Source organism: Odocoileus virginianus, chromosome 30 (assembly GCF_023699985.2).
Source record: "Odocoileus virginianus isolate 20LAN1187 ecotype Illinois chromosome 30, Ovbor_1.2, whole genome shotgun sequence".
Taxonomy (NCBI): domain Eukaryota; kingdom Metazoa; phylum Chordata; class Mammalia; order Artiodactyla; family Cervidae; genus Odocoileus; species Odocoileus virginianus.
In genome coordinates this window covers 34,658,817-34,719,764 of record NC_069703.1, presented here as the reverse complement: position 1 = coordinate 34,719,764, position 60,948 = coordinate 34,658,817, and the positions used below count along the sequence as shown (strand labels likewise).

The window sequence follows — 60,948 nt, the reverse complement described above, 5'->3', positions numbered from 1 at the left end:
TGGTGCAGAAATGTGTCTGATACCAGATCCTCAGTGGCCACCCAACTCCATATTTGCATGCCTGAACTGTGATCACGCTATTTTGATTTCAATTTGTCATCAGAAGCCAGATGAGTCCACTCTGTCGTCCATTCCCTAAGGTTCTCTTAGAAAAGTCTCAAGAGAACACCCCCAGCTACAACTCCCCACACCCCACACACTGTGAACCATTTTTCCTGACTCCCCTCCAGGCCCATAAACACCCTCACACACACACTGCACACACCCATAGATCATTTTCTATCAATTAAACTCACTCGTTTAGGGAGGGATGTGGGTCTGCTGGGGGCACTGGAAGGGTCCTTCCACAGGAACACCGAAGTGTGCACAGCTGTGGGGGCATAATTTTGTTTCCAGACCCAATCTCCTTGGGGAGGCAGTGTGCAGACCCTGAATAAATAAAGGGCACTCATGTATCTGGACCCAAAGTTCTCAAAGTCCGGCGCACTTAGGGGTGTCCCAAGCCCTCACCCTCACTAGAGTGCAGTTGTGGGACCAGAAATGCAAAACCTCGCTTCAACATACAAAACTGAAGGCCACGATGGGCCTGGATACACACACATATGCACAGGCCGTGTGCACCAATGAGTGAGAACGGGGATGGGACAGAACTGGATTTCACGATCATGCAAAAATAAGGGGATTCGAGTATACCAAATTGCCTCCACCTGGATATCGGCGCGAACTAGGTGCGCCGGGTTTGAGCTGCGAAGGTTGCAGAGAGGAGCCCTCCTCGCCTCGATGGCCTCTCTCAGGGGCCAGGGGCCGACGGCTGCCCCCATTCGCCGGGCGCCCTTCTTCCCAAATCTTCCTTCCGCTCCAGGGCCCCCACCCCGCCCCTCCAGAACCGGCCAGGCTCTCGCAGCCTTGTCCCTCTCCCGGGGAGGCCGGGCTGGCGGGCGCGGGCAATCTTTGCCCGGGCGAGTCCTTGAAGTCTATATTTAGTGCACGCCGCCCCTCCCCCACGTCGGGAGGCCCGCGGCGAGGGGTGGGGGGTGTGGGGGGAGCCCCGCCCCCGCCGGGCGTGTGTGTCGGGTGTGTTTGGGGCCCGCGCGGCTGGCGCGCCCTCTCCGTCTTTACGCCTCCGGCCCCCCCGCAGCCCGGCTGCGGCCCCTGCGCCCCTAGCCCCGCCGGGCGTCGCGGGCCAACATGGGCCAGGAAGAGGAGCTGCTAAGGATCGCCAAGAAGCTGGAGAAGATGGTGGCCAGGAAGAAGACGGTGAGGCTGCGGAGTTCGGGCTGCAACCCCCGCCCCCCACCCCGAGGGAGGCGCGGCGCGTGCGAGCCCCGAGGAGTCCCGGGGGCGCGTGCTGGCCGGGCGCCCAGGAGGCGTGCGCGCGCGGGACTCCGGGACCGAGGGAGGCGCGGCTGGCCGGGCTCCGCGCCCCGGGGGGGCGGGGGAGGCTGACATCTCCGGGGGGGCGTGTGCGTGGCCCCGGGGCGGCGGGGGTGAGGTGGGGGAGGGCGTCGAGTGGGGGTTGGGGAGCACCGAGCCAGCCCCCGAAGACCCGAAGGCTTCTTGTGCGCGTCCGTCTGGACCTGCACGGTTGGGGGCCCCCGGGTAGGTCGTGCGGGGCCCGGGAAAGAATGGGAGACAGGAGCTGGAGAAGGACTTTCAGAGCCCCTGGATTCGGCGTGTGCAAAAGCCTGGGGGGAGCGGTGGTGACCGCGGGACAGGGGGACCCGGAGATAGGTGTGGAAAGAACTCCTGGGTGACTCGAGAAGCGGGAAGAAACTTGAACTGAGGAGGGTTGCTGAACCGTGTCTACCCCGCACCCCGGGAGTGGAGCTGACGCAGGAAGAGCCAAGGGCCTGGGTTCCCGCAACCGCACGGCTAGAGGCTTCAGGAGCTGTTGGCCACTCTCGCTTTCCTTGGCCGCGGGGTGGGGCCCGGGCCCCGGGCGGGGGCCTAACAGGTGTCGGGCAGCCGCTGCGCCCACGGGGCCCGCCGGGCGGGGGAAGCGGGGACCGGCTGGCGGCCAGGGCGCGGGGGTGGCGGCGGCGGGGACAGCGGAGCCCGGAGGTTGAGGGGAATCAGGGCTGGCGGCCCTCCCTGTGGACCCTAAGCGCTCAGTGCCCGGAGCCCTTAGCGCGGGCCGGCTTGAAGTTAATATTTGATCCTTCCCGTGATCTTTGCCTCAAGTTGGCTGCCGCCCGAATCCTAGCCGAGCAAACTTGGCCTTGGGACAGGGAGAGCTGGGAGTCACCCAGAGTGGGGTGAGAGGGGAAGGTAGCCTGGCAGGCCGTACCCCCCTCCCTTTCGACCCTGTCCCAGAACCCGCCTCCTTCTGCCATCCAGGGGCACGTTTGGAAGCAGGACTTGCATTTCCAACACATTCTGTAATCCTAGAAGCTCAGGAAAAGGCTGGACCCCTAAGGGTGTCTTTAGAGCAGGGACAAGAGAGGGGTTGCTGGACCCGTGGGGTGACAGGGAGCCCTCAAGTAAGACATGGGCAGTATTGAGTTGGTGTCCATATGAAGACCAGAGCCTCAGTTTCTTCATCTGTGAGATGAGATGACCTATCTCCTGGAAGGATTGTCACTGGATTTTTTTTTGTCTCTGCTGGTTCATGGTGAGGGTGGAAGAGATGTGAAACCCTTAGGATGATCTGGACTGGTGCTTGGGAAGGCTCAGAGAGTGACAGCTGCTTTTGCTCAGCCAGAGGAAATGCAGAAACCCGCAGATTTTAAGGAGTCTCCATTCCAGGATGCTCCAAAGTCAGTTGAAACTGAGCCTCAAGTCATCAGACTCAGCTGGAGGTGGCAGAGCCCAGCCCGGGTCTCCTGAACCAGATTCCACCTCAATCAGACAAGTTGTCCCAGCCCTGCCCCTTGCTGGCCCCCGACTTGGGCCAGGAGATTCTAGGCCTCTTGGTGAGAGGGCAGGAGTGGGAAGCCTATTAGGAGACCTGAGAAAGGCAGAGTGGCTGAGGGGGAAGGGACCTGCCCTGGCCTCCCCTCACTCCTTTTACGGCTCTAGACCCACCACTCTGCTTTCTCTCTCTAGCCCTGGATGTCTTCTTCTGTGAAATGGGGAGAAGAAATAGTGTCCTTTGGCGAGGGGTCCTGTGGAAGTACCCAGAGCTCTCTCCAGGAAAAGATGCAAGTCTGGCCACAGGGTCCCTGGAGCACAGAGCCGGTCTGCAGCCACGTCTGCGCCTGGGTTCTTGGCAGCATCTGGGTGGGCACAGAGCTCTGGGCATGTAACCTAGAAAGGTGGGGCCTGCTCTGGGAGCCAAAGTGGGCCCGCCCAGTGGTGGTTAGGGAGAGGACACACTTCCTGGAAGAAGACGGATCTTCCACGTTGCAGCTCAGACCCGGGGTTTACTGCCAATTACTGAAGTCCCAGCAACTTAGGGCTTTTGTCAGATGCTGTGAGCACACACCTACTGTACCGGCCTCAAACATACAGCAAAACACCACACAGTCACACACACAGACATAACTACATGCAGCCACACACCGTGTAAACAAGCAACTGTGAACATAAATAACTGCATGACAGATGTGGTTACTGACCCTGACGTGACTGACACCCTGACCATTGTATTTTCAGAAAAAGCCACAAAGACAACTGTACGCATGTTTAAACGTGTGCACGTGCACCATAAGCTGTACCCCGATGTGCAAAGCTATAAACGTGGCAAACAGCTGCACTTACGTGTCCAGACGGGTTGTGACATAGAGTCGTCCCACAAAGACAAATAGACACATTATATTGGGTTGGCCAAAAAGTTCGTTCGGGTTTCCACGACAGCTTTTTTTGGGAAAAACCTGAACGAACTTTTCCGTCAGCCCAGTCCTTGAGCAGCATACACACCGCAGCTCCCCACCTGAACTGCAGATACCGCTGGCTGCATGTCCCATACATGCATGCCGAAAGACGTGCCTGGCAACATTTGCCCATGGCGTTGTGAGTCCAGCTACAACTGGCGCTCACGGCTGTTCTCCAACATGACCCAGTTATATATACAGTGTGACATACACAGGCACACACCCAGTGGTGAGCTGGAACTGGCTTAATGCTGATTGTTGAACTTTCAGGGATTTTGCAAGCCAGTTGTTAAATACAGCAATTGTTTTTAACATTAAACTGTATGCTTACAATTAAATTTTGTTAAAAATGCCATAAATACCCCAGAGTCATCACTTCCTTATTATTTTATTACTTTTTTCGGTCATCTATGGTCTGGAGGCTATTTATTATACTGTATTGTATCAGTATGGGGCTTCCCTGGTAGCTCAGCTGGTAAAGAATCAACCTGCAATGCAGGAGACCCCGGTTCAATTCCTGGGTCAGGAAGATCCCCTGGAGAAGGGAAAGGCTACTCACTCCAGTATTCTTGGGCTTCCCTGGAGGCTCAGATGGTAAAGAATCTGCCTGCAATGCAGGAGACCTGAGTTCGATCCCTGGGTTGGGAAGACCCCTTAAAGGAGGGCGTGGCAACCCACTCCAGTATTCTTGCCTGGAGAATCCCCATGGACAGAGGAGCCTGGTGAGCTACAGTCCGTGGGGTCACAAAGAGTCGGACAGGACTGAGCGACTAAGTACAGCACAGCATAAATATGGCCTGTGTCACTCATTTCTTCCCAATGTCTCCTTCAGTTCAGTGACAGCATGCTCTAGCTTGACATTGCTGTAGGGAGAATATTGATGCCACGGGAATTGACAAACACTGCAAATCAATTTTTCCCTTTGAGAACCTGCTGTTAAACATTGACCAACATACCACTGCACTTACCCATGCTGATATTTCATGACTGCACACATCTCGCCAGACCTATGTCCATACCTACTTGCATGGTTGGATAGTGGGTCAAACCCAAAAGGCCCGAATTTGACTCCCAGATCAGTTCCTTATAATGTTGAGCAAATTTACTTCTGTTTCTTGGATTTCTCTTCTGCGAAAATGGGATCTTGATTCTTTAAAAAGGAGAATAGTAATAGGACCTATCTCAGGGAATCATTTCGAGAGTCAGAGGAGATCATGCATGTAAAATATTTAGAACTGTGCCCAGCAGATAATAAGCCTTTAATTAGTGGTACATGCAGAGTTATATGCCTGCAAGTTCACATGCACACACATCCACACGTCAGTCCTCTGAAGCATACTATGAACCCAAGTTCTAAGGGAGACTGAGGACTGACAGAGGGCAGTTGGGGGATGTGACCCAGGAAGCCTGGTAGGATAGGGGTTGGCAGCTGGCACTGCACAGTGGGGCCAGGGCATACAGGACACAGTCAGCTGGTGCTTCCCAGGGACCTGATCTCAGGACAGGAAGCTGGGGCTGGCTTCTAGGAAGTGTGTGGAAAGAAAGAGAAGACCAAAAGGGGGCAGGGGTGGTTCAGGGCCTGGCAACCAACAGGTTTTCACATCTGTATGTCTTGTCTTCTCCTCCCTCTTCCCCTTCCCACCTCTGCTTTCTGCTTTATTCATTCACTCAGGGAGCACTGGGCTGTGTGCTGAACCCAGAGGTCTCAGAGATTACACAGTCCTCTCTACCCAAGAGAAAAGAAAGTGCATGTCTTCACAAAAACTCCCTAACAGTCCCATTCACAGGTGAATGGATCAACAAACTGTGGTCTCTGCCTACAATGGCAAACAACCCAGGAATGAAAAGAACTGTGGCTCCGTGCAGCAGTGTGCATGGAACCTCAGAATGATAACGCCGAGTGAAGAAGCCAGACAAAAAAGTCCATTACAGTCACATTCTGTAAAATCCTTCAAAACGCAAGAAAGCAGAATAGTGGTGCCTGGGGTTGGGGGTGCAGAGAGGGATAGATTACCAAGGGGCACAAGGAAAATGTCGGGGCTGCTATGTTTGTTTGGGGCTTTGCTGTACAGCTTGCAGGGTCTTATTTCCCCAACCAGGAACTGAACCCATGTCCCCTGCAGAAGTGCAGAACCTAACCCCTGGACCACCAGGGATCTCCCTATGTTCTTATCTTGATTGTGGCGATAGCTTCATGGATGTACACATTATGTCGAAACTCACCAAATAGTAGTTTACAATATGTGTGGTCTATTGTATGTCAGTTATATCCCAATAAAGCTATTTTTTAAAAAAATAAAAGCTGTAGTCCTCAACCTACAGAAGGTCACAGTTGGGAAGTGAAGGGAGGCAGATACAGACATAAAAGAAGCAGTAAACCATGAGGTAATTAACTTTAGAGGAAGAGATGGGGAAGGGGAGAGCATTCCCAGTGGAAGGAATAGCAGAACCAGGGGGTCAGGGGTCAGGGAGAGTGGGTAGGGCTGGACCCTGCTCGGATGGGCTGGAACCCAGCTGGGTGGCGGGAGGTGAAGTCAGAGGGCTGGTCTGGGGCAGAAGCTGCGCCTCTCCTCCTCCTCTTCCTCACCTCTGCACTGACTGCTTGTCTGACTGGATCTGCCGCTGGAACAGCCTCCTTCCTTCCCTGCTGCCGCCGTCCTTCCCACCAAGACCGCGCGATGGTCAGAGAGGGGCCTGGGCCGACCCCATAGGCCTCGGCCCTCACCTTGTGGCCTCCCACAGGAAGGGGCCCTGGACCTCCTGAAGAAGCTCAACAGCTGGCAGATGTCCATCCAGCTGCTCCAGGTGGGTGGCGATGGGCAGCCCCCGGGGCAGGAGGGCAACCTTGTACGGGAAGGAAAGACCCTCGTGGGGGAGCCCTCCCAGGAGGGGGTCTGGGAGGGATTTCTAAAGGGAAGGCAGCAGGGGGGATCTTGAGGTACTCCAGGCGTGGGAACCGAAGCCTGCAGATGGCAATGGAAGCTTTCTAAGCTCTCGGGGCCCTCTGGGTCGGGGGACAAGACTGACCTGCTTTCCTTGAACCCCCAAGTTCCCAAGACCCGAGGTCTATGGGATCCAGAAGGCCAGCATCTCGGGGAGAGGTGAAAGCCCCCCATTTTTGCATCTTCCGTGTGTTACCCGTGTGGCCTCCAGAACTCTACCCGAAGCTCTTGGCCCTGAAAAGGTAGCACGTACCCAGGCCGCAGCAGCCAGAGTTGTGTCTTAGGCTGAAATTTGAACTCCAGGACACCAGAGGGCAGAGAATGGGGAGGAGTCGTGGGCACCAGCCAGGCCCAGCTTTACTTCAAAGCTGGAGTTGCCCCTGCAGCTGGGGGGCCAGGCCTTGGGCACTGACCTCACTCAGGGCAGTAGGTCCATTATAAAGTCAGGATGATAACCTCAGGCACAGTTCCAGGCCAACGCCCTGGGGAGCCTAGACCAGGGGAAGGGGGTGGGTGCCCTGGGGCAGGTCTTGCCAACTCGGACAGCCAGTCCAGCGTGTCCCGATTCGCAGGCTGGCTCCTGACCTTCTCCCTTTTGCAGACCACCAGGATTGGAGTCGCCGTGAACGGGGTCCGCAAGCACTGCTCCAACAAGGAGGTGGTGACCTTGGCCAAAGTCCTCATCAGGAACTGGAAGCAGCTGCTGGGTGAGGGGGCAGGGTCCCCGGGGCCAAGTGTTTCTCCCCGCACCTGGGTGCTGGCTTATAGCAGGCACCCAGTGTGTGGCTGTTGAGTGACTCAGTTACGACCCCCAGTGGGAGTGCCAGGGTTTGTCTATGCCACAAATGTGGGATTTGTAGATGGGCGAGTTTTCATGTCCATGTCCCTATGTGTGAATTTCTATGTGCTTCATGTGTGTGTACACATCTGTATATACACTTTGGTGTGCAGAGACGTCTTTCTGCCCCATGCATCAGCTTGAGTTTGCACCCACATGTGCACAATTTGTGTATAAACGTGCATTTGTTGGGAGAGGGGTGAGGTTGCCCCAGTCCCTGCCCTTCAGTCCTTTCTGCCCCAGAGTCTTGGGTTTGGCTGAGACAGAGCGAGTTGAGGAACAATGTCATGATTCTGTTTTTAGACTCCCCAGCAACCCCCAAAAGAGAAAAAGGAGAGGAAAGAGTAAAAGCCAAGAAGAAGGAAAAAGGCCTTGACTGTTCAGATTGGAAGCCAGAGACAAGTCTTTCTCCACCAAGGAAAAGACGGGTGGAAGAGCCCAAAGACAGGTACTTGTTCTGGGATGGCGAGAAGGGGGCTGACGCTCATCATTTCCTCTGACAGCACTTCTGTTTATATACCATCTTTTCGTCTTCACACACCAGGAGGTGGGTATTGTTTCCCTTTACAGTGTCCCTTCTGGGGGCCTGCTTGGCCCCACCAAACTGACTCACCAACTCAAATAGGCTGTCCCTGGCGGGGCTTCACCTTGGATGCAGGGACGGGAGATGCAGTGTGCCAGCGGGGCAGCTTCTCATCACCAAGGTGATAAGAACACATCACCAAGGTGTTTCTCATCACCAAGACTTCTCATAGGCCAGTGGTCCCCAGCCTTTATTGGCACCAGGGGCCAGTGTCATGGAAGACAATTTTTCCATGGGTGGTGGGGTGGCAGGAGGGGAAAGGAGGATGGTTTCAGGATGATGCAGGCACATTACATTTATTGTGCACTTTTATTTCCATTATTATTACATCAGCTCTACTTTAGGTCATCAGGCCTTAGATCCTGGAGGTTGGGGACCCGTGTCCTAGGGACCAGGCTGTGTCCAGAGCTATTCTCCTGCCCACCCAGACGACATTCCCAGGTGCAAAGAATGAGACCACCAAGGGCAGGAACTTGCGCCACATCCTCCAATGGATAAGTCCCATAAACCAGGTCTCCAGGATTCCAGCAAGGGCAATGACCAGTTACAAGATTCACAATACTCGGGCTGGCCCCAAACTGCGGTTTTTCCATAAATCATTGATAGTTCTTTCATAGTCCTCTCCCATCTAGACACAGTTTACCAATCAGGGCTCATTTGCTCTAGATGCAGTGTTACCTAGGATTACAGCTGACGGTCCACCTTCGTCAGGGTTCCAGGTAAACGGGGCTGGGAACTTACTTGTCCACAGAGAAGGAGTGTTTGTTGACTTTTTAGTCAAAATCGCCTTCATTGATAAGGAAGCTGAAGACTGGGGAGCAGGGCCTTTCCCAGGGTCACACAGCTATTATGTGACAGAGTGGGAACCCCATCTTTGTCAGACCCCCAGACCTCTGCTGAGGTCCCAGCTCTGTGTCTATTCCCCCTTGCCTGCCCCAGCCAGGGTCTCAGAAAATGCATGACTTATTAGAAATATTTATTTGTTTAGTTGCACCAGGTCTTCCTTGCAGTGTGTGGGATTTAATTCCCTGGCCAGGATTTGAACCCAAGGCCCCTGCATTGGGAGCACAGAGTCTTAGCCACTAGATCACCAGAGAAGTCCCAATGCAAGACTTGCTATAGACCCAAATGGACTTATCCATGCTGCTGCTAAGTTGAGTCAGTCGTGTCCGACTCTGTGTGACCCCATAGATGGCAGCCCACCGGGCTCCCCCGTCCCTGGGATTCTGCAGGCAAGAACACTGGAGTGGGTTGCCATTTCCTTCTCCAGTGAAGGAAAGTGAAAAGTGAAAGTGAAGTCATTCAGTCCTGTCCAACTCTTAGCGACCCCGTGGACCGCAGCCCACCAGGCTCCTCCATCCATGGGATTTTCCAGGCAAGAGTACTGGAGTGGGGTGCCATTGCCTTCCATAAAAGTAGATAAAAGCCTTCATGGATGTATTAGTTGGTCCTACCTATTCCCTACATGACTAGTCAGATCACTTAATTCCTTCGGGAGGAGGTCATCTAATAGATAAGGGAGTGAGACTAGATGACACTGAATAGTAACCGATGGCCCTAGGTAGTTACAATATGACTTGTGATATAACAACATTTTAAACTTTTAAAAATTGTATTTATTTAATTATTTCCAGCTACACTGGGTCTATTGCGGTTCATGGGCTTTCTCTACTTGTTCATGGGCTTTCTCTACTTGCAGCGTGTGGGGGCAACTCTCTAGTTATGGTGCTTGGGCTTCTCATTGCGGTGACTTCTCTGGTTTCGGAGCCCAGGCTGTAGGCACACAGGCTTCAGTAGTTGCAGCTCTCAGACTCTAGAGTGCAGGCTCAGTAGCTGTGGCACTCAGGCTTAGTTGCCCTGTCCCAATCTTCCGGGACCAGGGATCAAGCCCATGTCCCCTGCGTTGCCAGGTGGATTCTTAACCAGTGGACTACCAGGGAAACCCTGTAACATATTTTTATCACCCTTGTTTATTTTTTGAAAGTACTGTTATTCTGGGACTTCCCTGGTGGTCCATGGTTGAGAGTCTGCCTTGCAATGCAGAGGATTTGGGTTCGATCCCTGGTCTGAGTACTAAGATTCTACATGCCTCGGGGCAACTAAGCCTGTGAACCACAAGTACTGAGTCTGAGTTCTCGAACCCACAACCCTCAACTACTCACCACATGCTGTGCTACACCTACTGAGCACAGGTGTTGCAACTACTGAAGCCCTTGTGCCGTAGAGCTTATGCTCCGCAACGAGAGAAGACACTGCAATGAGAAGCCTGCACACTACAACTAGAGAAAGCCCACGCCCAGCAACAAAGACCCCGCGTAGCCAAAAATAAATAATCTGTTGTAGAAATAATGGAAAATATTTAAAAAGTATGAAAAAAATCACATTCCCACCACCCAAAAATAATCATTACTAATGTTTTGGTATATATTTTTCTCAGTTTGCTATAGTTATCATCAATTCTATAGTCTGCTTTTTAAGATGCAATACTTGTCACCCGGTTCTGGAATCTTCTGTCCATTCCTTTCATTCTGCTAATTTTGCAATTGTATCCCACTTGGAGAATCCTCATTGGCATTTAATGTTTCACATGGTATGTTTGGTTTTCCCAAAGGGATTAAAAGGTAGGCCTCCAGGGATCCTGTGATCCCCCGTGCCTAGCATGGAGTGAGCATTTGCTGAGCATTGCCAGGCTCAGCTGTACCAGGGCAATCCCCTGTGGAAATTTCATGCTCTGGCTGGTCTGGCCATGTCTGGAGCACCTGTTTGGTTCTGAAAGTGAAAGTGTTAGTTGCTCAGTTGTGTCTGACTCTTTGTGACCCTATGGACCATAGCCCGCTAGGTTCCTCTGTCCATGGAATTCTCCAGACAAGAATCCTGGAGTAGGTTAGCATTTCCTTCTCCAGGGGAATCTTCCTGACCCAGGGATTGAATTTGGGTCTCCTTCATTGCAGGCAGATTCTTCACCATCTGAGCTACCAGGGAAGTCTGTTTCTGAATACCTTGGCAAATAAATGAAGGAACAGGATCTTGTGACATACAGTTGAAAGACTAGAGGCTGAACTCTTGGATGAGGAGACCAAATGGAACATGGAACTAGCCTGTGGAATAGGGAGTGTAGACATCTGCGTACAGATGGCAGCTTAAGCACAAGTGTTTCCTTTTGCTCCATCCCCAAGTCCCCCTGAATGATCAGCAAAGGGGTTTCCTTAAAGGCCTACCGAGATGACAGGTATGGCCAAGGGGACAGTTGGAAAGCAGAAAGCAAATTTCTAGGCCAAACTTAATCACTTACATCCTTATACTGTGAGATTCACTATTGTAACTTGAAAACTGAACATCATTATCTCATTATATAAAGTTTATTTGCAGAGTTCAGTCCCTCAGTCATGTCAGACTCTTCATGACCCCCATGGACCGTAGCCCACCAGGCTTCTCAGTCCATAGAATTCTCCAGGCAGGAATCCTGGATGGGTTGTCATTTCCTTCAGGGGATCTTCCCAACCCAGGGGTCAAACCCACATCTCCTGCGTTGGCAGGCAGATTCTTTATCACTGTGCCACCTGGGAAGCCTAAAATTTATATAACTATAAGTAAGTGATAAGTGAAGTCGCTCAGTCGTGTCCAACTTTTTGCGACCCCGTGGACTGTAGCCTTCCAGACTCCTCCATTCATGGGGTTTTCCAGGCAAAGGTACTGGAGTGGGTTGCCATTCCCAATATGTGTATATATGGATATATCCTTCTAGGCTTTTTCCTGTGCGTCTACCCATGAAATACTTATTGTATTAATAAAATGGAATTAAATCCCATATACTATTTTGTAGCCTTTTCACATCATATATTTATTCCAACAGTGAGTCACATTTAGAGTAAAAATTTAGAAAGTCAAACACAAGAAGCAAATAACAGAAATGATCACTGTTAACATCTTGATGTATATCTTTCTCATCTTTTTAAGAGCATATGTATATAAATAGAGTTATATTTTCTTAGAAACTTGAATCACACTATAATACTGTTTTATAACCAGCATTTTACATTTAACAGCATCCTGGGGTGTTAAATTGTTGATGCCAGCTCACTTTTCACAGCTGGAGCTATGAGATGAAGTTGTCTCCATGGCTGAGCAGAGTGTGGGTTGGTTGTTCCCCTACCTTACTGGGAGAATCCAGTGGACAGGGGTCCTTTTTCAGTTCTGTTGGCAAACTTCCCTTTTTAATTTTCTAAATTGACAATTTATTATCGTATATAAACACAATAACCACATTATTATATAAATACTGTAACCACATTACTAAAATTTAAAAATGAGAATTAAAAATATTTCTCTACAGTGTGCTGCTTCTGAAAAAGGAAACAGCTTGTATTTTTTCCCTCTTCCCTTCCAGTCCTGATCTACTTACATAATTTTACCATTCCTGCAGACACAGGGGACAGTTACATCCCTGTTTATTTATCTTTCTAATGTATTCTAGGCATTTTTTGTGTGTTCCTGAATAGTTTTCATAATGATCCTTTGCAAAAATGGCAGAATTTTTCTGGTTCTAAAAGGAAAACAATGAGGAAAGGCCAGAAAATGGGGAGTCCCAGGGAGAGGAGAGATCATGTCTCCCCTCCTTTCTCCCACTGCAAGAATTTCAGCTCCCAGCTCTGTACCTGTCCATCCCCGTGGGGCAGTCAGGGGGGAACCCCACAGAGGAGCTCCCAGGGCCCAGTGTGGGACTGGAGGGGGCATGCATACAAAGGAAGGTCTCTGCCCCCCTCCCTCTCTGCTGCCTCCCCCTGTGTTTAAGCTGGGGGCAAAGGTCCACGGGATCATTAAGAGCTGGCACCTGAAACTTTCTTACCCGCTGTCCCCCGGTGGGGAGGAGGATGTGGAGGATGAGATGGGAGCTGGAAAACCATGCAAGAGCCTTATTATTATCTGGAAAAGAAGAAATCAGATACCTAGGATTAGGGAGCATTGAGGAGCTCTTCCTGGTGAGAACTGCAGTAGGAATGTTAATGATCTAGAGTCTTCTTTCTAGCCAGCCCACAAACACAGGTCCTTTTCCCAGCACTTGACAGATGAGGGAGCTGATGCTCCAAGAAGATGACCTGCCCAGGTCGGGGCTGGGATTACAGCTCCTGTCACTGTCCCGTGCTCTCTGCTGAGCTCAACTGCTCAGCCGTGTCCGACTCTTTGCAGTCCCATGGCCTGCAGCCCGCTAGACTCTCCTGTCCATGGGATTTCCCAGGCAAGAATACCGGAGTGGGTTGTCATCCCTTTCCAGGGGATCTTCCTGACCCAGGGATCAAACCCACGTCTCCTGCATTGGCAGGCAGATTCTTTACCACTGCGCCACCCAAGAAGCATGTCACTGCCTCCCTTTTTAGAGTGGTAAATGTCATGTATGTTTGTATGCATGGAGAAAAAGGTCTTAGAGGTAAACAGTTCTTACCTCTGGGGAGGTTTCTTTTTCCAATTTTTAAAAAATCATTTCTTTACTGTTTGACTTCACAGCCTTCAGCAACAAATATTTATAGAGCACCTACTCTGTAGCAGGCACTGTTCTGTTCACTTAGGAGAAGTCAGTTGAGTTGAGTATATTAGATTGGGCTTCCCAGAAGCAACCCCTGAGACATGGATTTAAGTGCAAGAGGTTTATTTAGGAAGTGATTTCAGGAAATGCAAACAGAGGAGAGAGGAAGTGAGACAGGGAAGGGAGGAGAACGGGCACAGGGTGTGTTCCTGAGCAGGTTACTGCCCTGAGTGGTGGTGGTTTAGTCACTAAGTCGTGTCCGACTCTTGCGACCCCATGGACTGTAGTCTGCCAGGTACTTCTGTCCATGGGATTCTACAGGCAAGCATACCGGAGTGGGTGGCCATTTCCTTCTCCAGGGGATCTCCTCAATCCAAGAATCGATCCCAGGTCTCCTGCATTGTAGGCAGATTCTTTACCAACTGAGCTACAGGGGAAGCCAGGGCTTAAATCCAGCTGGAGACGGTGGAGGACACACCTCAGTCGATCCACTAGAGGGCCGAGGAAGCTGGAGTATTTGCCCATCTGTTCGCGCCTGTTTGGTTGAGGGCTGCTCCTAGGGTTGCTAACTCCCCTGTGATTTCTGCCCACCAGCCTGCTGGCACTGGCTGACACAGGCAGAGTCCCAGGTGATCTTGGAGAAGGAAGTCCTTGGGTCCCAGTGCATTTGGGAGGAGTGCCCAAGGGATGATGGGGACTCAGCATAGACAGCGTCCACCCCGGGAACAAAACCCACCGAATTCTGCTCTTGTGAAATTTACATGGCAGGTTGCTTGGACAATGCGTAAAGTAAGTAAGCAAATTATGTGGTCTGTTAGATGGTGACCCCTATGCTGAAATTAAAAAGCAGAGCTGGGGACTTCCCTGGCAGCCCACTGGTTGAGAGTCTTCCTGCCGATGCAGGGGGCATGGGTTTGATCCCTGGCCCAGGAAGATCCCACATGCCCATGTGCCACAACTACTGAGTCCGCAGCCCTAGAGCCAGTGCTCAGTGGTGAGAACCCACTGCAGTGAGAAGCCCGCGCGCTGCAACTAGAGAGTCGCCGCTGCTTGCTGCAACTAGAGAAAGCCCGAGTGCAGCAGCGACGACCCAGTGCAGCCGAAGAGAAATGAATAAATGATTTAAAGGGAAAAGAATAGAGAGAGAGAGAGCTGGGTAAGTGACAAGGGGAATAGGGGTTAGAATTTACAAGCAGATTAATGTGACAAAACCAATGAAAGGGGGAAATACCTTCTATACAATAAAATGGATGTGTCTATGTGCGCTCAGTCGTGTCCACCTCTTTGTGAGCCCATGAACTGTAGCCCACCAGGCTCCTCTGCCCATGGAATTTTCCAGGCAAGAATACGGAAGTGGGTTGCTGTTTCCTACTCCAGGGGATCTTCCCAACCCAGGGTTCTTACCCGAGTCTCTTGCATCTCCTGCATTGGTGGGTGGATTCTTTACCACTGTGCCACCATGGGAAGCCCTAAAAAGAATGTAGCTACATGTATTTCGTAGAATGGGGGTGGGGAGGAATTTTTCACTTCTAATCCCATCACCCTGATATCACTACGGCTAGCATTTGGTTATGGGCTTCCCTCATAGCTCAGTTGATAAAGAGTCCGCCTGCAATGTAGGAGACCCCGGTTCGATTCCTGGGTCAGGAAGATCCCCTGGAAAAGGGATAGGCTACCTACTCCAGTATTCTTGGGCTCCCCTTCTGGCTCAGCTGGTAAAGAATCCACCCGTAATGCGGGAGACCTGGGTTTGATCCCTGGGTTGGGAAGATCCCCTGGAGAAGGGAAAGGCTACCCACTCTAGTATTCTGGCCTGGAGAATTCCATGGACTATATAGTCCATGGGGTCACAGAATCAGACACGACTGAGCGGCTTTCAAAAATGGAGGCAGGCATGGTAACCCACTGCAGTCCTCTTGCTGGAGAATCCCATGGACAGAGCAGCCTGGTAGCTGCAGTCCGCGGGGTCACAGAGTCAGACGCGACTGAGTGACTTCACTCACTCAGCATTTGAATGTATTTTCTTTTCACCTTTTCCTCTCCTAGGCATGAGTTCTCTTGCCTGGCTTCAGACACAGTATGTGTCTAAGTTTGTACCCTCCTTTCTCACTTGCCATTTTAAACCCAGTTCTTGGCAGCTCTGAGGCCCACCTGCTTCTCCCTTCCTCTTAAGGTGCCCACAGGGGAGGCTGAGGCTGATCTACTCCAGCTCCTCATGAGAATTGATCATCCAAGGAGTTCCAATCCATCGGTTCCAGCTAGCCAAGGCCTGCCTGACAGCAAGGAGGAAGGGCCTGCTGAGAATTAGCTATTAGTAACACATGACAACACATGGACCACATCTGACACATATTTGGTGCTTGGCAGATCTTGGTGTCCTTCCCTCCTATTACCTCATTGGATGGTGGATAGGTGAGGGGACCAGCCAGCACCTCCTGGGGCTCCCCTCCCAGGCAGCTGGGGTCCAGGTGGATTTAGTCATTCCCAGCCCAGCAGGCCTGGCTCCGGGATACTACCTCCCCAGACTCTGATCTCTCTAGGCCAGCACTGATGCTCGTCGACCAAAGTATCTCACCTCCGGTTTCTCTTCCTTTCAGGAGAGACTCTGTGGACTCCAAGTCTTCAGCCACCTCCTCTCCAAAAAGACCATCGATGGACAGGTAAGGGAAGCCATGGGCCTCTTCATCCCAGAAGTCCTGCTCGGCATGTGCATATGTCTCTGTTTTACTGGCAGAATCCCGAGGCAGGGGAAAGGAGGAAGCTTCGTATGTTGCATTGATTCCAATTTCTAGGACTCACGCAGCAAGGCTGGCGGGGGTGGTGAATCAGAGGCCTCTGAATCAGGCCTCAGAATCAGGCCTCTGAATCAGAGGTATGGTTCCTTCGCTGGGGTGCCTGACCAATTGCTGTTATCCTATTGCTGTCTGGGGAACATTTTCAAAGTCAAGTTGAATCCAATGAAACAGGTCTTGAGAGCCTGTGCCTGGATTGGAATCTCTGGGTTTGGGGCAGAACTGGTATTGACCCTAAATTATCAAGTCACTCATTCATCAAATATTTATTGAGGGCCTACTGTGTGCCAAGAAGTATTCTAGGTGTCAAGGATATAACAGTGAACAAAAGAGACAAAATCCTCACAGGCATGAGGCCTTTATTCTAATGGGTGAAAGTGAAAGTCACTCAGTCGTGTCCAACTCTTTGTGACTCCATGGACTATACAGTCCGTGGAATTCTCCAGGCCAGAATACTGGAGTAGGTAGCCTATCCCTTCTCCAGCGGATCGTCCTGACCCAGTAATCGAACCAGGGTCTCCTGCATTGCAGGTGGACTCTTTACCGACTGAGCTATCAGGGAAGCCACGTATTCTAATGGGGGAAACTGGTAATACATATGATAAGTAAATATTGTAGTTGTTTAATCACTTAGGAGTGTCCGACTCTTTGCGACCCCATGGACTGTAGCCCACCAGGCTCCTCTGTCCATGGAATTCTCCAGGCAAGAATACTGGAGTAGGTTGCCATGCCCTTCTTCAGGGGATCTTCCCAACCCAGGGATCAAACCCACATCTCTTACATCTGCCTGCATTGGCAGGCAGGTTCTTTACCACTGAGCCACCAGGAAAGCCCAAGTAAATTATATGATGGTTCAAAAGGTGATAAATACTGTGGGAAGCAATAGGGCAGAGTCGGGGGGGATGGCAGTTGGAATGGGTGGTCACTGCAGTGGTCACGAGAGCGCTCATTGAAGAGTTGACCTGTGAGCAAAAACATGAAAGAAACAAGGAGTAAGCTGGGCAGACACTGGGGTCATTCCAAACAGAAGGCCTGCAAGTGGGAGTGTGTTTGGCAGGGCTGGGGAGCAGTGAGGTGGCCAGTGGGTCTGGAGTGAAGAAGTGAAGGTGGGAGTTGGGAGACAGAGTGAAACAGGAACCCCTGGAGGGTACTGAGCCTGGGCTTTCTAGGAGTGAATTTATTCACAATCCATCTTGCTGCTGTGCTAGGTTGTTGGGGCCACAGACAGAAGCAGAGAGACCAGCCAGGAGGCTCTTTCGATAATTCAGGGAAACTGTGATTGTGGCTTGGATCTGAGTGACAGCACAGAGGTGGGGAGAAGTGGGAGACCCCGGGTATATATTTTAGGGGGGCCACACCCTTCGTCATGTGGGATCTTAGTTCCCCAACCAGGGATCAAACCCACACCCCCTGCAGTGGAAGCTGGAGTCTTAACCACTGGACCACCAGGGAAGTCCTGGCCCTGGATATATTTTCAAAGGAGAGCTGTCAGGATTTCCTAACAGATTGGATGTGGAGTACAAGAGAAGAATAAGTGTCAGGATGCCTCCAAGACTTTTCACGTGAGTGTCTGTGAGGATGGAGATGCTATGAACTGGTATGGGGAAGACTCTGTGTCAGTCAGGCTAGAGGTGGGAGATCAAGGGTTCAGGTTTGGATATGTTGGATTTAGGGGTGTACAAACCATCAGGTGAAGAAATTGAATATGTAGTAGGTTATACCAGGCTGGAATTCAGGAAGAAAGCCTGGGCTGGAAATACAAATGTCAATCATTACTGTGTAGCTCACACTTGAAGCCGCTAACCTGGATGAAATCACCAAGGAGAGACTGCGGATAGAGGAGTGTGAGCTGTGGCCCGGGAGGGAGGTCAGAGGTCAGAGCAGAAGAATCAGCGCAAAGAGGGAGCAGGCCAGGCCAGGAAGTGGGTTAGAGGTGGATCAAGGCAGGTGATTAGGACCCATGAGCCGTACTGGGCGCTCGGGTGACTGGAAGGAGTGGTAAACGTGTTGACTTCTAGGGGAGCATCTTTGGAAGCTGCCCAGTTATTTTGGGCATTTTTGTTGTTGTTCAGTTGCTCAGTTGTGTCCAGCTCTTTGCGACCCCATGGACGGCAGCACGCCAGGCCTCCCTGTCCATCACCATCTCCCAGAGTTTGCTCAAACTCATGTCCATTGAGTCAGTGATACCATCCAACCATCTCATCTTCTGTCATCCCCTTTTCCTCCTGCCCTCAATCTTTTAGGCCTAATGTACCAGTAAGACTAGGTCAGATTTGGAGAAGGAAATGGCAACCCACTCCAGTGTTCTTGCCTGGAGAATCCCATGAACCGAGGAGCCTGGCAGGCCATGGGCCATGGGGTCACAGAGAGTCAGACACAACTGAAGCAACTAAGCACGCATGCACCAGTAAAACTGACATTGAAAAGAAAAAAAGGGGCTCAAAAGTTAGGTCATTTAAGGTTTTATGAAGATTAAACAGGCCTGGGATGTTGATGGGGCAGCTGTGTTGAACATCCCCACCGTGGCAGCTGAGTGCCAGCTCTAGTCAATGAGTGGAGGCTCTCTGCTTGGAGCATGAATCTGAGGCTGCATCCTACCAGGGGAGAAGAGAGTTCGGTGGTCAGTTGGCATTGTCTGCCACAGGTGACGCCTCGGAATTGAGGATCCAGCATAGTTCTTGGTTCTAAACTAATCAGTCCTGAATATTCATTGGAAGGACTGATGTTGAAGCTGAAGCTCCAATACTTCGGCCATCTGATGCGAAGAACTGACTCATTGGGAAAGACCCTGATGCTGGGAAAGATTGAAGGCGGGAGGAGAAGGGGATGACAGGAGGAGATGATTGGATGGCATCACCAACACGATGGACATGAGTTTGAGCAAACTCTGGGAGTTGATGGGAATTCCCTGTGGCCTCTCTTATTCTTCTAAGGACATTAATCCCATCATGGAACTTCACCCTCTTGACCTCATCTAAACCTAATAATCTCTCAAAGGCCCCACCTCCAAATACTGTCACACTGGGAGTTAGGGCTTTAGCATATGGATTTTTGCCCGAGGGACACAGTCTGTACTGCAATGTAATAATGGGAGGGCGGGGAGGGGCACTGCTGGCATTTATCTAGTAGGCAGCAGCCAGAGATGCTAGATGTCCCAGAATGTGAAGGACAGCCCTGTGTCAAGAAAGATTGTCTTATCCAAAAATGAAACGCTGGCCTGTAACCCATTTCTGGGTTTGATGCTATAATAAGCACATTCGACATTTGTTTCAGGGTTTATACCTTCAGGCTCCTCTGCTTACTGTGCCCTGTGGCCTGGAAGTCTGTTGGCTCCCTTCCATAATGCCTTCTTTCTCTGAGAGTTGGTCAGGCAGAGTACGTTTGTCCTTCCAACAGCTGTGCCAATTCCTGCTGGTTCAGTATTGGGGGTGGGCACCCCCAGAGGGAGAGAAGCAGGTCTTGTAAACTCACTTTATCCACCACTCAGACTGTTTCCTGCACTCTTTACCTCTATTTCATCTTTGTCTTCCATTCATTCAGTTATTCGTTCATTCATGCATTCATTCATTAAGCAAGCACATGTGGTTTTGCTTGTTAAATATTTTATTTTTAGCTGCACTGGCTCTTAGTTGTGGCTTTCAGGGTCTTTGATCTTTGTTGCAGCATGCAGGAGCTTTAGTTTCAGCATGTGGGATCTAGCTCCCTGACCTGGGATCGAACCTGGGACCCCCTGCATGGGAGGTGAGCCGTCTCAGCCACTGGAACACCAGGGAAGTTTCCCAGCTAGCACATTTGTCAAGCACCTCCTTACAAACTCAACATCTTCCAGGGGTCGAGAGCATGTGGAAACACTGGGTGACTAGTGGAGAATACCTGCCCATCTGAAGGGGGCACCCACTACCCAGCCCCAGCTGGTGGTTGCTTTATGGATATGAGACCCAGCATACCATCCCTTCCAATTTTTTTTTCATTTATTTTTATTAGTTGGAGGCTAATTACTTTACAATATTGTAGTGGTTTTTGTCATACATTGACATGAATTAGCCATGGATTTACATGTATTCCCCATCCCAATCCCTCCTCCCACCTCCCTCTCTACCCGATCCCTCTGGGTCTTCCCAGGGCACCAGGCCCGAGCACTTGTCTCATGCATCCAGCCTGGGCTGGTGATCTGTTTCACCCTAGATAATATACATGTTTCGATGCTGCCTTCCAATTTTTTAAGGAAAGCTGGCCAACTAGATTTTCCTAAGAAATGCCCAGTTTTATGTACTAGCAACATATTCCTATTTTCCTAAGACACAGCAGCTCAAACAAAACTCATGTGTAGCCCATCAGTTTGTGACTGCCAAAGCTAGGCAAAGAGACAACAAAATGCTTGTTTCTTTGAAGTTCTTATTGCATAATGGGAACACAGTGTCTCAACATGATGGAGAAGTTCAAGGAGACTTCAGGGAAGAGAGAATATTTGTGCTGCGAACTGAAAGATGGGTTGCCTGGTGGACCAGCCAGTGGAGGGCATCCCAGGCAGAGGGAATGGCACGTGCAGAGGGGTGGCGGTATGAGTGAGCATGGTGCTTGAGGAACTGTAGCAGGAGTATCAGGAGACAGACCGCGAAGGGCACCCCTGTGACAGGCAGAAGGTTGGGCTTTGCCCGCTGCCCTTCGGTCCGAGCAGTTTCGGCTCGCTTGGTGGTGCAAGTAACCGAAATGCCCTCGAGGTGGCGCACAGGAGCAGCAAGACCGGCCTCCAGGTGACTCTGCTCAGACCTGGTTAGTGAGGATTTTTTCAGAGCTTGGTGATGTCAGACCACAGGCTGGTGCTGGCCCTGGTACATCCGGGGAGCAGAAGGAAGCTGTTGACAACTCCAACACCCCCACCCCCGCCGTGATGCCCTCTCTGCAGCTTGGCACAGTTCCCACTCACGTGCACTGAAAACAAAATGAGCCCGGCTGCCTGATTTGCCACCCAGACACGAATCCCAGCCAGCCAGCCAGCTCCTCTCCAAGAGGAGGAACCAAGGCTGGGAGTGCCCTGCCAGGGAGGTGAGGGGGGAAATGCAGCAGGCAGCCTAGCCTGGCCCAGGAAAGGGGATTCTGGGAAGCTCTCCGCTTTTTAGAGGAACAGTGAGATGTGTTGAAAGGAATTTGGAAGGCAGACAGACCTAGATGTGTGGTCTTTCTCTGCCATTTGCAAATTGGATTACCTTGAGTATGTAAATTCAATTTTCTGAGCCTCAGTTTCTTGAACTGTAAGTTGGGGATAACTATGACCCCCACAAGGTCACTGTGAGACTCAATGAGATGATGAAATGCTTAGCACCATTCCTAAACCAAATGGGTGCTCAGAGGATGCACAATGCTTAGTAAGAGTACCCACACTTAATGTGGCCATCTGTGTAAATTATTATGGTGCTGGAATTCTCTTAGATGCTTTAATCTTCTAAGCAACTCTATAAGGTAAGCACTGTTGTTCTATTTACATATGAGTAAACTGAGGCACCTAGAAGTTAAGGAACTCATCCTAGGTCAAATAGCTACAAAGTGGTGGTGTCAGAGGTTGAATCTGCAAGTCTGGCCCTGGAACCTGTTGTTGTTCAGTCTCTAAGTCATGTCTGACTCTGCAAGAACATGGACGGCAGCATGCCAGGCTCCCCTGTCCTTCACTGTCTCCTGGAGTCATGTCTGTTGAGTCTATCTAACCATATCATCCAGTAGAGGTGATGCTATCTGACTGTTTCATCCTCTGTTGCCCCCTTCTCCTCTAGAGCCTGGGCTCTTCATAAATATACTACCCCCAAAATGACAGCTTTTATTAATGTTATTATTATGCCTCCTTCCAAGCAGTGTGCTGCTGACTCCTCCCTCCCTGATTCTCCACTTGTGAGTCCTAGATGCTGAGGATGTGGTGATGGGCACACAGGCCAGTGAGGGGCAACACCAGGAAGAATCTGGGCTCCATCCCAGCTGTAGGAGATGGGTTGGTCCAGGCTGTGGGAATTGACAGATGCTGGCTCAGAGGGCCCTCTCTTAATCCCAGAGAAGTGGGGCAGCTGGTTTTCTAAAGAGGATCTGTCTCCTGCCCAAGTTAGCACTGTCTAGACCCCTGGATGTGCTTTTCATTTCTGTGACCCACTCCCTCAGTTCATCATCTGTTCATTCATTTGACAAAGATTCATCAGGTGTCTACCTAGGGCCGTGTCACAGGTGCTGGAAGACAGTGGTGAACCCGCAGATGGGGTCCTGGTACTCTGGAACCTGTAATCTGGAGATGGAGGCAGACAGTGTTTATAAACACGCAAACAAGCTAATTACAGATTGGATAAGTGCTGTGAATGAAAGAAATTGGGTCATGTGCTGGAGAGTTCCAGAGCAGGAGAGTTGGCTTGGCTGGGATGGTCCAGGAGGGCCTCCCCGAGGATGTGACATTGGAGCTGAGACCTGCAGGGCAGGAAAGGACCCATCATGAGAAAATCTGCAGGAGGAAGGGCCTTCCAGGAGGAGGGGGACCAGCCCTGTGATGGGAGAGATGGGAGAGAAAGCAGCAGTGCAGGGTGGGGGGGCTTCAGTGGCCTGTGAGGGGGTGAGGGGTGAGACTAAGTCAGGAGGGGAGGCCCCGGCTAGATGCTGGGGGGAGGACAGGAGGCCATGGTGAGGGGTTTGACTTTATGCTGGAAATGGTTAGAAGCTGTTAGAGAATCAGAAGCAGGGGAGTGATGGCATCAGCTGTGGGTTTTTGTAGATTGTCGGGGGCGGTGTGCAGGGAGACCAGCTTGGGGGCTACTGTGGTTGTTCAGATGAGAGCCCCGTGGCCAGGGCTGGGTGCAGGAAGATTGGTTTTGGTTTGCAGGCAGCCCCTTAGACGCGCGAGTTTACCCCCTTCCCAGCCTTCCCTCACCCACACCTTACTCCTCCTGGAATCTGACTCCCGGACAGATCCAGCTGGACCTCAGCTCCTCTGGCCCTGTGCCCTGCTGCCAGACCACCAGTTGTGAGGCAGAGCTGGGCAAAATCCAGGGTGAATTAATCTAGAATGGTGAAGTTCAAACTGAATTTTTAAAAAATAATAAAACTAGGGAATCCGCTTGGACAAAATTTGGGGGAATTCAAAATGTACACCTTGGGAGTTAGCTGGCCATCCGGTGGTTAGTTCTCAGGACTTCCAATGCCATGAGTCTGAGTTCAATTCCTGCTTGGGGAACTAAGATCCTGCAAACTCTGCAGCGAGGCAAAAGATAAATAAATAATAAAATAAACCTTAAGAGGGCAGAGCCTTCCCTCCTCAGACCACCCCACTCTGTGGCAGCACTGAGCCACCTTTAGAAACCTCACAGCTCCAGAGAACACAAAACTCCCAGTGGCCCAAGGGTATCTATGGCGACAAGAGTCCCCTGTATCAAGGTCAGTCCAAAACAGCAGGAGTTGGGGCACAAGGAGGTGGGTGGCAGAATTCACACTGAACAATGGGATTATCTTGTAACCCCAGGTTTTAAATTTTTATTTGTTTATTTTTGGGTGTGCTGGGTCTTCATTGATGCGTGCGAGTTTTCTCTAGTTACGGAGAGCTAGTTATGGTGCATGGGCTTCTTACTGCAGTGGCTTCCCTCGTTGCCCAGCACAGGCTCTGGGGCTTCAGTAGTTGTAGCACATGAGCTTAGTTGTCCCTCGGCATGTGGAATCTTCCTGGAGCAGGGATCGAATCTGTGTCTTCTGTCTTAGCAGACTGATTCTTAACCACTGGACCACCAGGGAAGTCCCACCCCAGGTTTTTTAACACTGGAAAGCTTGGACTACTCAGCCAGCCTCACTCCCAGACACAATTTTCTTGGGCTTGACCTTTGAGAAGTCCAGCACCATTTTCCTGAAGGAAAGAAGTACATCCGTATCTCCAGAGCTGCCTAGGACAGCTGCCCAGGTTGTGCACTGTACAACTCAAGAGGTACCCAGGTGATAATGAGGATGGTGCCTCTTGGAGTTTTGGGAAACACAGCAGTCCTTTGGGCCCCTCCACAAGGGGTCAATGTGGTGGAGTGGAAGAAGTGACTCTCACTTCCTCAACTCTGATGAGTCAGTTTTTCCTTGGAAGCATGAGGGCTGACTGGCAGATCCTGATGGGTTACTGAAAGAGGAGAATGGGAAGAGCCAAGAGAAGGAGGCAGAGAGGTCTTGACTGGCCCTGACCCCAAGAGTAGTGTGGAAACAGCTCTGAAAGGGAGAGCTGTACAGTTATCTCTCCATCCTCTGATATGTAAAATGGGGCCAGTTACTTATGACTCTCAGGGTTATAGAGTGGAATAAATACCAAACAGGCAGTAAATGATGGCTTTTGTTATTAGCATCTTTAACACGCCCCAGAGTCTGGCCAGAAATCCTTTCTCACCAGCTCCCTCGCCCTCACCCTTCAAGTGCCCCCAAGCCCTTCAGAGCTGCCCATACAAACCATGGACTTCCATGCATCCACAAATTTCTGCCGAGGATTCGTTTTCCCATCCACTCCTCTGGTGGCCAACTCCCAACCCCCATCCCTTGCTGAATTTCTTGGGCCAGATTACACTGTAGAATGACGTGTTTGACCTTTCTTATGCCACTCAGGAAGGCCTGACATGCTAATGCCAGTTGGCCTGGGGCCACCACCAGGAAGCTAGGTGATGCTCTCATTTCATCGCCCAGCACCGGGTCACAGGAACCGAAAGGGACCAATAAGCAGTTGGAGTCTGAGCCTCGGCCTGGTCTTTTTGGTTACATATATCAGCACTTCATTTTTTTTTATATAGTGGTAAAGTAGTATATATGGAGAAGGGAAAGGCTACCCACTCCAGTATCCTGGCCTGGAGAATTCCATTTACTGTATAGTCCATGGGCTAGCAAAGAGTCAGACACAACTGAGCAACTTTCACTTCAAAGTAGTATATATAACAAAATTTATCATTTCAAACCCACCGCCCTTTTTTTTGGCCCATCGCGAAGTCCAATGGGATTTCAGTTCCCAGACCAGGGATTGAATCCACACCCTCAGCAGTGAAAGTGCAAAGTCCTTCAAGTCCGGGCCACCAGAGAGTTCCCCACTTTAACCTTTTTTTTCCCTGCAGCGTGAGAGAGGAAAAAAAAAAAATTTCATCATTTCAAATGAACTAAGATTTGACAAATGGGACTTCTCTGGCGGTCTAGTAGTTAAGACTTTGCCTTCCAAATGCAGGGCATGCAGGTTCTATCCCTAGTTGGGGAACTAGGATCCCACATGCCTTGTGGCCCAAAAGCCAAAACATAAAACAGAGGCAGTGTTGTAACAAATTCAATAAAGACTTTTTAAAAAATGGTCCACATCAAAAAAAGATTTGCCAAATATGAGGTTGGCCAAAAAGTTCGTTCGGATTTCTCAGTTATGTCTTGTAGAAAAGCCTAATGAACTTATTGGCCAACCCAGTATTTAAAACAGGTTAGTTACCATCGCTTATTTCAGGGTTTCTGGCTACTCTTATTCATTGAACTTACTATACAGATTTTTTTTTATTGTGGTAAAATATACATAACATAAAATTTACTCATTGTAATCATTACAGCTCACTAGTATTAAGTATGCTGACATTGTTCTATATCCATCACCACCATCCATCTCCAGAACTTTTTCATCATTCGAAACTAACTAAAACTCTGTTCTCGTTAAATAATAACTTTCCATTCTCCCTTCCCCCCAGCGCCATTCTGCATTCTGTCTCTATGACTTTGCCTACCCTAGGGACTTTGTATGACTTCATATGAGTGGAAGCTTACAGTATTTGTCCTTTCGTATTTGGCTTATTTCACTTATCATAATGTCTTCAGAGTTGTAGCATGTTTCAGAATTCCATTCCTTTAATAGCTGAATAATATTCCATTGTGTTTATAACACAGTTTGTTTATAGATTCATCTATTGATGGACAGACACTCAGGTTGTATGTGCGTGCTCAGTCACTTAGTCTTGTCCGACTCTTTGTGACCCCATGGACTGTAGCCTGCCAGGCTTTTCTGTCCATGGGATTCTCCAGGCAAGAATATTGGAGTGGGTTGCCATTTCCTTCTACAAGGGATCTTCCTGACCCAGGGATTGAACCTGCGTCTTCTGTGTCTCCTGCATTGGCAGGTGGATTTCCCACCGTGCCACCTGGGAAGCCCTGGACACTCAGGCTGCCTCCACTTTTGCTGGAAAACAGGAAGACGGGAAGCTCCCTGTCTGAGCCATCAGCAGAGTGACCACTCATGATTAGCAAATATTACAAACCAAACAAAAGGTGTCTCTCATGACAAAAGTAGATATGTTCTTTATAGCAGACTTAGAAAATATGTATGTGAAAGAGGAAAATGAAAATCTCCTATAATCCCATCTAAGAGAGATACTTGCTATTAACATGGTGTTAGAACTTCCCTGGAAGTCTAGTGGTTAAGACTCTGAGCTTCCACTGCAGGTGGTTGGGGAACTGAGATCCTGCATGCCATGCAGTGCAGCCAAAAAAGAAGTTTTTGAAATGGTGTTATTGTCTGAATGTCTGTGATTCCCCAGAATTCATATGTTAAAATCCCAACCTCCCACCGTGACTGTATTTAGACATAGGCCTGTAGGGAGGTAATTAAGGTTAAATAAGGTCATAAGGATGGAGCCCTGCTCCAGTAGGATTAGTGTCCTTATAAAAGACACATCAGAACTCGCTTGCTCTTTCTCCACCATGTGAGGGCTTAGCAAGAAGGTGGCTACATAAAGCCCGGAAGAGAGCTCTGGCCAGAAACCAGATTAAAGGACACCTTGATCTTGGATTTCCCAGTCTCCAGAATTGTGAGAAATGAATTGCTGCTAAGTCTTGTAGTCTATAGTATTTTGTTACGGCAGCCTGAACTGACTAGGAAACACGGTTATCCTTCCAGTGCATATGTATTTGTGACCTTTTAAGCCAAAACCAAAACAGGATGATTCTTATGCGGTATATCATAGGAGTTAAGAGCACAGGCATTGGAATCAGATCGATCTGGGTTCAGATCTTAGCGATGTAACTTTAGGCAGATCTCAGTGGTGTAACTCTTGCTTCTTCATCTGCAAATGGTGGTGATTACAGTATCTACCTCCAAGGACTGCTTTGAGGACCAAATCAGAAAATGCTCCTAAAGGGCCTTGCACAGTTCCTGGCACATGGTGAAAGCCAATTAAGTGGTGGTAAATTCATTTTTCACTGGACTATAGCTCCTTTTGGAGAAAGAAATGGCAACCCACTGCAGTATTCTTGCCTGGAGAATCCCAGGGACGGGGGAGCCTGATGAGCTTCCATCTATGGGGTCGCACAGAGTCGGACACGACTGAAGCAGCAGCATTGCTCCTTGAGCAAGGAAACTTTTCTGACTTGTCTGCTTTATTCCTTGTTCTCAGCACAGTACCTAGAGAATAGATGCCTATTATTTATTGAATGAGTGAACAGATGGTTCTATGAGAGCAGATAAGAGAGAACAGCTAGCATAGTGGATGATAGAGTTATTGACATCAAACAATGTTCTGCAACCTCTCAGCAAAGCAGAGTGGTTGGCTAAGTGCCTGGGTACCAGAGTTCACCGACCTGGGTTTCAGTTCTGGTTCTACTGGTTTCCAGATGTGTATCTCTCTCTCTCTCTTTCTCTCTAAAACACACTTTATAAAATACAACTCTAAAGTGGGGATAAGTATAGTACCGACCTCATGGGATTGTTAGGAGGATTAAATGAGATGATCCATGTCAAGTGCTTAAAATAGTACCTTCCTCATTGAGTTTTTATGAGGATTAAAGGAGATCATCCATGAAAATACCAGACTGGTGCTCAACAAAATGCTTTTTTCTCTTGTTGTCAAAATGTCTGTTACTGGTTGTCATCCTCAGATCAAACAGCAGCAAATCAAAAGCAGAGACTCCCAGAACACCCAGCAGCCCCTCGAGCCCCACATTCGCCCCCTCCGTCTGCCTCCTGGCACCCTGCTATCTCACAGGGGACTCCGTCCGGGACAAGTGCGTGGAGATGCTCTCTGCGGCCCTGAAGGCTGACGGTGAGAGGGCCTGAGCCAGCGACTGGGGAGGGAAGGGCTTCCCAAGATCTGGGAGAGGTGGTTTTTCTCCACACCACAAAAGCGGTACAAGATGCTAGACTCCTCGGGTTTCACTGCCAAGGTCATCTTCAACTGATGCCTATGTTTCCCAAATCTCTTTTAGATGATTACAAGGACTATGGAGTCAACTGTGACAAGATGGCATCAGAAATTGAAGATCATATCCTTGAGCTGTGCCAGGGCTATGGGTGCCTCAACTGTCTAGCAGCAGGTGTCCCAAGTGCAACGGATCCGGGACAGTGAGTGGTCTAGGCTGTTTACAAGCACTACCTCATTTCATGTTGAGAGCAATCGCACAGGGAAGGTTCCCTCATTTTACAGGTGAGGTTAACTGAGGCTCAGAGCGGCTAAGTCCTTGCCAAGGCTCATCAGCTAATAGTACTGGCAGAATTGAGATTTGAACCCAGGATGTGTGACTCTAGAACCTGAGGGCTGGGACTTCCCTGAACATCCCAGTGGTTAGGACTCCACGCTTTCACTGCTAAGGGCCTGTCTTCAATCCCCTATCAGGGAACAAAGATCCTGCAAGCTGTAACCGCCAAAAAAGAAAGAACCCGAGGGCTCAGACAGGCTGCGTCTTGACAGGTCTGGATTGTGACATCATCGCGGAAGTGAGACAGAAATAGAGGACAGCATTCCTCATGTTCAGCCTTCCCTCTCTTCTTCCTCTGACAATAACACCTCCCATCTTTGACGCCCCAAGTATGTACCAGGCCCTGTGTCTTGGTCAGTTGACACTTCTTATCTCTGTAGATTGCCAAGAGAAATATCAATAACCTCAGATACGCAGACGACACCGCCCTTATGGCAGAACTGGAGTCTCTTGATGAAGGTGAAAGAGGAGAATGAAAAAGTTGGCTTAAAACTCAACATTCAAAAAATGAAGATCATGGCATCAGTACCATCACTTCATGACAAATAGAAGGGAGAAAGTGGATAGAGTGACAGACTTTATTTTCTTGGGCTCCAAAATCCCTGAGGATGGTGACTGCAGCCATGAGATTAAAAGACGCTTGCTCCTTGGAAGAAAAGCTATGACCAACCTAGGCAGCATATTAAAAAGCAGAGACATCACTGCCAACAAAGGCCCATAGAATCAAAGCTGTGGTTTTTCCAGTGGTCACATAAGGATGTGAGAGTTAGATCATAAAGGCTGAGCATCAAATAATTGATGTTTTTGAATTGTGGTACTCAAGAAGACTCTTGAGAGTCCCTTGGACTGCAAGAAGATCAAACAGGTCAATCCTAAAGGAAATCAACTCTGAATATTCATTGGAAGGACTGATACTGAAGCTAAAGCTCCAGTACTTTGGCCACCTGGTGCAAAGAGCTGACTCACTGGAAAAGACCCTGATGCTAGGAAGATTGAGGGCAGGAGGAGAGGGGATGACGGAGGATGCGATGATTGGTTGGCATCATAGACTCAGTGGACATGAGTTTGAGGAAACTCCGGGGGATAGTGAAGGAGAGCGAAGCCTGGCGAGCTGCAGTCCACGGGGTCGCCAAGAGTCAGACAAGACTTAGGGGTCGAACAGCAACCACCTCTGTTAACACTTACAACAATCTCTGTGAGGCAGGGGCTGTTGTTCCCATTTTACAGAAGAGGAAACAGGCTCAGAAACTACTGGATGTCAAAGCTGAACTGAAAACCTTAGTCTTTGGATTCCATGTCCTGAGTTCTTTCCCTCTGCCCCATGCTCCCACCATCTGAAAGCAGCCTTGTATAGACAGAGGAGATGACTGCTGTGTGGTACGGCCAGTGGAACTGAAAGATTTTTTTGTTGTCTTGCCTGGAAAGTCCCACGGGCAGAGGAGCCCGGCAGGCTACAGTCCATGGGGTCGCAGAGTCAGACACGACTGAGTGACCAACAGTTACTTACTAACACTTGTTGTTTTGTTTTAGCAATGCCTTGAGCTTGCTGGATCAATAGTTCCCCAATCAGGGATAGAACCCAGGCCCCCTGCAGTGGAAGCATGGTGTTCTAACCACTGAACCACCAGGGAAGTCCCAAGATTTCTGCCTTGAGAGAAAAAAGGCCTCCACACTGTGCCCCTCTGAGGGAATGCATAGAATTCCTTTTACTGGAGACAAAGCTTTGCATATCAAAGAAGTGTGGAGGGTGGGGACGAACTCTCCAGGGAACAGGGGTGTGAATGTCCCATTAAGGCCCTTTCCTGGCCTCCTGGGCTCTATCTAGGGGCTCAGCAGGCTAAGGAAGGCACAGGGGTCAATCTCAGAAAACAGGTTTGCCTCCCTCGATCTCTTGCCTAAGAACCACTCTAATATCCTCCAACACATCTCCTGGGAGTTTCCCTCCACTATTACTTAGTTATTAACCAGCACTTCTTGAACTAATCTAATACCTCTCCAAGTACATTTTCAAAATTTCTAATTAATTCAGGATCACAAAACACAAGGCATCAGAACTATCACGAGCTTCATCTTTGTTTTCTCCTGAACAGTTGTCCCTCCGAGAAGGTCCCTCCACCTTCAAGCCCAGTTTGGGAGACAAGGTGGGTGGTCCAGTGCACAATCTCCACTGCTGGCCTTCCATCCTCTGAGTGACCCTCTTCTGAAGGAAAGGCCATCAGAACTGCACCAACAACCTTTCAGCTCTTTGTTCGTAGGTGGTGGGAGGTCAGAGGGAGGATGAGTTTGGGGTCTTGAATGCTCCATGTCCTGAAAAAGGTAGGACCTCTTTGGAGCGACCCTGGGCCAACATGGCAGCCGTGGGACTCGCGCGCGCTCGTGTCGGGGTGGGGAGGAGGTCAGTGGAGGTGGGAGGTCAGTGAAGCCCAGGTCTGCTCTGCCTCATCCTCCTCTGCAGCCTTGATGAAAGGAGGCAGACTCAGGAAGAGGCGGATGAAAGGATCCTCAGCCCTGCTGTCCCCACTCATCAAGCACATCTCCACCTCCAAGGATCCCAAACCAGAAGATTTTTAAACAGATACTGGGGCTTTCAAGTGCATGAGAGCATATTCTTCCTTCTCACATTTTATTGTACTATACAAACAAGATGAACCGAAATAATAAATACCACCACCTTCCCTCCCACCACTTGGAGCTAGCCAGCTGTGTCCGTTTCTCCACATTCCCCACAGCTTCTTTCTCATATAGGGTTTTTCTCAGAAAAGGCTTCATCTTCCTGATTCTTCTTGCCTTCGCGGAGGCCAAGAAAATGTGGCTGTGTTCCCTGAGCTCTTCCAGAGAAGGGAGGAGGGGGTGGAGAAGGAGGAGGGAGCAGGCCCATCTGGGATGCAGCTTCTGGACAGAGAACTCCCTGTGGTCGGTGGCCAGGGGTGACTTCCTGCCGGGTGAGTGGAGAAGAGAGGGTTACCGTCAGGAAGGAGTCTGGCTTCCAGCCCTGCCTCTGCCGGGAATGCGCCCTGTGACCTTGAGCAAGGGCCTGTGCCCTTTCTGAGCCTCAGCTTCCCCATCTATTAATGAGCAAACTAACTGACCAGCAAGTCCCAAAGTGGGTTCTGCGATAGGTATTCCTAGAGAAAAAGAGGGGAAGGGGAGGCTGGTCTGTGTTCTAATTTGCTGAAAACACCAGATGAAACAAAAGCCAATGCGTTCTTTATTGTAATACTTCCTAGAGCCTTAGACACGTGTCCCCCAATCTGATGTTTTCCTCTGACAGCTGGACTTAAAGTGTCCAGGAACCCTTCCAAACTAGGGGGTCATCGTCATCACTATCACCTTAGCCCCTAAAGGTTGAGCATTTGACACGCCCCAGCCACCATGCTAGTACAGTTGTGCAGCTTAGCTCAGGGAATCCTCATGACAACCTGTATTTTATGAAGAGGGAAGCCGAGGCACAAAGAGGTCCTGGGCTCACCTGAGGTCCCACAGGAGGCCCAGACAAACCCAGACTGCCCATTCCTGGGGTCCCTGGCCCCACAGTGCTTGTGATGACCTGATCTCACCTTGAAGGCTGTTTCCTATCTCCGATATGTGGCTGATGCCACATGCCCGCGTGAGGACCCTGACTTGGGGAGTCAGAGGCCATGAAGGGGCCTGACCCCTGTACAAGTTGAGGGTACTCACTCGAGCAGGTGGGGTGAGCCAAGTCCAAGGAGAAGGAGAGGTGGCCTTGGGGCTCCCCGTCCTCCGGGCCCTCTGTGAGTGGCTGGCTGGCCCTTGACGGTGTCACATATCTACCAGGAGCTCAAGAGCACGGACATGAAGTACCGGAACCGCGTGCGCAGCCGCATCAGCAACCTCAAGGACCCCAGGAACCCCGGCCTGAGGCGGAACGTGCTCAGCGGGGCCATCTCCGCGGGACTCATTGCCAAGATGACGGCGGAGGTGAGGGCGGGCCCGGGGGGCTGGGGCCCCTCCAGTCTTGCCCGAGTCTGAGAGGCAGAGGCTTGTGACGCGGCGAGGAGCCAAGGGGCTTCGTTAGCGGGGGACCATCTCGGACGCCCCATCCCTCAGGGCCTCTGCGCCGTCAGAACAGTGAACACAGCGCCCAGGTACGCGGCACCGTGCTCATCGCTTCAGGCGCATGGGCCGGTTCTAGCTTCACACCAACCGAGGGAGAAATGTTTATCATGTCCAGTCTTACAGGTGAGGACACTGAGGTTCAGAGGATTTAAGGGATTCGCCTGTGTGCACAGCCAGAAAAGGGTGGTGCCGGGAGCTGTTTGGCCTCAGGGCATCTGCCCTTCCCTCCTTTATTCTTTTGTTGGTTTTTGTTCTGGCTGTGCCAGGTCTTCACTGCAGTGCAAAGGTGGCGCATGGGCTGTTGCTCTGTGGCACGTGGGGTCTTAGTTCCCCTGCTCCTGCATCCCCTGCATGTTGTTGTTCAGTCGCTCAGCTGTGTCTGACTCTCTGCGGCCTCATGGACTTCAGTACACCAGGCTTTTCTGTCCTTCACTGTCCGCCGGAGCTTGGTCAAACCAATGTCCATTGAGTCGGTGACACAATCCAACGATCTCATCCTCTCTTTCCCCTTCTCCTCCTGCCTTCAATATTTCCCAGCATTGGGGTCTTTTCCAGTGAGTGGGCTCTTCACATCAGGTGGCCAGAGTATTGGAGCTTCAGCTTCAGTATCAGTCCTTCCAGTGAATATTCAGGGCCGATTTCCTTTAGGATGGACTGGTTTGATCTCCTTGCAGTCCAAGGGACTCTCAAGAGTCTTCTCCAACACCACAGTTCAAAAGCATCATTTCTTCAGCGCTCAGCTTTCTTTATAGTCCAACTCTCACATCCATACATAACTACTGGAAAAACCATAGCCTTGACTAGACGGACCTTTGTCAGCAAAGTAATGTCTCTGCTTTTTAATATGCTGTCTAGGTTGGTCATAGCTTTTCTTCCAAGGAGCAAGTGTCCCCCACATAAGAAGGCAGATTCTTAACGACTGGACCACCAGGGAAGTCCCTCCTCCCTGCTTTGTGATCTGCCTCCCTCTTCTGCCTCGTTCAGTCCTGCATCCCATTCCCCAGCTCTGGGCCCAAGCCTGAACTGGAGTCCCTGCCTCTATGGAGAGTAACAGACATGTATACAAATATGTTTCATACAGAGGTGGTGCCTGCCGTGATAGAGCCACTGTGGGAACTTAACAGGAAGGAAGGATTGACCCAGTGTGAAGGGGACAGTAAGGGAAGGAAAAGGGAACAAGCCTGTTTGAGGGAGTATATGCAGTGGTTAGAAGCTCGGGGGTTACACCAAACCGCCCTGATTTGACTTCTGCCTCTGCCATGAGCTGTGTGATCTTAGATCAGCCACTTAAGCTCTCTATGCTTCAGTTTTCTCATCTGTAAATTGGGAATAACAGCTATCTCATGAAGGACAGAATGAATTAACACATGTAAAGTGTTTAAAAGGTTAAGACAAATAAAGCCCTCCCCAGAATAAGTATGGACATGAGTTTGAGCAAGCTCCGGGAGTTGGTGATGGACAGGGAAGCCTGACTTGTTGCAGTCCATGGGGTCGCAAAGAGTCGGACACGACTGAGCAGCTGAACTGAACTGAACTTAGGCCCATTCACCAGCCAGCTCATGTAACCCTCATCACAGTGAAATGTTATCCCCACTTTATGGCTGAGAAAACTGAGGCCACACTCAACTCATAAGTGATGATGAGGATTTGATCCCAGATCTGTTTATTTCAGAGTCTGTCTTGGAAAGACCTTTGCACACCCTCAGATATGAGTAGCTCTTTGCTGCCAGCACTCAGGGGATTCCCTGAAAGCACACAGGGATGGCACAGCTAAAGTGCCACTAAATCCAAGAGGCCCAGAGAAGGGGCAGAGACATGTCTTGGAGTCTGGATGTGCCTCTGTGTGTTTGTGGTGTGTGAGATGTAGTGCACATGTGTGGTGTGGGTGTGTGGTATGTGTGAGGTAGCATATGTATGTGTGGTATGTGTAGTTAATGTATAGTGTACGTAGGTATGTGGTGTGTGTGTTATATAATGTGTGCTGTGCTTGCTCAGTCGCTTCAGTCGTGTCTGACTCTTTGCAACCCCATGGAAAGTAGCCCGCCAGGCTCCTCTGTCCGTGGAATTCTCCAGACACGAAAATTGGAGTGCATTGCCATACCTTCCTGCAGGGGATCTTCCTGACCCAGGGATCCAACCTGAGTCTCCTGCATTGCAGGCAGATTCTTTACCAGCTGAGCTGCAGGGAAGCCCCCCACCCACCTAGCACCACCTGGGAAGCCCCATGTAATATGTATGCAAACATTTTTCTGAGAATTGGGTTCACTGCTTTCCTCAAATACCCAAAACAACAAAAAGTCCTGAAAGTGAAAGTCGCTCAGCTGGGTCCAACTCTTTGCAACCCCATGGACTATACAAGTCCATGGAATTCTCCAGGCCAGAATACTGGAATGGGTAGCCTTTCCCTTCTCCAGGGTATCTTCCCAAACTAGCTATTGAACCCAGGTCTCCTGCATTACAGGCGGATACTTTACCAGCTGAGCCACAAGGGAAGCCCCCCACCCACCCTGGCTTTAGGATAAAAATGGGGAATCTGGCACAGGTGAACAGAATTGGCTTTTTGCTTAATTTAAAATGTCTGAAAAAAAAATAAAATGTCTGATCTTTTTAGGCTACTAACAACATATACCCAGGGCTACACATGCAACTTGGCTTAACAGAGTATCCTCTTTCCTTGTGAGGTGGCGCTGCAGCTTAGATGGGAACCCAGCCTGCGTTTCCGTCTGTCGGTCACTCTGTGGCCCTGGGGTTCTTTGCCTCTGTGCGTGTGTGTCGTAAGAATGCGATCATCAGAGTGTCTTACGGGCGGCTGCAGAGACATTGGGAAACCAGGCCTGGAGAACCAGCAGCAAGGTGTAGCCACGAGTGTGAGCCAAGGCTGGCAAGTTCCCAGAAGCCGGAGGCTGGAACAGAGCTGGGTGCCGGAATTAGGACAGAGGCCCCAGACGTCTCAGCGAAGCAAGCGGCCAACTCTGGCCCCATCCAAGGACTATTCACTAGAACAGGGCAAGAGAATCAGGTGATCAACAGGCCCAAGAAGAGGCTGACCAGGCCAAGGACAGCAAGCCAGGACCACACCAGGCCTCCCCAGGGACTGCCGGTGCCAGCCGCCGAAGGGCCCCCGCCAGCAACCCAGGCAGCAGAGGCCCTGGGGGCCTTCTTCTTGGGGTCAGTTTCTGCTCCAGGCAGGACATTTCTGTAGGAAATAGAGGATCGGGGCTTCTCTGGTGGCTCAGTGGTGAAGAATCCTCCTGCAATGCAGAAGTCATGGGTTCGATCCCTAATCTGGGAAGCTCCCCCATGCTGAGGAGCAGCTAAGCCCGTGGGCCACAACTATTGAGCCTGTGCCCTAGGGCCCAGGAACCGCAACTACTGAAGCCTGTGTGCGCCCTAGAGCCCATGGTCTGCAACAAGAGAAGCCACTGCAATGAGAAGCCCAGGCACCACAACAGGAGAGCAGTCCTCACTCACCACAACTGGAGAAAAACCTTCGTAACAACGAAGACCTAGCACAGCCAAAATAATAATAATTAAAAGAAATACAGGACCATTTTCGCTCCAATAAGAAAAATAACAACTTGGACTACAAAGAAAGCTGAGCGCCAAAGAATTGATGCTTTTGATATGTGGTGTTGGAGAAGATTCTTGAAAGTCCCTTGGACTGCAAGGAGATCCAACCAGTCCATCCTAAAGGAGATCAGTCCTGAATATTCATTGGAAGGACTGATGCTGAAGCTGAAACTCCAATACTTTGGCCATCTGATGCGAAGAACTGACTCATCTGAAAGGACCCCGATGCTGAGAAAGATTGAAGGCAAGAGAAGGGGACACAGAGGAGGAGATGGTTGGATGGCATCACCGACTCAATGGATGAGTCTGAGCCAATTCCGGAAAATAGTGAAGGACAGGGAAGCCTGGTGTGCTGTAGTCCATGGGGTTGCAAAGAGTCAGACATGACTGAGTGACTGGACTGAACTGAACAGGACCATTTTTGCTCCAGTAAGAAAAATAACTTGGGGTTGGGATGCCTGCTATGCTGTGGCTCAGAAGACAGGGGCTCCCATCAGACAGAGCCTGGCGAAGCAGATGCCCATGTGTGACTGGCCATCCCTCTCTGCCTCCTGGGTCTCCCTAACTCCCTTTCTGTGTCTGTTTCCTGGTCCACGTGATGCCCTCATGCTTCCTTCTTCTGGCTTTTCCTCTCTCACCCAGGTGATTCAGAGAATGGGGTGGATTCTGAGATACCCATTAGAACTGTTGAGTGGAGACATTGGCAGCCTGCAGGAGAGGGGTTTTGTCTGTTCCCAGCATCAAGGCTAGTGCCTGCTGTGTCTTAAGTGCTCAACAAATATGTTTCAAATTCACCTTGTACGTGACATGAAGACCCAGTGTCATTGCTTACTTTCCTCATTTTCAACCTTTTTATATTACTGTATTGGTTCCATGTGTCTTTGATGTGCTTCCTAAATAAGGCAGGCAAAGATAGGTAAATGGATTGGTGAATAGACAGATTTTTTTTTCTCCTGTTGTCTCTCTCGCTCTGTTTTTTAATTGGAGTATAGTTGATTTCCTGGTCTCTATTTCTTAGCTGGAACAGTCTGACACTAGCCTGGTCTCCCACATTCCTCACATTGAACCTACCCCAGGTACCCTTCCCCAAACGTGTTAGTCTTGTCCTCTGATCTCTCACATCACATTCCTCTGGAATGTGCCAAGCCCCTTGAGAAGTCTGCTTATCTTTCAAGTCTGGTGAAGGTGTCAATTTCTTTAATGAGCCTCCCTGCCCCCAGGCAGTTAGCCACTAGTCAGGCTTTCCCTGCACTTTGCAGACCTTTGCTTTAGTTCCAAAGACCCTGGTGCTGGGAAAGATTGAGGGCAGGAGAAGGGGGTAACAGAGGATGACATTGTTGGATGGCATTACCGACTCAATGGATGAGTCTGAAACAACTCCAGAAATAGTGAAGGACAGGGAAGCCTGGTGTGCTGCAGTCCATGGAGTCGCAAAGAGTCAGACACCGCTGAGCGATGGAACAACAACACTATCTTGCAATCTTAGGTGAATGCTTGGCTCTTGGACTAGATATCATTACCTGGAAACAGGAACCAAATCATATCTTAGTCCATAGGGCTTAGAGGCAGTGGTGGACTGTCCCTGCCTACCAGCTCCAGAGAGTTGAATGTGTGTAGCTATTCCCAACTCTGCGTTCAGTTACATCACATTAGTAGCTTGAAAGGCTGTGGTGGGAGTGTTTACACCATGGAAATTGGTAGATGCTACAAATCAACCACCCTCTGTGGCCAAAGCCAGTTTACCAGCACATCAGTGCTATGAAAAGCATTCGAGAGATTGATATCCAATACACTTTGAAAGAACAAATATATTATGCTCTGGAAAGTCCCCCAACATTAAAGTCAGCTGCTTTTTGCTTATTTAGCCCGGGGTTGACCTGTGGGCTCTCCTGGTGGCTCAGCAGTAGGGAGTCCACCTGCAGTGCAGGAGCTGCAGGAACCGTGGGTTCGATCCCTGGGTCAGAAAGAGCCTCTGGAGAAGGAAATGGCAACCCATTCCAGCTTTCTTACCTGGGAGATCCTATGGACAGAGGAGCCTGGCAAGCTACGGTCTGCAGGGTCGCAGAGAGTCGGATACAGCTGAGCATGACAACTTGTTTTGCATGTACCCCTGCATTGGTTAGGACCTAGTCCTCGCACTTGACACAGTGGGAGTTCAGCATTCATGTACACAGGATAACTTGGGGGCACTAGTAAAAATGCATCTTCCTGGGCCTACCCTTAGAGTTTTGGGTTCATGGGAATCTGCATTTTATCAGGAAACACAATTGGTTATAATGCAGAAATCACACACAAAAGTTGTTTGACCTTTGGGCCAACTCTGTTCTCCACAGTTTAAGGGGTCAGGCCAAATAGTAGTAATTAAAATGTTTAGCCAGTGCCAAATCCTCTTTTTTTTTTTTTTTTTTAAATTTGGTAAATGCCACAGGATGTGCAGGATCTCAGCTCCCCGACCAAGGATTGAACCTTGTCCACAGCAGTGAAAGCACCAAGTCCTAACCACTGGACCACCAAGGACCCCCTCAGATTCTCCTTTAACATTAGGTTCGGGGAATTCCCTGGAAGCCCAGTGGTTAGGACTCCAAACTTCCACTTCAGGGAGCATGGGTTCAATCCCTGGGCAGGGAACTAAGATTCTACATGCTATGTTCCGAAGTCCCCCAAAAATTAGCTTCAGCCATCTTCCTCCCCCTAAACCGAGGCTAACTAGAGCTCTCTCCAGCTTGAGTGTCCTTCTCTCTTCTGGAAGAAGGTCAAGGCATGTCAGATGGCTAGGGAGATAGACAAAAAAAGGAGGGGTAGGGCCTAGATAAAATGCAGACACTGAGTGTCCACAGGGAGCTGACAGGAGATGGGAGGCTCCATTCTGCAGGAACATTATAGAAAAAGATATTCCATGATGTAATCACAGGTGAGCAGTCAGTGGTGTGAACCCGGGAGCCTCAGGTCCTGCTTGGGTGGGATAGCCACAGTAAGTTGTGGAGATGTGAGGCCAAGGTTCCCACCAGGCAGAATGGCCTGGCTGAACGATGATCACAGCTCAGACAGGCTTTGAGTCAAGTCCAGCCCGGAAGGACAAGGGGAACATCACAGATCACGGGGTCAGTGGTCAAGTAAGCTTAAGCAGGAAAGTTCAGGCAGGTTTCCCAGGTCCTTGGCGGGTGTCGTGAGCGCCAGAGCTGAGGAAATGTACAAAGAGATTGTTGACTCTGGGCAGAAGCTGTTTGTCTTGTGCTCTCCCATACTTGCCCTACTGTACTTGGCCTGGGCAGAGCCCCAGGGTTTGACCTGCTACCCAGAGGCAGAACGGGGACTCCTCCCGTAGAGCCTTGCCCCAGCTGGGACAGGGCCAGGCTTCCCTCCAGTTCCTCATACTCTGTCCAGAATGTTCCCCTTCCTCTGTTCAAGCTCCCTGAAGCCCAGGTGTGGGGTAGGGCTCCTGGGGGCTCCCTAGCCCTGAAGGGCACACTCCTTTTTCTGCAGGAAATGGCCAGTGATGAGCTGCGGGAACTGAGGAATGCCATGACCCAGGAGGCCATCCGTGAGCACCAGATGGCCAAGACAGGCGGCACCACGACCGACCTCTTCCAGTGCAGCAAATGCAGGAAGAAGAACTGCACCTATAACCAGGCATGGCGTGGGGTGGGGACCGGAAGGAGCTGAGGGACCAGCCAGCAGGGGGAAGGGGCTAGAACTCTAGGCTTCGGAGAGGGGCACGTCTTGCTTCACCAGCATGATACATCTGTGGCTTCTAGAAAAGATGCAGAGAGAAGCACCCAGAGCTATGTCTGTGAGGTGCCACCAGGATCTGACCTGCAGCCAGAATAAGAAGGACCAGACCTAAAAGGGGCACAGAACTTCTGCAGAGTCACAGATGGTTGGAAGAGAACTTGGCAATAAAACCTCTGCTTCCTCACTTCACACACAGGGAGACTGAGGTTCCAGAGGGGACTGGCTTTGTCTAAAGCGGCAAAGACGGTTAGTGGCAGAGAGAATAATAAACCCAGATCCAGACCTTTCTGCCTGTAGTCCAGCCAACTTGGTGGTTAAGCCTAAGAGACTGAGCCCTGAGTCCTGAGGGTGAAGACCACTGCCCTGGCCAGGCCTCCTGTTCTGGGTTACACATGTTATGCCCTTGAGGCACCAATATTCTTGGGTTTGGATTAGTGCTCTGTTATTCTAGAACTCTAGTCATGCCCCCATCTGCTTGTCAAGCAAGCACCTTGCCCCTGGGGACGTGTGGCTGCAGCAGAAATACAGTAGTCGGCCCTGCCTTCCAGGAGTCCCTCGGAGAATTCCCACTCAGGAATCCAAAGATGTATGTGCAGGTTCCTGCTCTGCAGAATTCTCTCTCCTGGGGTGTCATTGCTTTGCAGGGACAAGGCCATGCTGTGCTGTGTCCTCCTGGCCCATGGCTGGGCACACACATTAGCCAGGGGACTCCCTCCCACCCCATAGACACCAGCTGACACCGTTCACATCTGAGAGTCTGCAAAGCCACAACTTGTTACATGTCATGGCCATGCAGGGTGGGCTGCAGAAAATCAGAACAGGAGTTGTTAAATCCAGAAATGCCTGGGATTTGCGGGGGCAGACCTGGTTTTGGCACCTGAATAGTCTAGTTAACGGGATGAGAAACCAGAAAACAACACTAAATATCCCCCATGACCTTCAAATCCTCTTTCCTCTCCCGGCCTCCGTTCTTCCACCTGTAAAATGAAGAAGAAACAGAATGATCCCTAAGAGTGCTTCCAGTTCACTCAGTTCTGATCAGAGGTACATCCAATAGGATGTGTTCATTTTTCCTGTAGGAGATGAGTCTTGAAGCAAGAGAATAAAGATCAGTTCAGAAGGATCAACAAGAAGAGTGAGAGTGCAGAGGTCAGGCTGAGCCAGTGAGATAGATCCTGGAAGGGAGCCAATGGGCCTGTGAGGAGAGAGGGACACACATGCACACACAACGGAGCGCCCAGGGATGAGGGCACTGCCAAGGTGGCGTGGGAATAATGGTGCCATCCTCTGTGATTTGACCTACTTCTGCAGTGGGAGCCATGGCAGGTCCAAGAGCAGGGGAGGTGACTTCACGAATGGTCCCACTCTTTTTTTTTTCCTCAGGTGCAGACACGCAGCGCTGATGAGCCCATGACAACCTTTGTCTTATGCAACGAGTGTGGCAATCGCTGGAAGGTCTGTATGTCTGTATCTTTCTTCCTCCCCTGTCATCCTCAGGTGCTGCCCCACTTAAGGGGTAGTAGGCCCACAGCCCCAAACCAGGGGAGGCGGAGGGGCTTGCCAGCCTGCACACAGCAGGTCTGCAGAGCTGGAGATAGTGGTGCATTGTTGGGAAGGCAAGGCCAGAGGACACATGTGTGTGCGTGATTTTGTTTTGGAAAGCACCCAGAGAGGGTGGGGACAGCAGCCGGCATTTTATCACAGGATGGGCAAGTCTGTCATTTGAACACAGATGGAATCAGCCTCCTGAGATCCCCGGGGTTGGTGGCGGGGGGTGGAGGGGGAAGGAAAAACAATAGCCCTCTGCACTTGGACCGCACCTCTCTGCAAAGTGCTTCCACAGATGCTATTTCCTTTGAGCCCGGCCACAGCCAGGGAGGTGGGGACGATTGAGCCCTGTCAAACGGGTACTGCTCTCAAATGCACCCAGGTCGTCCTCCCCTCCTAAGGCAGTTCTGGGAAAGCCTTACGTTACCCAAGGCTGTAACCCAGGCAGCCCCAGCTCCCACAAAGGCAGTGGTTTTGTTTTCAGGCATGGGAGCCAAGCAAAGGCTCCTCCCGGAGTGCTCCTGCCCGCCTCATCTTCTGAACCACCCGAGTGTGGTCACATGATTAATGTCCCCTTCCAGTGCCATCTGATTTGCATGTGCGCTGTGTGATGTCTGGGTCCCAGGCAGCCGGCAGGGTGTTTCAAAAGTTGTAAAGTACTTAGCGAGGACTGAGAATGAGACTGGGAGTCAGGAGCCTTGGTTTCCCGTCTCTACTCTGCCCTACTCACTGTGACCCTGAGCATGTCACCCACCTCCCTGAGCTTAAAGGGCGATGCTAATGCCTTTCTCCTGGGCTGATTATGAGGACTATTACATATGCACATATGCTTTGCAACAACTACGAGAAATGTTCCTTCATAATATTACTCTCACTTTCAGATGAACAAATTGAGCTACTGAAATGGTTAACGAACATAAAGCCTCAAAGTTTGGTGCCTGGAAAGACAGTGCTCCAAATTCCTGATCGATTGACCTATGACTTTATGAAGGGCCTTGACAGCCCCGGGGCCTCATAAGAACTGCCATGTTTTTTTAGGGTAAAAAGTCAGATGATTGTGTATTTTTTTCTTTCATTCACCTGTTGAGCACTTAGAGGTGAAGCCAGGATAATGGCCTACTGGCTTCAAGCATGGGTTTGGGTGTCAGGCTCAAATCCTAGCTTTATCACTTACAAAGTGACTTTGCCAAGTGCCCTGAACTCTCTAAGCCTGGATTTCCTCATCTATAAAATAAGGGTAGGAATATAGCCCACAGAGCTATTTTGAGGATTAGAGAAGGTAATACATGTTAAAAATTATCAGGGCCTCTGACAGCTCAAATGGTATCTTTGTCAAATTAGGGAAAGGTGTTCTTCCTCCAGGTAGACGTAGCCTTGCACTTGGGTCCAGAACTTGGGAAACAGCAGGGATGGAGTTTCAGGCACAACCTGCCCCTATGGGGAGGCTGTCTTGTGAACAACCTGTACAACCACACAAAAAAGTCCTGAACACGTATGTGCCTGGTACATAGAAACCGCCATTCTTATTATTCACAGTTGTTACCTATTAGTATTATGGGAGCTTGCAAGTCATTTAGACTGTCTTTACCTGTGAAAATGCAAGTATTATAATAGTGCTTATCTCACAGGGTAGCTATGAGGATGAAATGAGTTGATATATGTTAATACTGCTTAGCCCAGAGTAAGTGCTCAATAAACAGTAGCTTTTGTGAGTGTTACTGTTGGGCAAAAGACATTCTACATGCTCCAAACCCAGCTTCTCCTCCCTGATTCCTGGAGAGAAACTGGAATTTGGAAGTTGGAGAGGCAGGTCCCACTAGAGGTGGCAGCTATGTGGCTTTGGACAAAATTTCCAGGTAGTGTCCGCTGCCACGTGGGAGGCCTGTCTAACCAGACTATGAGTAGTAATCATGGTGATGTTTCTGACCATAAATTGAGAGCCCACCACATGTCCGGCATCAAATTTCCATTCATTGCTTGATTATCTTTTTCTTCATGGATCGGCATTATGATCCCATTTTACAGATGAGTAATTTGTTTAGGGTTGCACCAATAATAGTGACAGAGCGGGGATCTGGACTGGTCTGTGTGGCTCCAGGCTTCCCAGGTGGCTCAGTGGTAAAGAATCTGCTTGCCAACGCAGGAGACGCAGGTTCAATCCCTGGGCTGGGAAGATCCCTTGGAGGAGGAAACGGCAACCCACTCTAGTATTCTTGCCTGAAAAATCCCATGGACAGAGGAACCTGGCAGGCTACAGTCCATGGGGTCGCAAAGAGTCAGACACAACTGAGTGAATGAACACAATCCTGCATGACTCCAGACCCCACCTTCCCTTTCACGTCCCCTCCATGTGCCTTTACCCTCTGAGTGGCGCAAAGAAAGTTCTAAAATGCTGTTGCCTTCTTGGTTTTGTAGTTCTGCTGACAGAACCACCAACCAGGATTTCAGTGAACAAGGTGAGGAAGAATAAAGAGAAGACACCAAGCCCTTCGTAAACTGGAGAAAAATAAAAATGAAAATGAAGAGAAATGCTGAACTCTGAATGGGGCATTAGGGATCAGAGGGAGAGTTCTTTTGCAAATTAATAATCATTTATCAATAGGGATGGGCTTCCCAGGTGGCTCAGTAGGTAAAGAATCCCCCTTTTGATGCAGGAGTTGCAGGAGACTCGGGTTCAATCCCTGGGTCAGGAAGATCCGCTGGAGGAGGAAATGGCAACCCACTCCAGTATTCTTGCCTGGAAAACTCCACAGACAGAGGAGCCTGGTGGGATTCAGTCCATGGGGTCACAAAGGGTCGGACACCACTGAGCCCAGCACAGCAGCAGCACACGGATGGGCTTTGACTAATGGGGGATGCTAAGTGGGGTGTGATTCTAAGTCCACGTAGACAGGCCTCTTGCAGAAACTCAGGACTTCAGAGCCCCAGAGCTAAGGTGCAGTATATTTGATAGTAGCTGGCAGACCTTTGCTTTGAGTCCCTTCCCTCACATCTGAACCTCTCAGCCTTTTCTGAGTTGAAAAATACCAGACTGACTCAGATCTTACCCACTCCACTGTGAGTCACACGTGCAGAACAGTTGGCACACGGCGTCAAATTTGGCTAAGGCAGACATGACTTCCACGCCATGTAGGAAGATCTCTTCCTCGCCCATCATCTCTTCTCAAACTCTTCTGCTCTTCATCTGTTCCTAGCTGATCTGGGGGCAGGGCTCTCAGGACTCCAGACAGGCCACACATCATCTTGAGCCCAGGGTTTCTGAGTGAAGAAGTGGTGCCTGAGTTTGGCGGTCCCCGGAAGATCCTGAGCCTTGGAACCCGTCCACGCCCAGGCAATGCGTTCCTCGCAGCTCTGTTGTGGCCTGAGCTACAGAGGAAGTCTGCAGGGCACAAGGCCCCTGTTGTGCTTCTCCCATGATGAAGTTGGCTTGCTTTTTAAGCCAAGAGGAAACTTTAGGCAAAGCTGGAACCTTCTATAAAAGCCCTGGGAGCAGGTCTGGTGCATCTGTCCTGAGTCTCAGTCTCTGACTGTCCCTGGCCTTCCAGCAGCCCTAGGCTGAGCCTCCTGGACACTTGTTTCCTGAAATAGCTAACTCGTAAGAGCTTGTGAAACAAAAAGAGGCTATCCGGGTGGCTCGGTGGTAAAGAATCCACCTGCCAATGCAGGAGACGCGGGTTCGATCCCTGGGTCAGGAAGATCCCCTTGGAGAAGGAAATGACAGTCCACTCCAGTATTCTTCCCTGGAGAATCCCATGGACAGAGGAGCCTGGCGGGCTACAGTCCCTGGGGTCGAAAAAAAGCGACTGAACACGCAGGAGCTTGTGAACTCCTGGGAGCTTGGGTGAGTCCCTTCGCCTCTCTGAGTCATTTACTTGTTAAAAATGGGAGTGGTCCTATGCCTGCTTCAGAGCATTTCTATCTGCCTTGGGGTTCTCGCTTAGGGCAGCTTTTGGTGTAACTTCAGCCCACGTTTCTTATGTGCCCTGGCGTTATCCACTCTGGAATTTATCACTTTCCTCTTTCTATCCAACTGCCTCTTCGATAGATGAAGCCTGTAAATAAAGCGTGTACAGAAACCTGCCACCATCTCCAGCTTTTCAGCAGTCAGATTTGGGATGGGTCCTTTGGGAAGATGGAAAATTAACTCACAGAAGATGTAATACCCACAGCTCATAAACATCAGGCCCAAGACCGAAACTCTGGTCTTGTGCTTCCTGTCATTGTGCTCGAGGCTGTGAGAGATGCAGGGCCACAGTGCTCTGCCCCCACCTTCCAGGAACCCTCAGCCCGGCAGGGAAAGAAACCCACAGGCACAGACTTCCACACCAGATGGGATGGGGGGATGTCATACATGCCTGAGGTGTGAGTGTCACCCGCAGAAAGGCAGAGGACGTTGCTTAAGATACCCAGGTGCTTCTTCAATTGTAATACGTAGGAATCCCCTGAGGATCATGTTAAAATGCAGATTCTGATTCAGTGGGTCTGGGGTGGGGCCTGAGATGTTTTTCATTTCCAATAAGCTCCCAGGTGATTCCAATGCTGCTGATCCACAGACCACACTTTGAGTAGTCATGGTTGAGATATCTAGACTTTTCTCTGCAATATCTCAGCCTCCTTCCGAATGTCTAGAAATCAAAAGCAGAGGGTTTCCTAGGTGGCTCAGGGGGCCCAAAATGGATTCAACAACAACAAAATGCAGAACAAAATATCAACCACTATTAATACAATAATGTCAGTAAATGTTACTTTGGGGCTATTTAAAGACGGCAGTCTGGGTGGTCTTCAGCACTCACTTTCCATCTGAATATCCGTTGTGCTTCTGATGTCAGGGATTTACAGCAAAGGAAAAAACACAGAACTGAATCTCCACCCTCAATAACCTTACTGTTTACAAAGGAGATGAGTCAGAGTAGACAGCAGGAGAACAAGTCGTCTCCAGTTCCCATATCTATGCAGCTCACATCTACGTTCACAAGAGGACACAGAAAAGCATGAATAGGCCTCGGACCCTCAGTCAGCAGGCATCAGGACCTTCCCAAGCTTCCTGTATCCACTCGGGACCCCCTCCAAGGCATGCTGTCCACTGCAGTGACCAGAATAGGCTTTTTGAAACTGCAGATCTGATCATGTTGCAGCCCCCCACTCCATCATCCCCGTCTAGAGCCCTCCATATTTTCCCACTGCTTGTGGCAGAGCCTACAACGTCCTGCAGTGCTGGCCTCTGCCTCTCCCTGACCCTTTGTGCTCCAGCCACACTGGCCAAGCTGTGCTCCTTATCACGTGGTCTTTGCATTCACTGTTGTCAGGAACACATGGTTAACCCCTTGCCTTCTTCATCTTATCAGTTATCAGAGTAGGTAGAGTCTCCCTTACCCATTCCTTCTCTCCACTGCCACCATCAACATTTTCTCTCAGGTGTTTTTTTTTTTTTTTTTGGGGGGGGGGACTGATGCAAAGGCCTCATACTCAACTCAAAACACTCCCAACTCAAAACACTCTCCACCTGGACTTCCTTGGCAGTCCAGAGGTTAAGATTCCGAGCTTTCAATACAGGGGGCACAGGTTCAATCCCTGGAGAGGGAACTAAGATCCTACAGGCTGTGCTGTATGGCCAAAAAAAAAAAACCACCCCCTACCCTACCTGCATGAGCCATGCATGGCTCTAAGCATCAGTCCCTCATTTTCAGTGGATTTTCACCAGCTGTCGTTGGTCTGACTTTAAAAGCTCCTCTCCTTCTGCCAATCTTTGGTGGCTTATCTTCCACCCTTGCTGCCTCTTATGCCACAGCCAGCCTAAGGGAGGTATTTGTCCTGTTCTTGCAAACCTGATGGACCTTCCCAACTATTGCTGCCTATTTTGACCCCACCCCCATCCCAGTCCAAATCTTACGTTTTCTTCAAGGCTCATGTCTTCTATGAAGTCTTCTCTGATCCCCTGGCTGAAAGATATGGTTCCTCAGAACTTCTACAGTACTATGAAACGCTAATAATTTTTACACTGCATTCTACCATGACAAAGATCATTTCTCTGTATGACAGTGTCAATATTATCTATTAATTATTGAGCATTTACTAGCTGAGTATCTTGGGCACATTATGTAAACGTCATGCCTTCATCCTTCATTTGTAAAATGATGGAAATAATAACACTGAGCTCCTAGGGTTGTTGTGAGGATTCATTAGAATCACACCTGACACAAAGCACCCAGTTAGTGAGTATTAGCTATTGGTGTGACTATGAGGTGGTGGTGGGGGGGGTGGTACTTTACTTTATATTGTCTCAACTAACCCTCAGACCCCCTGAACTAGGTTACTATTATTATACTTTTTTTTTTTTAACTTGTGGGTTGAGAACTGGTGGGTCTTAAATGAAGTTGTGCACAAGAACAAAAAAATTAAAACTGTGGGGAAATACACATAACAAAAAATTAGCCATCTTAACCATTTTTAAATGTACATACAGTCCAGTAATGTCAAGAACATTCACACTGTTGTGCAGCCAATCTCCAAAACTTTTCGTTTCACAAAACTAAACTTCTATACCTATTAAACAATTCCCCATTTCCTCCTTCCCTAGTCCCTGGCAGGCCCTATTCTACTTTATGTTTCTGTGCATTGTATTATTATACTGGTTTTACAGACCGAGAAAACCAAGGTTCAGAGAGTCATCTGCTTCTAGGAGACAGAATCTGGACCTGAACTCGGGGCCCATGCATACTCTCAGTCATTCTGAAGCACAGTGTCACCTCAGACAGCATCTGTGATGCGTTTTCCTCCCCCTGACCATCGTGGCCAGTATGTGCCAGGGCCCTCCTCTGGGCCCTTGCGTTTTGCAGCCATTCTCACATGTAATCCTCATGGCAGCCTTGCAATTACTGAGGGGCAGTGTTCTATCTCCCAGCGCAGAGCTGATATAGGACAGATCAGGCCTGATGCCTGTCAATAGATTAAACAGTACTAAATAAGCCTGTGGCACATTTTTAATGCAATTGTTTACATTTTTTCAAAGTTTTGACACTCAGGAGAAAACCAGCTGAAATGCATGAGGTCAGAAAGAGCTTCCCAGTCCCCCCCCCCCCCCCCCCCCGCAGAGTCAATCTGCTCTTCTCACCCCAGGCCACCCCCAACCCCATCTGCACCCTGTCACCAGCATCGCTGAGCCACAGCCAGAGGCAGAGGCAGGCGGGCGGGCGGGCAAAGGGACATCAGAGCCCGTGCTTGCTCTGCTTCCTCCCCTGCCACTCCACCCCCACGTCCTTCCCTCCAACCATGCCCAATCCTGACCATTCTGAAACACGCTCTGTCCTTTCACGCCTCCGTGACTGCGCACATGCTGTTCTGGAAGACTGGAATGCTTTCCCTCCCCTCGTTCTCCACCTCCAAGACTCCTACGGTCTTCGCGAGCCAGCTCCAGTCGCTCCTCGGTGAAGACTCCTCCCCTACCCACCTCCCCAAGCTGTGAGCCCGCCCCTCTTTGGAGCAGACTAGTTCGCGTCGGAGTGCTGCATCTGGGCTGCAGTGACCGTCTGTAACTCAATGTATCCCCCACGCTCCCAGCTCCTTGTGCTAAGATGAGGCTTCATCTCTGCTCCCAGCAGGAGTAAAGAGGATTTTGGATCACTGATTTTTATTTTTTTCATGTTCCTGGTATATTTCAAAATGAAGAGATAACAAGATCACAAATATTGAGGCATCTTTTTCAATGTCTCGCAAATGAGTGCTTCCAAATACAAAAAATTATAATTGTGCTGCTCACAGGATAATTATAGGATTAAGATATATTAATAAATATATATAATTTATTAAAGTGTAAAAATATACTTTTATATTATTTACATTTGTATAAATATATATTGTATTTATACATTATACTATATATACTAAAGACTTACTAAGATATAATAATTTATAGTGCTCAGTAGGCACAGCAGCCTGTTAATAAGAAACAAGCTTCAGGATATGCAAGGAGGCTCTTTGATCAAACTGGTCAGTGGATGTGACATAATGTAAAACCCCATTTGGAGACACTGTCAAAAGCCTAAATTGGAGACTGTAACGAAACTGTTCTCCTGGCCCCCTTCCCCAGTGGCAGGCTGTGCTGCTGCCTCTGCACACAGTAGGCGCTGACTGTATGCTGAAAAATGGGAACAAACACAGCTTTCCAAGTTAGTTACCGAAAACCCACCCACAGTACGTATTCATGAAAAACAATGAAGTCCTGAACAATGGGGCAGGAAGCCACCTCCTTCTCCAGTGACCCCAACCCTCAGAGTCCAGCTGAAGGCTGCAACAGGAAACCCCTCGCCCAGAGTCTTTCCTCCCCCTCCTCCCCACTGCCCACCCCCACAGGGGCACCAAATGCACTCTTGCTTTCCATCCACTCTCAGCCCCCCTCCTTCTCAACCCTCAGAGGGTCCCAGGTGAAAAGAGAAAAGCACTTACTCATAGGAGGAGGCAAGCAGCCAAGCTGGGCTTGGAGAGTTGTCCTGCCCTGAGGCAGGCCTGAGGAATAAAAGGAACGGCGGGCGAGAGGACAAAGAAGGACTTAAAGCTCAGGAACAAGGGGAAAGAAAAGGCCTAAGAAAGTTTACAAAGCAATCTGTCAGAGAAGGGATGAAAAGGGAGCCCCACTGAGCAGAGGGGCTCGGGCACTCACCTCACCTTCGGCCCAGTTAGAAACCTGCAAACTCTGAGCTGATCTCCCTTCCTTGTCCCAGAGCTTTCCCTGGGAGCATGAGGCCTCACCTTGCTGAGTTTTTGGTAGCCCCAAATACTTCTGCTCTACTTGGCTCAATACGCCAGTTCTCCTGAACTCAACAAACTGACTCAACTGCCAGCTCCCTCTGGATTTTCAGCAGAAACACTCTGGATAATAAGGTCACCAGCAGATCTCCACAGCTATCCAGCCACTCTGACTTCTCAGATGTTCTGAGCCAGTGAAAATATCCACAGGCTTTCTGAAAGTCTCTCCTGCCACCAAAGGCAGGATTAATAGTAATAACGATCATCTGAGTGCTCTCTCTGTATGGAGTGCTTTAAATCATCTTACTGCTCACCACCACCTTAGGTATGGATTACCCAATTTCACCAGAAAGGGAAGCGGGCCTGGAGCGATTAAATGACTTTCCAAAGAGATACACAGCCTGGATTCCAACCTAGGTCTGTCTGACCTTGATGCCCACACACTTCCCCCACTCAGGACACCGCCTCTTGGGGATCCTCTATGATTCTATGTTTTTGTGTGTGTGGTTCCCATATTAATTTTAGATGGGGGAGGGATGGTACAATTCTGTGGTATCTAAAAAATTTCTTACCTCACAGTTGGCAGTGGGGAGTGGGGGAGTCTGCCTCCTGGCTGGGTAGGGTCCTGAGTTCTTTCTAAACACTTGAGTAATTAACCATAAATAACTGGGCACTGGGAACAGGACACTCACTAATAAAAGTGTAGCCTAGAGTCACGTTTGATGAAAAAAATTCAAGTCACTTGGTGGGTGGACATATCTGCAAAACAAAAGAAAAGCCCCTTTCCCAGCCCAGGCAGAGAAGTCTCCTGTACAGTTAGAGACAACAGGCTTCTGGGCACATGGCCAAGGTTCTGGGGATATTTATAACTTGAAGAGGGTGGGAGTCCCTAATAAGCTGCTATATTCTTTTTCCATCACTTCCCTCTCCAAGGCTACAGCGAGCTCGGAGCTCTCCTTCGCGCAGAATGCCTGCTCTCCCTAGTGCTCCCCTTCCATTGTCTCATTTTCTCATCCTGGCTGGGGAAAGGGAAGGCTGCAAGTCCTTCCGTTCGGAAGAGCTCCAGTTGAATGCAGCTTAGTTGCTGGTGGTATTTCTTGGCTAGTTGCTGTGGTCTCAGAGATCTGCCTAGGAGCCTGTGGTTTCTCTGAGCTGCCTGAGAGTCTGATGTTTCGAGAATTCTGTGAGTCTTTGGGAACCGCCTACCATCTCTGGGCTTTGCCTGCATGTCTACGGATTCGAGATCTACCTGCAGGTCTAAGATATCCAGGATCTGCCGGTGATCCCTAGAATCTTTCCAAACGTCCGCAGTCTCAAGAGAACTCTGCCTGAGGATTTGAAATCTGTTTTGAGGCCTCTTGGATCTTTTGAAGCCCGAGACCTAACGCATCTTTTGCGGGCCAGGAGGTGAGTCTGTTGGTTCTCAATTCGGGTTTTCGGCTTCCTGCCTTAAGTCAGTCAAGGGCTGGTAACATCCTGAGAGCCCGTTGGGCTTCGGCCGTTAGAGGCCCACGATCCCATCGACGCGGGAGGCCGCCAGAAACTCTTTTAGCAGGCAAGCCCTCGGGGATAATACGGACAGGCTTTCCGAACCCCCAGGCCCGGCTCGCGCCACCTTAAGAGGCCTATAACCCACCCTTGCTTCTGACTTCGCTCCGGCTTTTGCTTCCCCTCCGCTAGGCGCAAATCAGCCGGCCGCTCAAGGGGAGCCTGTTTTAGAAGGACGCGGTCGGATATCCCTACAGGGTTAACAGCGATGGAGCCGGGACCCAGCGGGGCCCTGCCGCGGACCTCACTCTCGGGCGGACGGGCTGCGCGGTGCCTCCTGGGAGTTGTAGTCTGCGCAGCAGTGCGAGAATGCCGCGGTGGCTGCTGGGAGATGTAGTGCGTGGGTGGAGCTCAAAGTTCCAGCGCGGCCGCCGAGTCTCCCTTGGGGAGTGGGCGGCTGCTGCTTTCCTCTCAAGTCCGGGTCGTCAGATGAGAGCTAATCCCAGAGGAACCCAACACAGGCCAGCACCTATATTAGGCTCAATGTCGCAGTTAAGCTTAACTTAAGCTCGACTCAAGATAAACTTCTAGGGGTGTGAGGAGAAGCAGGGCAACCTCTCTGGCTTAATCCGGCTGCTCTCTCCAAGAGAAGAAAGTGAAAGATACTCCGCCCTGGCTAGGAGGATGCGCTTTTTTTCTTCAACCTTTTGTTCTTTCCCTCCGTGGCTTTTGGCCTCTTGACTGGCCTTTGTACGACATAATGGAACTCCAACTCCCGACAGGCCACGGGGTCGAACGCAGGCGCGCTAAAGGGGCTCTGCCGGGCTACGAGAGGCGGGCCTAATACTCGGCATCTAATTGGCAGAGTGCTTTGGGAGCTTCGCTCGCTGATTGGCCGAGGCAGCTGCCGGAAAGGGCCCAGCCTCGCCACGGAGGAGCAGAGGCGTTCTGTGGGCTGGGCTGAGAGCCTCCTCCCTGAGAGAGCATCGGCTTGACCCCCGGGTCCGGGAGGGACCGAGCCAGGGGGTTGTCTTATTAAATTCTGGCAGCCTCCACCCCTTGGTGGCGGAGACACAGAGGGCGGGTCGCGCTCGAGAGTCAGGGAGGAGAGTGACCCGGCCCGGGTTCAGGGCCCTCCCCACCCGCCTGGGCGGCCAGAACTCCAGCCCCGGGGAGTGGGCAGGGCCTGTTTCTGTGCCTCACGCCCTGCTTTTCGCCTCCTATAGCGCTGTCTGCTAGCTGCTTTTCCTGCTGTCTCTCCTGGGAGGCGAATCCTTGAGCCCGAGATGGCAGCCACCCTGCTCATGGCTGGGTCCCAGGTAAGCCGGGGGTGGCTTCTCGGACCCTGCCTGTGCTTAACCACCTCGTCCCCGCGTTTCTTTGCTCTGCAAATCCCTATGGGAAATTCCCTCGGATTAGTAATGCGCTTGCTTTGCCATTCTGCCTCCAGAGACCCAGTATCAGGACAGTATAGCCACAAACACGCATTTATTGAACACCTGCTGTTTGCCTTTCAATACTAGGGAGACAAAGATGGATGGAACGTGCCCTCCCTGTCTGCTCACAGTCTGTGGGAAGACAGATGCGTCCGGTTAGCCATGAAGCTAGCGTGATAAAAGCACTATTTTCTGTAGGAGCAAGGTGCTGTGGGAACCAAGAAGTGGGAGTATTCTCTCTGAGGTGTGGGAGGAAGGAGTGGAGCAGAGCGCGGAATGGGCGGCGGGGCTGGGGCGGGGGGAGGGCACTGAGGAACAGCTGGTGCTGGAACAGGGTTTCAAGGAATATTAGGATTTCACTAGTCCGAGGAAGATACTCCAAGAAAAGAGGAACGTTGTAGGTAAAGGTATGGAATGATGTAGATGCTCGATGTGTTCTGAGAAGAGTACTGTTAAGAGGAGGGCAGGGGTATCCGGCCATGGGACCAAAGCAGTCTGCTCATAAATTGCTCTCTCCTGAACCACATCTCTTTGTTGCTTACTTATTTCTCCTTTGGATTCTACATATCAGACCTAATGCCTTTTGCCTTCTCAACAATTCTAGCCATGTCTCTCGTTTCAAGAAGAAAAATTGGTACTAACTTCCTAGATACCAAGTATTGAGGAAGCAATGTGTGATTTCAGGCACCTGTGACATTTGAAGATATGGCCATGTACCTCACCCGGGAAGAATGGAGACCTCTGGATCCTACACAAAGGGACATTTACAGGGATGTTATGCAGGAGAATTATGGAAATGTTGTCTCATTAGGTAAGAATTCTCTGTCTTTCTCCACCCCACGTTTTTTGAGACTATCAAAAATGCCTTAGCTCTTTCAACACAACCTAGTTACTTGATTTTTAAAGCACCTAATTGGATTTTGGCGTGGGCTGAGTCCTCAGGCAGATCTTTGAGTGAGGGAATATCAAGGTCATATCGTCTAAGATGAAAGATTGTTTCTGCGCATTTTAGAAACACTCAGATTTCTTGTGCCCTGAATCATTTGCCATTCTCCAGCCTGTTTGTACAGATCACTGACCAAACAGGTCTGACATAATGGTACTTGCCAGGTTATAAATACCCCTGTAAATGGTGCTTTTACTAGAAGATGAAGGGGTGCTGACCGAGGTTGACAGGAGGGCAAAAGCCACCTTTTTGTGTTTGTTTTGGCTTCAGAGCCCTAGCTTTGCCTCAGGTCCTTTATTTATCCAGAGTAGGTACTTGTCTAGAGATGTTTCAGAGTTGATCATAGATTTTGAGTGTGTCAGATGCTGTTCCAGGAGAATCCTGAACTAAATGAGATCACAAATTCTATTAAAGAGGGAAGCTATTTTTTTAATGGCCTGCAAACCTGTCTTTTCTGTGAGATACCCTTTTGTCTGGGTGCAACTAGAATAAACTATTCATGAGCTGAACAGTCTTTTGACTCACTTTGTCTCCTGTTAGGACTTGACAGAAGTTAGCAACCATGTATGGTTCACTAGGTTATCTGCCATTCATTAGGATTATTTCTTTTTCTGAAAGCTTTATCCCCATAGCTTTTAACAAACAAATGGCAACTCTGAAGGGTTTTCTATTTAACCTGGACTCTCTCTCTGATGTCTCAACTTTCTTGGATCCTTCCGTTAGAAATGCAACTAGAAATGACACTATCTACCCAGATCTGTTGTAGTCAGGAACCCAAGTATTCCACTTAATTCAACAAAAACAAGAAATGAGAATCTTAAAGAAATGTGAATTTATACGTCAGTGGTCCAGCCCAAGGAATGCTTGTTGGAAAGATGGAAACATGGAAGCACCAAAAAAAATTGTTTCTTGCCCAAATAAGTTTGGGAATGGGTTAAATAATGTTTACAAGGCTTTTTTTTTTTTTTCTTTTTACCTTCAGACTCCTCAGAACCTATAATCTGGTATCAGGGCATTTTAAGTTTCTAGGAAGAGGATGTTGTATGCACCATTTACCAAACTAATTTATCCATGGACCTTTTTCCCCCAGAATACCTAGTAACCTCTTTATAAAAAGTGTACCAAGAGACACAACTTGGAAAAGCCGTGACTGGTAGAAAGTTTCCTATACACAGTGACTTTGTGTATTTTAATTTTCTTTTAAAGTCTTTACCTAGTAAGTGCCAAAAGCATTCTGAACTAGGCATCTTTTTTGCCTTCTCCAACTGTCTCACTTCTGTTTGCATTAAAAGGCCAGTGAGGAGGACATCCCTTGCAGTCCAGTGCTTAAGACTCTGCTCTTCCAATGCAGAGGGTATGGGTTCAATTCCAGTCGGGGAACTAAGATCCAAAAAGCTGCATGGTGAGGCAGAGAAAAAAAAAGTACCAAAAAAAAAAAAAGCCACTGAAAAGTAGCAAGTAACATTTGGCAGTCATTTTTCCTGTCAAGTGAGACTTGATAGAGATTGATAAAAATCTGTTTTTCTCCATGCTAACCCAGTAAGTCCATTTTTTCCCCCAGTAGGTGCTTAGTGGATATTAAATAATGCTAATGATGAAGACTTGACAAGAACATACAATATACACACACATGCATTCACATACAAAATATCTAGGCTCTTTGTTTTTAGAAGTTCTAATTTAGAGTCTTATATTTTCTTTTATATATATATATATTTATTTATTTGGCTGTGCTGGGTCTTAGTTGCGGCACATGGTTTTAGTTGCAGCATGTGGGATCTAGTTCCCTGACCAGGGATCGAACCCTGGCCCCCTGCACTAGGAGCTTGAAGTCTTAGCCACTGGACCACCAGGGAAGTTCCTAGAATCTTTTATATTTTCTATTTCTGGTTTTCTTCTTTTGAAACACCAGGAATGTATATAATTTGAATAAAGAACCATTAACTGTAGTGATTCAAAGCATTAACTTTTATCAGACACCTGGATTTGTATCTTAGCTTCACTATTTACTAATGTGTAACCTTTTGTGAACCATTTCTGTGGACCTTGGGTTTCTCATTCATAAAGTGGAAATCATCATGATGTCTGGTGCTCAGGGTGGTTGAGATAATTCACATAAAGAACTTAGCACAGTGCCCATCACACAGTAGATCATTTTTGTGTGTGTTTACCAATAATATTCTTTACCCTTGTTTACAGATTTTGAAATCAGGAGTGAAAACGAGGTGAATCCAAAGCAAGAGATTAGTGAAGATGTAGAATTTGAGACTGCATCTGAAAGACCTGTTGGTAATACTGAGGAAAATCCTGAAAGTGAAGAGGCCTTTGACAACAGGGATAGATCAGAAAGACAGTGGGGAGATTTAACGGCAGAAGAGTGGGTCAGCTATCCTCTCCAGCAAGTCACAGATCTGCTTGTCCACAAAGAAGTCCATACAAGCATCCGATATCATATATGTTCTCATTGTGGAAAGGCCTTTAGTCAGATCTCAGACCTTAATCGGCATCAGAAAACCCACACGGGTGACAGACCCTATAAGTGTTATGAATGCGGGAAGGGCTTCAGTCGGAGTTCCCACCTTATTCAACATCAAAGAACACACACTGGGGAGAGGCCCTATGACTGTAACGAATGTGGGAAAAGTTTTGGAAGAAGCTCTCACCTCATTCAGCATCAGACAATCCACACTGGAGAAAAGCCTCACAAATGTAATGAGTGTGGGAAGAGTTTCTGCCGGCTGTCTCACCTCATCCAGCACCAAAGGACCCACAGTGGGGAAAAACCCTACGAGTGTGAGGAGTGTGGGAAAAGCTTCAGCCGGAGCTCTCACCTAGCTCAGCACCAGAGGACCCACACAGGTGAGAAGCCTTATGAATGTAACGAATGCGGGCGAGGCTTCAGTGAGAGATCTGATCTCATCAAACACTATCGCGTCCACACAGGGGAGAGACCCTACAAGTGTGATGAGTGTGGGAAGAATTTCAGTCAGAACTCTGACCTTGTGCGCCATCGCAGGGCCCACACGGGGGAAAAGCCGTACCACTGTAATGAATGTGGGGAGAATTTCAGTCGCATCTCACACTTGGTTCAGCACCAGAGAACCCACACTGGGGAAAAGCCATATGAATGTAATGCCTGTGGGAAAAGCTTCAGCCGGAGCTCTCACCTCATCACACACCAGAAAATTCACACTGGAGAGAAGCCCTACGAGTGCAACGAGTGTTGGCGAAGCTTTGGTGAAAGGTCAGACCTAATTAAACACCAGAGAACCCACACAGGAGAGAAACCCTATGAGTGTGTGCAGTGTGGAAAAGGATTCACCCAGAGCTCTAACCTCATCACACATCAAAGAGTTCATACAGGAGAAAAGCCTTATGAATGTACAGAATGTGAGAAGAGTTTCAGCCGGAGCTCAGCTCTTATTAAACATAAAAGAGTGCACACTGACTAAGTCCTGTAATTATGAATGGGGAATGATTCATTTGAAGGTACAATTGTATTCTATATCAAAGAGCTCTGTCAAGACTGAAGCTTCTTTTACTGTGCTGAATTTTTTTCTTGTGGGTCACCATTTAAAACATCACAGAAGACAAGCCACTTGAAATTCTTGACCCATGGCTTTGGGAATATTATTCTCTCTCACAAAATAGTGATTTGTATTCCCTCAGTACTAGCGAATTATTTCATCAAAGTCAGCCTCACAAATAATTGGAAATCTGAAGACCAGGTGATAAATGCTGGTAAATGCTCAGGCCTGGAAATGGAGTAAATCTTTCAAAGTAATTTCTCCCATCCTTGACCCAAAGAGCTATACTAGGAGAAATGTTAAACTGTGATAGGGTGGTCACAGCTGCTTTGGAACAAAACAACCAGAGACTTTGCCTGAATTGCCACACCTATTCACTCACCATGGTAGCTGGGCACATACATCATCCCTTCAAAGGGCTTTCTCCCTGAGTTGCTCATGCATTTGTATCTATCTTCCTGAGAGCAGGATTCTGCACGGTGAAGGCAATGATCGATTTTCTCCTCATTGTTTCTAATTAACTTTTCTTAAAGCTTTCCTCTTTGTGAAAGCTAACTGAAGATTCAGATTGAAAGGAAAAATGAAACACAGATTTGGGGACCAAGGACTCATCAACAGTGGTGATTTTAGCAAGAGATGCCCACTGTTATTGCCATTGATCAGAATTTATGAATTTTCTTTGGGGATCACTGTAGGGAATATTGTAGGGAAAATATCTTCAAGGAAAGCTAGGACCATAAGTGATGGTGGAGCGTAAGGAGCAAGTGGAACTGACTGGGGAAGGAAGCATAGAGTTTCTTCCCAAGGAATCAGGTCGTTTCTGTGTTCTTTCCCCTCTACCCTTTAAGATCAAATCTCCCTGTACTGCTAACTCTAGGATTTGATAAGGGCCACATCCCAGTGTTTATCTTAGCTTGCATAAGGGCATGTGTATGTACAGTGAAATGTGTATTCTTGTTGTTTTTCCAATGGCAGAAACTGAATTCACACTGAATTAGCATGCTCTTGGGTGATACTGATCATGTGACAGAAAAACCGACATAACTCCAATGTGAAAAATGTCCTTTTGTTCACTTTATGAAAAAAATTTAAACACTAGTGCTCTTGTGTGCACTCTCCTGAAAGATCTGTACAGAACCAAGCACTTGTTTATATGTATTAGTCTGTTGGAGATAATTACCAAATAGGTTGATTGTCTTAGTCTCAGACTGAATGATCTTCTCTTTGCCCTAGTCACAAGGAATTAATAAACCTAGATAGGAATGTATTTCCATTCTCTCAGCTTACAAATTTAACCTGTTTATGTCAGCGTTGACCCAATTTAAGCCCAGTAATGTCAGTTCTCCTTATCTCAGTTCAAATAGGATTAAGAAATACCCCAGATGTCGATGCACATCCAAGCCTTTGGGCTGGGAGTGGGCGGGAATCAATGTCCAGGAATGGGGGCTAGAGTAAGGAGTTCACTTTTTCTTGAGTCTGCCCCAAATACTGTGCTGTACTGTGAGTGTTGTACATTTGAAAACCTTTTGCCATAACTCTTTGGGACTTGGTGTTAAAAGAGCCAGTGGTCTTTCTCGGGTAGTGTACTATAGTGATTTCCTGTGACCCACCGCCCTGTGGGTCTGCATCCCTTGCAATAACACAGCCTCAGAAGTAACAGTGAAGTACTCCACCAAGTAGATGTCTTTGTGTTGCCACTCCTGTTTACGCACAGATTTGGTTTCCCTCTGTTAATTGTTGAATGACCTACATGTTCCTGATGACTAAAGTCAAACGTGTCTTTTTCCCATATCAGTGTTGCTGATGGTTTTAATGAATACCAAAATTCTCCTGTTGTTTCTGTGAGCTGCTAGGGGCATTAGCTTCGGAATGGCCAGAGAAGACATCATCTCCATGACCTAACTATATTTTATCCGCTTTTCCTTCCCTATTCTCCTGCCTTACCCCCAACCTGTTCCTTTTGCTGCTTTTGGCTTCTAAGTGCCCCAGCCTTCTCAGCAGACATGTACACTCCATTTGGGAAGTTAAAAGGGCAGAGGGCCAGACCAGCTCTATCTCCTCTCTTCCTGCCAGTTGTTGCCCATTTGCTGCGTTGAACTCTGTGTAAAGTTACCCATCAATCTCTCTTTGCTAAAGCTTTCTGCATGCCTTCTGCTCCCAAGTCTCTGGCTGCTTCTGCACATACCCTGAACACATTGTGCCTGTTTTCTATGGTTGTGGAGAGTGAGTGAAAAAGTTAAGTATGTAGCGCAGTTTTCCTTCTGGTATTGGTCACAGTTATACTAGTGTCTATCTACATCTGTATTATTCTAACAATATTCTGTAATTAAAAGTAAAATTTTTAAAATCAAAAAGCGGAGAATTATTTTAGTAATTCAGCACCAATTCACAAAACAACTTTTCATCGGATTCATTAAAATTGGGCACGATTGGTTTTTTATATTGATGGCTTTGTACAGATGTTCTTGTGGGAACCTGGGAAGTGTCTTCACATATTGGTCAGCCTTGTGGATATTGCCATATTTTGGGGAGATGCAAAAACCTGGGCATTTCCTATGAAGATTAGGCTGGTGGCAAAGCAACATGGAAATATTTGGTATGGGTAACTCATTAACTCTGGGGAAGGAAAACAAAAGCAAAAAAAAAAAAAAAAACCCAAAAGGAAAAAATGAGGGGAGTCCATATTGCTTGAAGGAGATATTTTTGGATATCTGATAATACTAAAACAGTTTCTACTAAATTATTATTAGGATCCCAGAACAGAGATATGTCTTAAAAATAATCAAAGGCTCTCAATTCATGACAAAATTTCAGTCTGCCTAAGGCAGTGATTATTTTTTAGTAGGTTGTGGCCACAATCTTCAAATTTCTTACAAGTAATTTTATCTTAGGAAGCCTTTTTTTTTTTTTTTAAATGGAAGAC

The 60,948-nt window shown here is 49.1% G+C and overlaps 2 protein-coding genes and 1 long non-coding RNA gene across 9 annotated transcripts; 2 read left to right on the top strand and 1 right to left on the bottom strand.

The window, feature by feature from the left end:
* Positions 1 to 1,065: 1,065 nt before the first annotated feature.
* On the top strand, positions 1,066 to 44,415 carry TCEA3 (transcription elongation factor A3). Of its 4 annotated transcripts, XM_070458905.1 has the most exons (11): positions 1,085 to 1,257; positions 6,555 to 6,617; positions 7,356 to 7,461; positions 7,896 to 8,040; positions 16,294 to 16,356; positions 28,363 to 28,526; positions 28,690 to 28,751; positions 32,749 to 32,898; positions 40,090 to 40,236; positions 41,722 to 41,793; positions 44,302 to 44,415. In XM_070458905.1, the coding sequence occupies exons 1-11, from the start codon at positions 1,189 to 1,191 to the stop codon at positions 44,308 to 44,310; spliced, it is 1,050 nt and encodes a 349-aa protein (XP_070315006.1). In that variant the 5' UTR covers positions 1,085 to 1,188; the 3' UTR covers positions 44,311 to 44,415. The 4 variants fall into 4 exon arrangements, with proteins under 4 accessions (XP_070315007.1, XP_070315008.1, XP_070315009.1 ...); XM_070458906.1 differs by lacking the exons at positions 32,749 to 32,898; positions 40,090 to 40,236; positions 41,722 to 41,793; positions 44,302 to 44,415 and adding exons at positions 31,050 to 31,100; positions 31,415 to 31,641 and having other exon boundaries at positions 1,066 to 1,257; positions 28,690 to 28,825; XM_070458908.1 differs by lacking the exons at positions 32,749 to 32,898; positions 40,090 to 40,236; positions 41,722 to 41,793; positions 44,302 to 44,415 and adding exons at positions 30,989 to 31,100; positions 31,415 to 31,435 and having other exon boundaries at positions 1,070 to 1,257; positions 28,690 to 28,825.
* A 5,081-nt stretch (positions 44,416 to 49,496) lies between these two features.
* LOC139032222 (uncharacterized) lies at positions 49,497 to 51,446 on the bottom strand. The gene is made up of 2 exons (XR_011484746.1): positions 50,329 to 51,446; positions 49,497 to 50,020 (listed from the first exon to the last, which is right to left on the bottom strand). It is a non-coding gene; the product is annotated as an uncharacterized lncRNA (long non-coding RNA).
* A 124-nt stretch (positions 51,447 to 51,570) lies between these two features.
* On the top strand, positions 51,571 to 60,379 carry ZNF436 (zinc finger protein 436). Of its 4 annotated transcripts, none has more exons than XM_020874494.2 (4): positions 51,571 to 52,035; positions 53,343 to 53,435; positions 54,237 to 54,363; positions 56,698 to 60,379. In XM_020874494.2, the coding sequence occupies exons 2-4, from the start codon at positions 53,403 to 53,405 to the stop codon at positions 57,948 to 57,950; spliced, it is 1,413 nt and encodes a 470-aa protein (XP_020730153.1). In that variant the 5' UTR covers positions 51,571 to 52,035; positions 53,343 to 53,402; the 3' UTR covers positions 57,951 to 60,379. The 4 variants fall into 4 exon arrangements, with proteins under 4 accessions (XP_020730153.1, XP_020730154.1, XP_020730152.1 ...); XM_020874493.2 differs by lacking the exon at positions 51,571 to 52,035 and adding an exon at positions 52,554 to 52,667; XM_020874495.2 differs by lacking the exon at positions 53,343 to 53,435.
* The last annotated feature ends 569 nt before the right edge of the window (positions 60,380 to 60,948 follow it).

What these genes read in the sequence shown, in the direction of transcription:
- TCEA3 (XM_070458905.1), top strand. Translation starts at nt 1,189, where the DNA reads ATGGGCCAGGAAGAGGAGCTGCTAAGGATCGCCAAGAAGCTGGAGAAG. An exon ending in TGGTGGCCAGGAAGAAGACG is followed by an intron (nt 1,258 to 6,554) that starts GTGAGGCTGCGG and finishes GGCCTCCCACAG; the next exon opens with GAAGGGGCCCTGGACCTCCT. An exon ending in TGTCCATCCAGCTGCTCCAG is followed by an intron (nt 6,618 to 7,355) that starts GTGGGTGGCGAT and finishes TCCCTTTTGCAG; the next exon opens with ACCACCAGGATTGGAGTCGC.
- ZNF436 (XM_020874494.2), top strand. Translation starts at nt 53,403, where the DNA reads ATGGCAGCCACCCTGCTCATGGCTGGGTCCCAG. An exon ending in TGCTCATGGCTGGGTCCCAG is followed by an intron (nt 53,436 to 54,236) that starts GTAAGCCGGGGG and finishes GTGTGATTTCAG; the next exon opens with GCACCTGTGACATTTGAAGA. An exon ending in TGGAAATGTTGTCTCATTAG is followed by an intron (nt 54,364 to 56,697) that starts GTAAGAATTCTC and finishes CCTTGTTTACAG; the next exon opens with ATTTTGAAATCAGGAGTGAA.